This window comes from Arachis hypogaea, chromosome 13, assembly GCF_003086295.3.
Source record: "Arachis hypogaea cultivar Tifrunner chromosome 13, arahy.Tifrunner.gnm2.J5K5, whole genome shotgun sequence".
NCBI classification, from domain to species: Eukaryota; Viridiplantae; Streptophyta; class Magnoliopsida; order Fabales; family Fabaceae; genus Arachis; species Arachis hypogaea.
In genome coordinates this window covers 45,442,418-45,514,506 of record NC_092048.1, presented here as the reverse complement: position 1 = coordinate 45,514,506, position 72,089 = coordinate 45,442,418, and the positions used below count along the sequence as shown (strand labels likewise).

The 72,089-nt window shown below is 32.6% G+C and overlaps 2 protein-coding genes, 1 long non-coding RNA gene and 2 other non-coding genes across 7 annotated transcripts; 2 read left to right on the top strand and 3 right to left on the bottom strand.

Annotated features, from left to right (window-relative positions):
* Window positions 1-15,198: 15,198 nt before the first annotated feature.
* LOC112738269 (transcription initiation factor TFIID subunit 2) lies at window positions 15,199-29,147 on the bottom strand. Of its 3 annotated transcripts, none has more exons than XR_011869689.1 (25): window positions 28,728-29,029; window positions 28,188-28,533; window positions 27,547-27,692; window positions 27,387-27,453; window positions 25,349-25,548; window positions 25,099-25,252; window positions 24,859-24,943; window positions 24,656-24,747; window positions 24,086-24,211; window positions 23,898-23,951; window positions 23,309-23,377; window positions 23,073-23,170; window positions 22,632-22,976; window positions 22,466-22,553; window positions 21,937-22,062; window positions 21,787-21,843; window positions 21,264-21,343; window positions 21,132-21,174; window positions 19,962-20,048; window positions 19,186-19,275; window positions 18,478-18,536; window positions 18,299-18,389; window positions 18,054-18,219; window positions 17,281-17,459; window positions 15,199-16,648 (listed from the first exon to the last, which is right to left on the bottom strand). XR_011869689.1 is itself a non-coding variant. In XM_025788636.3 (25 exons), the coding sequence occupies exons 1-25, from the start codon at window positions 28,841-28,843 to the stop codon at window positions 15,325-15,327; spliced, it is 4,293 nt and encodes a 1,430-aa protein (XP_025644421.1). In that variant the 5' UTR covers window positions 28,844-29,147; the 3' UTR covers window positions 15,199-15,324. The 3 variants fall into 3 exon arrangements, 2 of the variants coding, with proteins under 2 accessions (XP_025644421.1, XP_025644423.1); XM_025788636.3 differs by having other exon boundaries at window positions 17,281-17,464; window positions 28,728-29,147; XM_025788638.3 differs by lacking the exons at window positions 21,132-21,174; window positions 21,264-21,343 and having other exon boundaries at window positions 17,281-17,464.
* TRNAF-GAA (transfer RNA phenylalanine (anticodon GAA)) lies at window positions 26,359-26,431 on the bottom strand. The gene has a single exon. It is a non-coding gene; the product is annotated as a tRNA-Phe (tRNA).
* Window positions 29,148-29,972: 825 nt separating the features above from the next.
* LOC112738268 (uncharacterized) lies at window positions 29,973-36,040 on the top strand. Its single transcript, XM_025788635.3, has 10 exons — window positions 29,973-30,184; window positions 30,322-30,444; window positions 31,048-31,168; window positions 31,829-31,957; window positions 32,151-32,260; window positions 32,361-32,544; window positions 33,650-33,847; window positions 34,458-34,697; window positions 34,834-35,026; window positions 35,518-36,040. The coding sequence occupies exons 1-10, from the start codon at window positions 30,165-30,167 to the stop codon at window positions 35,628-35,630; spliced, it is 1,431 nt and encodes a 476-aa protein (XP_025644420.1). The 5' UTR covers window positions 29,973-30,164; the 3' UTR covers window positions 35,631-36,040.
* Window positions 36,041-38,189: 2,149 nt separating this feature from the next.
* Window positions 38,190-39,852, top strand: LOC140177950 (uncharacterized). Its single transcript, XR_011869688.1, has 2 exons — window positions 38,190-39,120; window positions 39,564-39,852. It is a non-coding gene; the product is annotated as an uncharacterized lncRNA (long non-coding RNA).
* A 30,231-nt stretch (window positions 39,853-70,083) lies between these two features.
* Window positions 70,084-70,191, bottom strand: LOC112738730 (small nucleolar RNA R71). Its single transcript, XR_003169673.1, has one exon. It is a non-coding gene; the product is annotated as a small nucleolar RNA R71 (small nucleolar RNA).
* Between the last annotated feature and the right edge of the window lie 1,898 nt (window positions 70,192-72,089).

Below are 72,089 nucleotides of genomic sequence, written 5' to 3'. Positions count from 1 at the left end.
AATGACTTATGATGTGTCAACCATTTAGAAAAACTAGAAATTTCTTTATAATTAAATTTGACGAGAGACTTGTTTATTTTTAAGATAAAAAATCAATGATGTATTTGATATTTTGTTATTTGATGCATATAAATATTTTGGAGGGGCTTAATTGGAATTCGAATGGGTTTTTATTATGTGAGGATTGTTAGCACCAGTAATGCAGAGAAGTAATCAGGCTTTAGAAAGCATCAAGTTAGTGAAAGAGACAATCATATCAAAGCCCTAATATAGTAATATGTTAAGTTTCCATGTGAAATTCCATTCCTCTCCCTGCCCCCTACCTATGCCTGTATCCTATTCAATATTCATCACATAAACCATTACAGTATTCCCAACAAAAAAAAAAAGGAAGAAAAAAAAAAGAAGAAAAAGAAGAAAAAGAAGAGAAATCCTGTACCCTAGCTAAAACCAGAATTAGAATGTGCAGAAAACCAGGGAAGAAGGAAGAAAACCAGATGAAGACAAAAAACGAAGCTAAGATCCGAAAATTATTATGCGATGAAGTTCTCGATCGTCATCACAAAGACGCAAACAGAAGAAATAATTTTATTATTAATTTAAAAAAAAAAAGAAAAAAGAAAAGGAATCTGTTGTAGGATAATATATGCCCTAGTTAGGTAGGGCGAAGATAGAGACAAAGGAAGCGTAGGTGGTTGTGTATAGATTCATAGGCTTTTTCCGTCACAGCAGTGTGAGATTCTCAGATCCAGTTCTTAATTACTTGTTGATCAGATCCATATTAATTACAACAGAAACAAAGAACGAAGAAGAGATTCCACAATCAGAAATTAATTAGAAAACCCCAGCCCCAACCCTAGTTGTTTACATAGAGATGCGAATTGAAGATGAAGAATTTGTGTGTAGTGAGATGGATCTATCGGAGAAGAAGAGATGCGGACGGAGATCTGATGTGATGCGAGGTTGTGGCGGTGGCGGTGGCGGTGGCGAAGAAGATGATCGAACCCTAATGGACGGGAGCGTCGATGAGAGAGAGAGAGAGATGGTAGTGGATCTCACTTACCTAACATCGATCACTATTCTCCCTCTCTCTCTCTCTCTTTCTCTCTCTCTCTCTCCAGTCGCCATGGCCCAACAATCATAGACTAAAAAGCATGACCATCATTGTTTGTTTGTTACCAGCACCGTTCCAACGGGTTTATATTTCTATCTTTTATATATATATTTTAAAAATATCAAAATTATTTCTCTTTTTTATTTACAAAATGTATATTTTTTTAACAAATTTAAATTGATATATTAGCTCATTCGTCTACTTTAAGTCTTTAACAAATATTAAAAATTAAAATTTTAATTTATGTATACAACAAACATTTTAATAGAACTTTGATATGTAATAAATTTTAAAAATAAGTGAATTTTTTTTTTTATCTTTTTTCTCTAATTTACTTTGACTAATTAAGTCAGTATTAATTTTAATTTTATTATTAATTAAAATGTTTTACAAAAATACTATTTAAAAAATCCATTTTTACTTTATTACGTAATTTACTTAAAAAATTAAACAATAATAATAAATATATTTCGCTAGTGTAACTCATGAATAAAATCATATTTTACCAAGAAACCCTTATAAAAATTCAAAAATACATTTTGTTACATTAATAAAATATATTTTTATTATTATGAAATCTTTTTATTACAATTTTTTGGTAAAACATATAATAAAGAAATTTTTTGTTAAAGGTTGTTTGCATAAAACACCATTTAATTAATTAAAAAAGTTGAAATTAACATTCATCTAATTAGAGATTCCAAAATTTTTTTAAAGTGGAAAAAAATGAGGTTATTAATTTTTTTTTTCTAAAATTAAGAGTAAAATTCGAATTTTTAAATTTTTAGGTGAGAATGAAAATACTATGTTATTTGAGTTATAGGTCGTTGGCACGAAGTTATTAATGTTATTAGAAAAGAAAGAGTCTATTTTATAACAATTATATTAGGTGTATATTAAATAAGCCATTATAATTAGTCATTAATATAAAATACTCATTAAACTATAAAAAATAAATTAAATTATATATATTTATATATAAATATATGATAATTAATTTTAATATATAAATAATATTTTTAATTTTTATAAATAAAAGTGAGGTGAAAAGAGTAAAATTTTAACATTCTCTTATTTTTATATAACACAACAAATATAAAAATAATTATATATAATATTTAGAGGTTTAAATATCCTTTAAAAATATAAAAGTAATGTGAGATACGAAAGGAATGTAAAAACAAAAACAAAAAGATAACTATTAAATACAAACATCACTAACCTCTATAATATATATTATCATTATATAATTGCTTCGGTCATACAGATATATTCTTTTTTTTTCCACAATGACATGACAGTTTTACGTTAATAGTACAACTAAATCTTAAAAAATTAGTTATTTAATACACAATCAATTGGAATTATTATTATTATTATTATTATTGTTATTATTATTATTATTGAAAATAGAAAATAAAACACACTCTAAATCTAAGAGTTCATTTCAATCTTACTCGAAATATCCATGCGCGGACAAAAATTATTTTAAAGATATTATTGACAAAACTAAAAATGCATTAAAAACAACTAATAAATATTATATAGAGTAAAGTATCGTTTTTATTTCTAATGTTTGGGATAAATTTTAAAGTTGTTCTTAACCTTTAAATCGTCCTATTTAATTCCATAATGTTTCAAAATTGATTCAATATTATCCTGTCGAGATCTGTTAACAGAATTGATAGCGGGATAAAATTGAGACGATTTTGAAACATTAGGAACTTAAATAGGACAAAAACATTGGAAACAAAAACGATATATAGAATTAAATTTTAATTTTATCCTTCAATAATATCAATTATTTACGGCACATAGTTATTTAATTATTTTTTAATCACATTAAGTAAATTACGCTTATTCACATTACTTTTATTCTAAATAATTTTTTTTATAATTTTGCTCTTAAAAATTTTTACTTTTCATAAAATATTTGTAGAATTACAAGAATCATATTATTTTATTGTATATGTATAATTTTTTTCTGCAAGTTTATGTATTAGTCATTCTACAAACATTTCATAATGAGTAAACATCTTTAAGAGTAAAATTATAAAAAAATATTTTTTTTAAAAAGTAATGTGATTAAGTGTAATTTACTTGCCAATGAGTTATAGTTCAAAGGCATAGTCTCTCCATACTCATCTAAGATGTCGCGGGTTCGAGTAGTGTAATTTACTTAAATGTGATTAAAAAATAATTGAATAAATATGTACCGAAAAAAATTGATATTATTGAAGGATAAAATTAAAATTTATTTCTATGTATCGCTTTTGTCCCCAATGTATTCGTCCTATTTAAGTCCCTAACGTTTTAAATTCGTCTCAATTTTGTTCCACCGTCAATTCTGTTAACAGATCTCTAATGGTAGGACACCATTAAGTCAATTTTAAAACGTTAGGGATTTAAATAGGACAATTTAAATGTTAGAGACAACTTTGAGGCTTACCTCAAACGTTGGAGACAAAAACGATATTTTACTCTATTATATTTTATATAAATGACGAAAAAACTTTCGTATTAGAAAACAATTTATCTATTTAATTTAAATTTTTGTGTTAATATTTAAATAAATATTTAGAAGGTATACAAAAAAAATTCAGAATAAAATTTAATCTTTAAATTTTTTTTCTATTTTCCAAAAAAATTTAAAAATAATTTACTTGATATAAAATTATAAAATTTCAAAAATAAAAATCATTATTTTTTAATAATATTTATAAAAAATTTATCAAAATATGATTCCTAATTTTTTTTAAATATATATTTAATATTTAACTTTTTTATAATATTTTAAATATTTTTAAATTTATTTATTATTAATATCTTTTAAAATTACTTTTATTAACGATATAAAGTTTGGGTTACCATTTTTATAGTTTATCTATCCTAACTAATAAACACGGCCACGACATACAGAAGTATCTCTTATCTTCTCTGCAACATATAACCAGATTATGAAACATTATTAACAACATTGTTTGGCATTCACTTTATAGTTGTCTAAACAACAACAGCAACAAAACAGCTTCGTGGAACGTTTTCAAGACTATTAATCAAACTACTTGACTTTAAACTTGATGATTTTTTCTTTCACAAGGATCACATCATGCCACTGTATATTTTCTTTGAGAAGAATACAAAGTAATTGGACAAAGGGTACGTACGGTGAGAAAATTTAATATATGATTCAAAGTTCAAACATATTAAATATATATTAAAATTAATTATTAAAATAAATATACAATAAAATATAAAATATATATTAAAAATTAATTAAATTATATATATTTATACATAAATATATATATACATAAATATATATAGTAACTGATTTTAATAATTAATTTTAATATACTAATAATATTTTTATATATGATTATCTGTGGCGCATAACGTAATTAATAGAAATAAAAATTAAATTAAATCAAAACTTGTCGGTAACATGGTAATTAAGCTGACAAAAATAAAAAATATTACATATATATATATATATATATTAAAAATTAACATTAAATTAATTATTATGTATATATTATTTTTGCTTTTGTAAAATTGATTATAAATGAAATTTATTTTGGAGAAGTTTCTTTAAAAATGATTTTCAGAGAAAATAACATTATTTACTTCTCCATAATAAATAATTTTGAAGTTATGTTCAATCTAAACATGATGTTACATAGTCCAGATTAAGATTAAAAAAAAAATGAGATTTTACATGAAATTACATTACTAGAAAAATTATTTTTAGTGACAATTTATTTTATGTTTAGCGACAATAAATATACTTGTTAATATATTTACTGATAATTAGATATTAGTTGTCTTATATTTTGTTAGTAAAAAAATTTTAAGTATAATTATATAATTATCGGTAAAAATATTTTTAATAGCCACAAAAAATATATAATTATTATTATAATATACAATATAAGAACAAATATATAATTGTCATAAAAATATAAATTAAATAAAACATATAGTAGTTATTATATTATTATCACTAAATATTTGTCATTAAAAATAATTTTTGTTATAGTGTCAAAAAAGTAAATTAAGTATGTAAAATATAAAATCGCGATAAAATTTAAATCATAAAATTATTAAATTTGATATAAAGTTTACTAAATCAATTGATTTATTTAAAATTATAATATCGAATAATTTTAAAAATTAAATTAAAATTTTAACTAATATGCCGTGGACAAAATCTACTCGTTTAGTTCAATCTGTATAAGGTTTTTCAAACACATAATGAGTAGTGTTATGCCTTTTGAGTAAAAGTTTAATGTGTTTTGCTCTCCATTTTAACTTCTACCAATTTTCAACTTATTCTCTAAAACAACAATTTTGTATAAATTATTTTAGTTTTTGATTGATCAAAACATGGCATATGACATGTTACATAATAAGACAAGACATATTCCATCACCACTTTTATTTTGTGAAATAAAAACCAGTAAGATGATGACATAAAATTATTTATATATAAAAATTTAAATTACTAAGTAGAAAGGTACACGAATAATTAGATATTTAAAACAATACTATATAACTGGTGACCAATAATTTATATTTTAAATATTATATTTTAAATTCTAAACATTAAACTCTAAATCCTAATAGTTTAAGAATAAAATATTAACTAAAAATATTGCTTAATATTAATAAAACATGTTCACCCCTAACATTTCTCATATATTTAATATCTCTCCCATGTAAGAGTTCTTTTAGCCTTCAAGCATAAATTAACAAAGACCTATATTTGTTTTATTCTAAAGTTCTGTCTTTAATTCTTTATTCAGAAGAACATAAGAATTAATAGGGATCAAGATCTAAATTTTTTTACATTTATACAAGTGTATATAAAAAATTAATAACTAAATCAACCATTCATATAAAATATATATTGAAATACAAATTTTTAAAATATAGTTAATTTTTTTATTTATTTTATCATAGCAGTCTTTACTATTATGTTAAAAAATTAGTTATGTAAGAAACTTAAATTGTTATATAGAAATATATAAATAATTATATATTTAAAAGTTATTACTAAATATATAATATTTCAAATAAAATTGGGTAATCTAATTTTATTATGAGTGTCACTAAAAATAGGTGTTGAGATTTTATTTTAGTAAAAATCTTTGAAATGATTATTCTTTCTTAAAACTAATAGTTATACACATTACTATAAGAAAAAAAATCTATAAAAAAATGATTATAAAATGAGTCAAGTTAAATTAAAGTTCTTACTCCACAATAGATGGCAGTGAGAAACATACATTATGAAAGGTGCCCGTGCGCCACCAAATTTGAAATTTATAACGTGTCTACTTCTTATTAGATTTAGCTAATTTGACTACCAGACATTCAGACGACTATGGAGTACATTTGAAAAAAAGTTAACCAACTATTTATCAAGGTGCCCCACCAAATTTTGAAATTTACCACACGTCTCAATTTCCATTAAATTTAGCTACCAAACGAATTGGGCAAACTTTGCCAACTATTTACTGAACTGAATACGTTACAGTCTACCACAATAATTTTTTTTTCCATGTTATTCTCTAGTTTGTCAGAATCAAAATTTCATTTAAAAATTTATTATTAGTCAATAAATTATTACACGTATAAAATAAAATTTATAATTTTCGATATTTATTTGAACAGATGCACAATTTCAATTGATTTCCACTACAATAATTTTGGTTATAAGTATGTATCTTTATACATAATTTTAGTTGAATTAACTAAATGAAAAATTTATTAGGTCTCGTATATAATTAAAATGATATTTAATTTCTGAGATCTGTTTATTTATTGCTTCCCCTATATTTCAACCTTTGGTAATCCTCTCCTTTTAATTAGCATGCATGTAAACTAAAGTTGAGATTCTCTTTGTTAATGACTCTGCAACTCGACCAAAAGAAGAATTAGTGGATTAACCGGTTATTAACAGTTCAAATTAAACCGTCAGGTACTTTTTATGTCATTCATAGAAAAAAAAGAAAAGAATCTCAACTCAACTAGAAATATATATGGAAACTAAAGACATTAGAAAAGAAACTTAATGGTTTGCCAAATTATTTACCTCTTTGAGAATCAAGGAATTGAATTAGCCTGAAGCTCTTAATTTCCAATTGTTATTACTAGCAATATTTTGCACTCTGAAAACCCTGCCACGTAATATAGTAGTTAATTAATTAATTATATATAGTGAGAATAAAGATGGAAGAGGAATAAACTCAAGTACTGAACTACTTACCTGAGTTCTACTTGTAGAATATTAGAGCCTCTCTCGATCGAGAAAACTGAAGAGAAAATTGTGGAGATGATAATGATGATTCAGTTCAACAACGAAGAGTGGTAACCAATGGATATTTAAGGGAGATTATAACAAAATGAATAAATTAAAAGGGGACAAAATCTGTTAAAAGGAAGATTCATTCTCAGTCTTGATCTTGAAAGCCTTCTGATCTATTTCTTAATTATTATATATTATCATTGTTATTAGACATAAATAAATAAATATAGTGAGTAAGGAAGGAGTGACATGCATATTAATGAATTAATTAATTAATGGCAGTGTGTACGGACTTTACAGTAACCTCCTCTCCTTATATCATAGGTTATAGATATGGTACTAACTAATAATCAGAAAATAATAAATGTGTAGCATGCATATATAATTAATATATAAGAACAACTTTAATTTAATTATTTCTTCTTGTCCTTGAAGAAAAGGGAATAGTAAGAGATAGATATACTTAATTAGCTTTTTGGATATAGCCAATTTGGTATGCCACATTTTCAGATGTTTCAGGTTTTGGTAATGATGAGTAAATTTTTCTCTGTATGTGGTGTTGTGAAAGTAGTAAAGTATTGTTTTTGTTTTTAATGTTTGTGGTAAGTTTTAAAATTATTTCTAATATTTAAATCGTTTTATTTAAGTTTTTAACGTTTTAAAATTGGCTCAATGTTATTCTGTCGTTAAGAATTTTTTAACAGAATCGACGGCAGGACAAAATTGAGACGATTTTAAAATATTAGAGACTTAAATAAGATAAAAATATTGGAGACAAAAATGATATATAGAAATAAATTTTAATCTTATCTTTTAATAATATCAATTTTTAATAGTATATATAGTTATTTAATTATTTTTTAATCACATCTAAATAAATTATACTTAATACATTATTTTTACTTTAAATAAATTTATTCTTTATAATTTTACTTTTAAAGATTTTTACTCATCAAAATATATTTATAGAATGATTAGTATACAAACTTACGAAAAAAAATGAATATAATATAATAAAGTATAAATTATATTTTTTATCTCTAATGTATTAAAATTTTTTAATGTTTAATTTAATTAAAATGCTTAGTAGTAGTTCAGAGTCACACTATGACATTAACATTTGTATTATTGTTTAATGTTGATGATAGCCAACTCTGCTTTTTCTGGCTATGACTAAGCTAGCTATGCATGCTCCTATAAATATAGATATATATCATGGATCAATCCCTTTCAACATCAACATTACCCCTTTTAATTTTAAGCTCAGAGAAAGTACTACTACCACTTAATTTTTTGGCACATGAATGTCTCTTTTTCAATAGTGCACGGTCTTTTAGCCCTAATTAGCTTATCACTTCAATTGAAGTATTTAACAAATTTGGATTAGTTGAATGGTTAATTTATTCGTTTATTTAAGTAAGTATTGAGAATTCAAATTTTATTCCGTATATATAATAATTATTATTTAACGATAAACTTTTAAATAAAACTTAGATCTACGATGAATTAATCTTTGATTTACCAAATTAAAATATACTGGAAAAAACTTATCACTTCGATTTATATATTATTTAAAAAAAATGTTGATAAAATTATTTCTGAAAGAACAGAAGTTGTAATACATTTCAAAATGTGGCTTGCTTGGTTTTTCTTTAAAACTTTTTATATATGTTTTTATAAATAATTTTGACATTTCACTGTATTTGCTGCGATAAATTTGATCCTTTTGGATATTCCATACTTCTGATTTTGCAAAATGTAAAGCGTTCCTGGCATGGCATCTAGGCGCAGAAGCACCTTTCATATAGCTGTTGCAAGTTGTAACCTTGAGTTCTATTTAAAATTTTCTAACGAAACAAAATTTTACAAATAAAATTAAAGGGAAAAAAACATTAAATATAAAAATGCATTAGTTTCTCCTGTGTTTCATGCTTGATTTTACGTTTTAAAATAATCAACATTCTAAAAAAGGACAATTTTTTTTTTTAAAAATTCACCAAAATAACGTATGATTATAATCAATTTTTAATTCAACAATGCTAGGAAACCAAAATGGTTTCAGTTAAAAACCAGCCAAATGCTTCTGAGTAAATCCAAAACCTCTACGTGGATGGTGTTTATGCTAGACATTAGGATGTTTCTTTTCTTTGTAAATTGGATGGTTCTGAATCTATTTTTTAATTTATCATATTTTAGTCATTTAGAGAGGGAAGGAGGGTGAAGAGACGGAAACTAATTGAATCAGTTTCCGTGATTCACGTTACAATGATACTGAACGTATCTCCTCCTAATTTGAATGTGATAAAACATTTAATAACTAATATTTTAAATCATAAATAAATAAAGTTAATTATTATATTTATAATTAATTAAGTTGTTCAATTCTTGGCTGATTTGGAGTTAGTTCATATACTTTTCCTTTTCAATTATACCAATCATACATTATTAAACTTGGATTGTAAAATCACTTTTCTCAAGAATTAGAAACAAACCCTCCCTAAACCTTAATATAGAACAGTAATAGTAACAAGTAGTGGGGTTGGTTTTTGAGCTTTTGGATTGTGTTAAACCAAATAAATGGTGTGCAAAGCAAATTCAAATCAAGCAAAGCATATCAAATCAAAATGCAAATAGAAGCAAATAGTCTAAGTCTATAGGCTATATATCTATAGTACACTCCTCTTTTAGCTCTTTTATTTTCATGTTGAAGTAAGCACCACTGTTTTTACCACAAAAACCGCTGTAAAGACACACATGGGGCTAAAACCTCCTTTTCAGGAAATCACTACCGCTTTTTTATTTTGATATTAGGTTTATAGTAGTATTTTTTAACAATATGTAAAATTTGGTGTGTGTGTGTTTTTTTTTTCTTCACATGAAGATCACAAATAGGGCAAAAAACAGAAATAAAACAAAGGAGAAAATAATTTATGTGAATCAACCAAAATAAAAATTGTTTTATGAATTTACCAATGCACGTTTATATGTAGTTCTAACCAACTTGGTTTAAATTTCATTTCTACATTGGTTCGAATTATACACAAATACACGCACACACTAATTCGAACCAGCTTGGTTCGAATTACACACAAACACAGACACACACTAATTCGAACCAGTTTGGTTCGAATTACACACAGTAATTTATGGTATAATTCGAATTATGCTATTAAAAAATTAATAATTTATTAAAAATTTTTTATTAAAAAATGTATTAAAAAATTAATAATTTAAAAATTAAAAAATATATATTTTATTTCATACGTTAAAAAAAAGCTAACAAAATTTAATTACGAGACTTCTTTAAAATATTAATGAGCTATCAATTCGAATTCCATACAATACTTTTCTGTCCATTTTTAATAGCTCATGAATATTTTTTAATAAATTTTTTTAATATATTTTTTTTAATTATACTACAAAAAATATTTTATCCTATGCAAAATAATTTAAAAAAAAATGGCTTAAAAAATGTTAGGAGTACTATAAAAATTTGTAATGTTATAATAACTTAGGTAAATATATGCATGTACTCAAATTTTAAATAAAATATTCTACATAGTCAATAATAATTTAGAAATGAAAGAAAATATTTTATTTCATACAAAATAATTAAAAAATATATTTTATTCTATACAAAATAATTTTAAAAAATGGCTTAAAAGATGTTATGAGTACTATAAAAGTTTGTAATATTCTAGTGATTTAGGTAAAAATATGATAAAAATATTTTTTCTTTAATTTCTAAATTATTAGTGACTATGTAGAGTATTTCTTTAATGTCCTAAGTCATTAGGACATTACAAATTTTTATAGTACTTCTAACATTTTTTAAGCCATTTTTAAAATTATTTTGCATAGAATAAAATATTTTTTTGTGGTATAATTTAAATAAATTTATTAAAAAATATTCATGAACTATCAAGAATGGACAGAAAAGTATTGTATAGAATTCGAATTGCTCACCATATAATTTGAATCAGGGTGATTCGAACTTCCCTATGCGTAATTCGAATCATGTAATATCTCACCATATAATTTAAATAATTTTATTAAAAAATTATCATGAATATTTTTTAATAAATTTATTTAAATTATACCACAAAAAATATTTTATTCTATGCAAAATAATTTAAAAAATGGCTTAAAAGATGTTAGAAGTACTATAAAAATTTGTAATGTCCTAATGACTTAGGGCATTAAAGAAATACTCCACATAATCACTAATAATTTAGAAATTAAAAAAAATATTTTTATCATGTATTTACCTAAATCACTTGAATATTACAAACTTTTATAGTACCCATAACATCTTTTAAGCCAATTTTTTAAAATTATTTTGTATAGAATAAAATATATTTTTTAATTATTTTGTATGAAATAAAATATTTTCTTTCATTTCTAAATTATTATTGACTATGTAGAGTATTTTATTTAAAATTTGAGTACATGTATTTACCTAAGTTATTATAACATTACAAATTTTTATAGTACTCCTAACATTTTTTAATCCATTTTTTTTAAATTGTTTTGCATAGGATAAAATATTTTTTGTAGTATAATTTAAAAAAATTTATTAAAAAAATTTATTAAAAAATATTCATAAATTATTAAAAATAGACAGAAAAGTATTGTATGGAATTCGAATTGATAGCTCATTAATATTTTAAAGAAGTCTCGTAATTAAATATTTTGTTAGCTTTTTTTTAACGTATGAAATAAAATATATATTTTTTAATTTTTAAATTATTAATTTTTTTAATAAATTTTTTAATAAAATTTTTTTAATAAATTATTAATTTTTTAACAGCATAATTCGAATTATACCACAAATTACTGTGTGTAATTCGAACCAAACTGGTTCGAATTAGTGTGTGCCTGTGTTTGTGTGTAATTCGAACCAAGCTGGTTTGAATTAGTGTGTGCGTGTGTTTGTGTATAATTCGAACCTAGAAATGGAATTCAAACCAAGCTGGTTCGAACTACATATAAACGTATATTAGTGGATTTATGAAGCAGTTTTCGTTTTGACTTATTCACGTAAATTATTTTCTCCCTTAGCTTATTTCTGTTTTTTACCCTCACAAAACTTTTTGATTTATAAAATTTAACTTTTTTTTTTTTATTTTTAAAACACAAAATCGACCATCTGATTTGTGAACTTTAATTTTAAAAAATTTTTAAAACACAAAACCGACCTTTCGATTTGTAAACCCCCAAAATTTAAATTCGCTTTTTCTCAAATCGACCATCAGTTTTCCTCCTCCCCCAATTCAATACCTCCGATTTGTGTTTTGGAATTAAAAATAACTCTATATTAATTAGAAATACGCAAATTCTCCATAACTATGAACAACACATCCAGAAAATTCATATCAAAAAAAGTGAGCCAATCACTACTTCACAATCATTATATATCTGAATATATTTTTACTCATTCTTTAAATAAAGTAATTAATTTTTAAAATAATTAAAAGTTTGTTAATAGATTAATTAAATTTATTACGGTATAGTAATCAATATTTGTAGTAGTATAATCAAATATTTGTACAAATATCAAATAGGTAATATCACAGTAAAGAATGAAGTTTTGATGAAGAATAAATATTATTTTTTTAATAATAAAAAATTTATCATATGCAATATGCATATTTTTCATAAATTCAATTAATAAAAATCTTTATTTTCTCATAATTCTACTTTTTTTTACCGAAAAAATTATCATATCAAATATATATTTTTATGTAATAATTAATTTTTAGTATTCATATAGAGATGATTAATTAGATAGATATATCTGTACCGTATTATAGTTAAGTTCTTAAGTATAAATTAATAAATAGTTGTAGAGTGTGGATAATACTAGCAATTAAATAAAACTGAAATATATAAACTAAAGAAGAATGATGAGAAAAAGTTACGTAAATTATAGTAATAATGTAATGACAATTAATTAAGAAGCAGGAGTTAAACACAGAGATATTTATGTATGATTCGGGAGTAGTTAGTCATCAATGTATTGACACAGAATCAGAAATTTAATGGTTTTTGTCCCTTCTTGTTATCATAACATCACCCACTACTCCCAATCCAAAATTTCATCAGCTGAGATATATCATGATCTTCCAGCACTACACTACGCAGCTATATATATAAACTTGTATTTTAAAAGTATATTTTAAGAATATAATAATAAAAATATTTTAATTTTTGTATGTATTTAATCAATTAAAAATATAAAATCATATTTTTAATATTTTTTACAATTTTTTAATATAAATTTTAGAATAAGACCATATCTAATTTAGATGACTACTCACATAATAAATATTTTTATATAAAAATAATAATTAAAAATCGTTAAATAATTTAATGTATTTAATTATTGTCACTAAATAATTAATATCAACATCTGAAATATCATCTTTGTATAAATAGAACATATTTTATGTGTCACTTTTAATTAATAAGGGACACCCTTTTTCAGTTTTCACTTCATATATAAAGGTTAGCTAGCTTAGGTAGGTCAAAAGTAAGAACTATTTTTTGAAGAGAGAGAGATAGATGGATAAGTTACTTGCATCAGTTGTATGCCACTTTCTTGGACATTTTTTCAAAGGATGTCATAAACCCCAATACATTTTGGTTCATAGCTCATAGCTGAGTTTCAACTATTTAAGACGTACATCTTGCCGTTTCCTCAATTATTTCAAAATGATGCAAGTTAAGTATAGTTAATTAATATTAATATACTTTTGAGATAAATTTGGTTGGAAGAACAAGTATTTGTATAGACATTATTATGATGACTCAGCTGACAGTTGAATATCTGTAAACTCTACGTAAATTTAATTTATACCTTAATTATCTAACAATGGATAGAATCACACAACTCTTTGATAAAATCCATTTGGTACAGGGTGATGGATCATCAGTTGTAAAACACACTGGTTATTATTTTACAGCTAATTGTTATTCTTCTGTCATTTATTATAGCAAATATAATCGATTAATATCCAAATAAATCCTTAAAATCTTTATACAAGTACTTTAATTTCCAACAAATTTTAGTCACAAAATCAATCATTAAATTTTTATTTTATTACACAAATCAATTTTCAGAATAAATTTTTAATAATAATTTTGACAAATCAATTTCTATTGTTATCTAATGAAAACATTACAGCATTAAATTTTTTAAAATTCTTAGATTGTTAGTTCTTTTAGGCATTTAATCTGATATAAAAATTAATTTGTCTAACAATAAAAATTTAAAAGCTAATTTAGTTATTAGAACTTATTGAGAATTAAAATATCTAACTAAATTTTCTAAACAATAATTTAGAATATTAGTCAATCTCATACTGAGACACTTGCACACATTTTATTGTCCTTTTTTGGTCAGGGCACACTTTTTTCCTTTTGTAAAGCTCATTCTTTCATTCGATATACTGGTAGGGTATGAAATGAAAATTTTCATAGATATGCATATGCTTGATATATAGAAGTACACAGTTTATCTGGTAATGGCCATGAATAGCTTCAGTAACTTGTTAACTTCGTAGTACATTGTTACAGACCTAGCAGTTACACTCTTACACTACAATCATCTTCGGAGAACAATTTACAACTTTAGCCAAAACTACAAACGTAGAATGGTATTCCAAGCTATCTAGTAATAGTGTAATACGATCTTGTTACAAAAAGCAAACCATATCCCTTAATAGCACTAGGTTTACGATAGCAACCATTAAAAAATGACTAAAACCAGACGAAAGAACAAACAATTAAAGCTCATTGAATCAATAATGGTAAGTGCCTAAAATGTCTACTAGTCCGCCGGGATAATTACACATGAAAAAACAAAAAACAAAAATATTCATTCTACAAATGTAATTCTCTAAGACTTGCCAAGCATTTGGTTTTTATATTTAATTCGAAGTTTTGGAGCACCAGATATACCTTCTGATGTCTCGGGTTTGGAATCAACCCTTCTGACCTCTGCTATCCTAGAATTATTATTATTATTATATCCACTGGGTACAACAGGTTTCGGCTGAGGAGGTTCTTCTTTCTTACTTGAATTTTCAAGAGAGGATCTTTTTGCTTCTTCACTCCGCAGTTTTGCCAATTCTTTTTCCTTACGTTTCTTCTCTTTCTTCAACCTTTTTCGCTCTAGATATTCTGGGTCACCATGGTGCCGTCCCTTGTGATCCTTATGATCCTCCTGCTTCCGTTTCTTTTCTTTGCTTTTGTGCTTTTCTTTCCCACGGCCCGAAGCTTCTTTTCTCAATGAGTCTTCATCAGGGTCACGCCGTGCGATTGAGAGAGTCTGGAGGCTTGCATATCGCCGTGCATCGGCGTCTATGTTGTTGTCCTGGATAATGCTAGATGATGATGGATCCTCTGGCAAAGGGTGCGAATAAACTACACTTGAGTCGGCGGTGCATTGTAATTCTTTGACTAATTCATCGCCGTCACTCACAATTTTTGCACTACCTATGCTAGCAGTCATGCGTGAACCACGGTCGTGCCAGGAATTAACTTCCTCAATATTGTGATGACCAGTGCTTACAGTTTCTGCACAATTCCTCGGGGGTGCATCCACTGAAACCGAACTTGTAGGCCCATGATCAATATCATTACGACCAGCGCCTAAAGATCGTTCCGCTATTTGATTATCAGTATCAGCTCGACTGGCTGCAGAAGATTGTTTAACCTTGATTTTAATCTTCGTCTTCCGTTCATGGCTATTGGATATAGTATCAGCTTCTTTGGAAACTTCAATCCGAGTTTCTATTGGTGGCTCCTGGTGAAATTCACTATTTCGAGCTTCTGTTGGGGGTTCCCTGTGAAACTCTGTATTATGAGCCTCTGTTAGTAGTTCCTGGGGGCATTCTGCATTTTGAGCTTCCAATGGAGGCGCCCGGGGAATTTCTGTTTGCAGTTGTTTTGGAGATTGTATTGGTGGAGGTTCCTTCACAGCTTCGTCATGCACTTCTTTGCCAGCTTCATTAAGTACATTCTTGGCAAGTTCATCAATCGCATCCTTCAAACCCTCACTCACGGCCAAATCTTGTGCTGGATTTTGGGTAGAGCTTGGCACTTCCAAAGGTTTACTATCTGGATCAAGAACAAATATGTTCCTCTGATAGTTAAAAGCATCTGTGAGACCCATTTGTAATGTTCTATTTTCTCGGGGAACCCCATGCAGTGTTGGAGGTCTGCAGAAAAGCACAAACTAAATTCATAATCATCTCTTTAGAAAAAAAAGGAATATACGAAATAACCTCATAATATACTTGATTAGTGACAATCATTAGACCAAGTTATTTACCAAAAAACTAAGTTATCAACAACATATATAAAGGCATAAAGAAAAAAGAACCATAATAACAAGTTCCATTGCCCCCACAGTAAAGCACCAAACATTGTGCCCAGAAAAAAAGGATACCAAACCTCAAAATACCTGAATGCATAATATTTGCAGAAAAAAAATCCAGACAAAGATAGTTTTTCAAAATGGGGAACAAAAAGTAAAAAAGAGAAGGAAAACATGAGCTGAAAGAAATATCCTACAACAGGGAAACATCCAAATTTCATTGACTTCAACGAATTACAAAGGTAGAGTCAATGGACAAAGTATATGTCAGTCATCACAAAGGTGACTAAAATTCAAGGGAGACTAAGGAAACCAAAAAAGGAGTCCCAACAAATTCTTTTGTTGAGAAGGTAAATGAAAAAAAATGAATACAAAATTGTGCAAGAGTATGAAATATTTCCACACAGATTGACTACATAATTAAGTTAGCTGTTGATTTCTAGTAAGGAGCATTAAAAATAGACGAATTCATACCTTTTCGCAAGTACTTGTAATATGCAAAACAAGTAGTGTCGGAGAAAGACATTATTAAAAGCCATCCGTCCTTCCATTAAACAAAGCAATGAGATGAGATTTTGACTTGAAATTTCATCCTTAGAACTCGGTCCTTCTTTCATCTGACACAGTCGCATAACATGAGTCGCAAGTTTTAACTGCCCTGCAATGAAGGAGTGTAAATTTTCCAACACTACTTTAGAGGAAGCTATATATAATAGAAGAATTAGCATATACAGAAACAGCAGAAGCAGTATTCACAAAGAGGATACATATATGTTTACCAATATTAGAAGACCATATCTTGGGGTTCGTTGATCAAATGATTAACATTTTTGTATAATAGTTTCTCAAAAGTTGATAAGAGTTATCATTTGTTTAATTTGTCAGTAAAACTTAGTTCAAATAAATAAAATAAAAGTTAAGATTTGAGCTAAGTATTTTTTTTTTCCATTTCTCTCTCCCCTCCACACTCACTTCATGTGAAAAACAGATGAGCATGAATGAAACGTGTTTTAAAATTGAACCCTGTTTAGGATTCTCTGAAGTGAAAAAGTTAGTAGGACCTCAACTTTGGATCAATACAGAAAATTTTTTTGAACTGTGAAAGCCATCAAATTAATACGAAGGTAGATCTTTTGAGGATCCCAATCCTTCGAACCCATCCAAAACCAAATTTTCAACACATGCAACATTAGATGGACTTTTCTCATTTCTGAATTGGATTATTTCCTAGGGAACGGATTCACCACCTCTTAAGGAAGGCTCCTCCTGAACGTATTTGATAAATAGAAGTAATGCTGCATCAATGCCTTTCAAGTGGAATTCAAGATCAAGGAGGGCTCTGCTGGCTTCAATGCGAACTTGCCACATTGCCTTCAAATCCCTAAAAGGCTTCACAAGTTCATACACACGATCCTGTAGAAATAACAAGTGTTAAATATTTTCATGTCCTCCTTTGGATACAAGAAGTGAAGAGTAATAAGAAAACACTTACAAGAGGAATGAACCCTGACAACTTTAGAGCAATCTGAGCCAATGTCCGGATACAACTGATGGTCAAGATTCCATTGTAGCTGGGCATGAGGCTGGCACAAGATACTTTAAGAATGTAAAATATCCTTAAAAGTAACATGGATAAATCCAACCTACTCATAAAGAGATGTGGCATTCTACCTATCAAATTGTAACAGCCGGTCAATGCGTTTAAGAAGTGATGACAAAAGGAGGATACTCTGTCATCAAGAAGTCAGAAAAGAAGAAATTGTTAAAATTAACTAGCCTAATGTTTACAGATATTATTAGGAAAAAAAGTGAGAGCCTTGACAAAGATCAACAATAATGCACACACTAAGTCGATCAACCTATGCATGATTATTAGTGTTCATTTGCGAATTCTGATTCCAACTATAAACTAAAAGCAAGGATTATTCTGGAATAGAAACTAATTTGGGATAAACTATAACTTGGATAAAAAGAAACAAATAAAATGCTTCAATAAAAAGAAATAAATTATGGTCCAAAATTATAGTTTTAAGCTAAAAATAATACCTCTAATAATGGCATGAAATGTTTTGAAAAATTTAATTATAAGCAAAAGCTAGTTATTTTAGAATTATGATATTTTTATTACTGAACTAAATAAGTATCAAATCTTATGAAATATAAACAAATAGTTTCCTACCCTTTAATGTATTATGCAACCTTTTTCACACCCCCACTACAAGATTACTTTAAACTTAATATTTTAAAACAATGCTTGATTTTCACGCAAACAATATAAGTGCTTAAGTTTATAGATAGTAAAAGTAACAAATGACACAATGTAAGCTCTACTAATCCAAACAGGTAATCATGGAAGTGCAAGAGTAACAGTCCATGAACCTGTTTCCCAAATTCAAGCTCGCCAACCGACTGAACCAATGCAGCAAGCCAGAAGACATCTGAGTAAGGGTTCCCATTGTTGTCATTGTACTGTAAAGTTTAGGAGAGAAATGACATCAACAATGAAGCTACAGAACTTTTATATAAACCAAAAGAAAGTACACTTTTTAAAAAGATAGCAGTGTCATTGTCCACACAACTTGCATCATGAAACCAAAGAAGAATTATTAACAATAGAACTAGAAGTAACAAAACATGATTCAGTACAACAGCTTTAAAGAGCAAAGAATAGATATAATTAACAGAAGTTAAAATGATTTCATTCGTTAGCAACCTCTATGCCTGCAATGACACAGATAATATCAACAATTAATACTCAATTTAACTCCCATCAAATTGGGGAATACAGTTCAGTTCATACAAATTTCCTTGTTTTCATGATTATGAGTCTATCTTATCAAGAATTCAAGATACTCAGAGGAATATATATTATATACAGATAAAATAAACCATAAATAACTGAGCTTTCAAAAGTTCTTTTTACATAATTGCTCAAGTAAGCTATCCCTCAAACTGGCCTTTCGCAGTACAGCCAAATAGACCGGGAAAAAAAATTGGAAATTTGACAAGATGTATAACATATCGTAGAGTAATCCAAAAGGCACCTTTAAAAGGATTTTGTATACACCTTCAGGATGAATTCCACTTCATGGAAGCAATCTTAAGTTAAACTTAGAAGAAGGAATTGATACAGCCAACAGAAAATAAACAATCACCTTCAATAGTTGTAAAACAAATTCGATTGCTTCCCTTGGGCTTTTCTTATCTGCAGCTCTGACCATAGCTACAGCATGTGGAATGGCCTACAATATCCAATTATCAATGACTACATAGTTGTAACATGAAAGAATGGTTTATTAACTAGCAGGCAAGCAGAATATATATGCCACTTAAAAACTATCATTGAATACACAAACTTACAGGTGATGCAAGGAGCGTTTAAACAAAGGAAAAAAAAAAAAAAAAGAAGAAATGACGAAGATTTATATTCTGCAATTCTCAACACATTGAAACAAATACAAAGACACAAGTACTGGAAATCAACAAGTGTATAATTATTAGAATTGTTATTTCCAATAACAATGTTCAACAAGAATGCCACAGAATTTTTTTAACATCAACACTACTATAAAGTAGGGATGTCAAAGATGTAGGGAAAGAGAATTAGAAGATTTGTCCCATTCCACTTAAAGATTTCCCCTTTTTATCTATTGTCTCTATAAAATAGAATAATTGAAAGGAAACTCTGGCTATTCAATAAGTTATTCAACTTTCATGGTGAATTGTGATGGGCTTGCTCAACTCTATTACTAGATATAGCTGGAATGATGCTATTAGTAACAAAGTTACAAATAAATGTGGTTAGGCTGAGGCCTGAGTAGTCTCTGTATGGTATGAATGCAATAAAATTGTAGAAGAAAGTGGAACTGCAACTTTGACTATTATTAATGGGAAGAAAAGATAAAATAGTCTTTCCAAATAGCCAGCCTCAACATTTTATGCCCTCAGCTACCCTTAAACAAAAGCCTCTAGGAATTAATACACTATAAAAGAGGAAACAGAAAGAAACATTAACCTTTTAACTGACATGTGCATATTACTATATCATGGAAATCCATAGTATGAAAACTTCATGAAATAGTTAAGAAAAGTAGATATTGACAAATACAAATACAAATAAAAACATTAATGCATTATTGAACACATCATTTGCATACAATCACGGTAAATAAAAAGACACGTTTAAGAAAAAAAAATGAAGAAACATTAAATGATGGCTTTCCTAAGAAAATATTAAGGAAATGTGTGTGAAACATGTATAATGAATACATATTTCAATCACACAAGACAGCAGGCATCATACACATCCTACCTCCTTGCATTACCTCAAGAACAAAATACTCAGCAAAATCATGAAAATCATTTGGCCTGGAAAGAATTGAAAACAACAACTCATTATCACTTCATTTTGTCAAATTTAAATGAGAGAAACTTGACAATAATTTTAGGAGACATACTTTGGGAGTCCAATGTCAGAGTCAAACCTTCGACTCTTATAAAATTTAATCAAATGAAGCAGGCCAGCGAAATCAGTTTCCTGCTAGCCAATGAAGTTAAGTCAAAATTTGATATCAAGTCATCATGAAAAAAGTAACTTGAATTGGTATATTGAGAATACGGGTTTAACATAAACTTTACTGACAGGAATGCAACAAATACTCAATACTTGGCAATAAGTTGATTCAAGAGCTTCACTAACTCTTCGACAGATTTCAAAGTTCAAGATGTATCTAGGTGTTCCATGCATTCTTACAGAACATAAAACTTCAGTTGGAGTTAAACATTGTGATAGATGTTGGGGAAAAAGCAAAACTTTAATTAGATGAATAACTTTTCTTTCCTAGGTGCAATAATAGTGTATCATAAGCCAATAATTACATCAAAGCACGATCTAACAACAATGAAGTATGAATTTAACAAGTATTTTGCAAGAAATTTTAAAAAATTCACAACGCAATAGGTAATTCAGCATTTAAGTACCTCAGATGCTGAACTCGCCAATGCAAATGCTGCTTCGATTCGTACTCTCCAGAAAGCCTTCAGTTAGGACCAAAAACCTCCAGATGTTAGCTTAAGATTCATAAGGAATCATTGAAAATTGAAAATGTACAGATAATAAGGACAAAAGACCTTGGAGTCGGTGAGAAAATTGTTGAGGGCATTTACAACAGAAAATGATAACTGGGGCAATGCTTCTAAGGTTGAAATCGCTTGTGCCTGAGCAATAACATCTTTATCCTTCTCTAATTGATTAATCTGAGGAAACCATATAAAGCATCATTTATCAATAAATATAAATCATTGCAAAAGATGAAATATAATATAATAATAAAATTAAAAAAAAAAAAAGACAGGATCTCGTAATAGATCAATGATGAGATGCACTTAGCAAGTGTGGATATTACAACATTTTTAACATAATCCCTTAGCTAAACCAGCAATACTTATTATTGTTGTTTAAGCCTAGTTTAATTAAAAAATATACATGATCGTATTGGATGAAATCCCATCTTATGAAATATTAAAACTCCACAAATGGTTCGGACTAGGCAAGACTAAAACCATGACAATAATAGAGCAGTAACAAATCTCAACTGTTCATAAATTAAATAACTTTGAAAATCAATTAGCTATGAAACTGACATGGGCTTATCCTTACCCACATCTGTACTGGTTGATTAAAATGAATCTCAGCAAGGTACTCCATGTCAGGGTCTGCTCTGATCCATAACAAAGGGGACTCTGTACTGTTACATCAGATAAAGATGTCAGAAACTAAAAACAAAATAAGAAATTAAAATTATAAAAAAGGGAACCCAAGATACCTGGAGCGTACATCCATGGAAGGTACATCACCATTATCATCAGAACCATCTAGTTTTAGACCTTTCTTAGGCTTCTGAAAACGTCTAGCAGCAAGCTTAGAGTGGCACTGTATTTCTAATAGTTGCCATGCTTCTCCAGCCATTGGTAGAATTGGATGGTCATACATTCCATCAAGTTCATATACCCTGATACTCATCATCCCTGGCCATCCACTGTCACCATCTCTATTTTCAGTATTTGGATTAATATCAAGAGCTGATGTACTTGACGTCTGTGATGCTGTGCATCCCCTCAATACAGCCAATTCAACAATATTCTTCCTTTTATTATAGGAAAATCCCATCCTTAGCAATAGCAAACAGTAACTCATCAGAATATGAATAAAGGAATCATACCAAAAATGAAATATAAAAAGCAATAAGTGAATCATTATTTTATACCTTAAAATAGGGCATCCACATGAACCAACCCACCGAGGGAAGAAATCTTTAAGAAATGGTCGTTCAAGATTTCCAACCTTATTGGCAAAATGCCGAAACTGCATATCAAAACATACCAGTATACTAAATTCAACTGACCTAGAACTCATTATTTGTAAATGAACTAATCTTTAAACACATCTAAATCTAGAAAAGGTTTTTAGAATTTCACGGTTTAATGTGCCAGAAGCAATTACCTCCTTAGTACTAAGAGTCTTCACAGAACGTGTTTTATCTTGAGCACGAGAAACTACTGTTTGCAAAATCTGGAAATTTTTAAACAGAAACAGTAATAGTAATCGTCAAACCCCTCATTCAATATTAAAAAATTAAAACACAAGCAACACAGAAAAAAGATGCAGATTATGAATAATGGGAGGTGAGAAATGCAAGGAACTACAAGTAAAGATAAAAGGTCTCCGTGGACACACAACCTATCCTAGCTTATATGTAACTTCAGGACATATGCATAATGATCAGAGCTGACAAAAGTACACAATTACTGATTTCATCTGTTTCAGTATTTTACTACAAACATCCACACAAGCTCTTCTTTTGGGTGAAATCTTTTGAAAAGGATCTATGTTGTGGGCACTGGGCAAGCATGGCCTTCAGCAAGATCCCATCCCCCCAGACTAGGAAGGCACATGGGGATCAGCTATAGTGTTTATTGGGGACAGCTGCTCCATGCAACTATATCGGATTGAGTACTATGGAATATGGTAAAACATAATGAGTAAAGCACTATTCAGAAGCACAAGTTGAGAAAATGCCAAGGAATCTCACTCTACGGAAAGATTCAGGACCCATCTGCTTTTCCAGCATCTGAAGAATTGCCACCTGAACAAAATATGAATCATGTGTTACAATACTAAACAATCAAACACAATGTTGTATTGGTGAAATGCTATATGATTAAACGGGATTGAAGATAAAAGAGGGATTGAAGATAAAAGAGGAACGGAATAACTCACAGCTTTCCATGATCTTATTTTTCCATACAAACCCATACAGTGTGTCCCATATAAATCCTTACAAGAAGCTGAACAGCTCAAAGCTGTGGCTCCACTACTATCGACTTTACAGACAGCGCAGTTTGCCTGTAGATTGATTTATACATAAGCATACAAAAAGAAAATGTAATTAACATACTATCCGGTTCACATTTTCATCTCAGGAAGTTCACTTCTGCATTTTCTTACTTAAAATGACAGACAACAAAGTTTAATCATAGCAATTGGAAAAACAAAAAATGTTGAATTAGAATGAAATCAAATTGCTGTTTGCTACTGAAAAAAGTCAAGATATGTCAAAATAGAAGAAAATTCTAGTATGAAATCTGGATTCATTATCAGGCATTTGAATCAAAACAGTTTCAGAAAATTAAGAACAAGCATGCACCTCCCAGCAGCAATTTTAGAATAAAAGATTTGGGACAACCTTTAAAGTGTGTATTTTCATTAATTGTCTTGTCTCAGCTCAATATGCTAGGTGAATAAATTAGCCTTTGTACAGATCAGACTATCCCAAAAGTTAACACAAACCTTGTATCTACGATACCGCGCCTCATTATTTCCCAAATGTTTCTTAATAAAAAAATCTGTCAAGAAACCAGAAAGCCCGTCCAAAAGCCATTCTGAAAATAAGCATTCAGCCATAAGTTGGAGAAAACAGGTTTTCTACAAAATCGACAATGAATCAGAAACTGAACAAGCAATAGGACAATATTTGGTAAGTACTAAGTTACCATCATCTGGTCCCTCGGGAGTGATATATACACCAAACCATTGTCTTGCAAGAGCATATGCAAGTTTTATCCTTGTATCAATGGTCTGTCAGAACAAACACTAGTGCTGATCAATAAGCATGCAAAACAGCCAAACTTCATGCAGGAAATTCACGTGTGAAAGGAAAAACAGTTCACCATTTCCTCAAAAGAATCTGATTAAAAAAAAAGGGAACAAAAGAAGTATAATAGTAAGCTAACCTGGTCGATAAGCTTTTCATCAAACAAAACTTGAGAACTAAATATATTCATAGATGCTCCTAAACTCATTGAAGAAACTGCCATCTCTGGCTCTATGAAAACTTGTTTATAAGAGTTAAATGGGAAGTCTGCAGAAAGATAATCCTTATAGCAGCTGCTCGCCAATAAAAATAAAAACATCCAATCATTATACAAATTAAAAAACTATATATATTTCAGGCAAGAAAATTGCTAGTATCGCAAGTTAAACCTGAAGGCACTATGAAAATATTCCACTGTATTCCGCATCTTTGACAGATTAGGTAGCAAACACATATGTGATATAAGACTGAATTGGTGATCAGGAAGAATTTCAAATGGGGCTACAGCCAATGATATCCACCTTGCAGCAACTGGAACATCCAATTTATATACATATGTTTTCCGAGGAGGATTATCCTTGCTTAAAACCTGAACAAGAAAGGAGATTCAAACATACAGATTTAACAGTGCAACGCATACAAGATAGAGATAGTTTCTTCGAACAAAGGAAGACAATTTCGAGTGAAATCTAGGAAGAAGGGATCATCTAAAACATAAAAGGTCAGAGAACAGGGTATCATGTATAGTTATCTCATTGAATGAACTAGCAGTTTGTCTTTTCTTTTCCATTCTGTTTATTAATTGGAGAAGTAATAATCCATAAATTATTAAGTGGAAGTTTCGGATGCGATAGTTTTGGAGAAATGAAGAGAGAGAAAGTGTGTGTGTTTGAGAGAGAGAGAGTGAGAGAGAGAGACTAAGTGAGAGAATCTGAATCTGTATTACGATTATTGTTACTTTGTCTTGTGCTCAGTTCACTCTATATATAGAAGTACAGCTCAGGGGCAGAGAAGTCATTCCAATCTTAAGTTAGTTTCACTTTCTCTAACTGATCTAACTAATTCTGAACTGCCTACACCTTCTAAAACTAAGGCTCAGCTCACTCAATTAGGATGTAAGGCTTTTTTACAATTTTAATCATTGTGGTTCTGGTCTAAGGTAGCATCAATCAAAGAAAAATATCAACAGAAATAACATTCTTTTCCATCACAGAGAAAAGGAAATCTCACTTTCCCCTTTTATTTGTGTGTCATGGAAGCTGTACACACAGTGTTAAGCTGCTTCATAATATTGTGAAAGCTAAATGTGATCTTCAAAGGCAAGAGAAAAATCATGAAACTAAAAAAGGCATGCCTCATAGGAACCACAGTTTAATAAATCCTCAACCCTAGAGATGCATGCGGTGAGCATGGATTGAACATGCAACCTTCAGATCTTCAATCTGACGCTCTCCCAACTAAGCTATCACCGCAATTAATGCACCACCAGCAGTGCAGAGTTGTATTCTGTTGCAATTGAGAGTCATAGCTATATATATGGCTGAGTGAAGGTAACCCACAAATCATACACCACCCAGAGTTATACCATGATGACGATTTGTTTAGAACATATTATCCCAAGAAAAAGACAAACAAGAAAGAAGAAAGAATGAAGGTTGTACATAATCCAATCCAAATAGGAAGAGGAGAAAAATGAAAAATTTTCTGTAGTCTCAATCCTCAGATTTTTTACATCAGGCAATCCACAATCCAACATATACGATTACATGCATCTCATGACAGATTGCAGTTCCTTCTTAAAGCTGAAATTCCATCTTAAAGCTATTTCAAGAATCTAATAAACAAATATTGAAAAGTTGGAGAACCACAATATCCAATATACAAAACAAAGTTCCAGCAGCATATTTCCCTGTCCTACCAGACACATCATAAAATTCAACGCAATTAGGTTGCGGAAAAGTGTCCCCACTCATCACCGTATGAATGGAAGAAACAATTCCAACACCGTAACCAACTACTTCTTTCAGTTTTCGAATTTCTGCGAGTACTTAAGTTTATCCCATTTTACAAATCTTAGGTTCTTTCAATGAAGCCTACAACTATGGCAACAAAGCCTTTTTTCAACTAGGTAGGTACAGGTGACTAGATAAACTAAATGGCGTCTTTTGTGTCCTAGCATAAACTGTAACATATCCAAATATAAGCCATTAAATTGTAAGTTATTTTTCATAATACCTTCACACACTCAGTGTCCATTGTTGGGAAAGAAAAATATCATAATTGACAACTTGAAATCCAAAAGAAAGCTACAAACGCTTGCAAGTTGCAACAAAATAACATTCTTAAACATTATAAACTTGTGAAAATCAGTATAAAACATACTTTCAGAACTAGAATCCCAAAACATAAAATATCATTCATCACTACCTGGTATAGCAAGCTTCCGGTACTAACAGCCACAAGATTGTGTGCTACAGTGAACTCCAGGTCGTAGCTGGAAATAAAAAAAAATAATAATAAATTTAAAAAATGCTTGGAGATGATTAAGTAATTAAAAGCATTATGCATTGCCCTGCTATTATCATACCAACATCGCTGTGAATTGTCGTCTATACAAGGGAACCAGCACCTCGCTCTCCTAATCTGGTTATCAGTGTGAAGAACATTATCTTTGAAATGTATCCCTGTCTCCGCCTTCTCTATCCAATAGTTAATACGAACGACTCTTACATTCTGCACCCAACATCAACCTACATCAGAAAACACAAATAGTAAACCTCCCCACAAACAACTCATTTCCCGCATTCTACCACCATATTCCAGTTAAAAGCTATGTTATCCACTACTTTATAGTAGTCCATACTTTACAATAAGCAGGCATACAAGTGTCACACACAATTTTTTTATTTTATTTTATTTATTTTTTAAAAAAGGGGACAATAAGAAGAAAATCGAACACAAAATCAATCATGGGGACCCATTATAAATACATCCGTACATACAAAATATAGAACACAACGTTCAACATTTTTTGCATTTCTATTAACTTGGGCACATAGCTAACTCAACACACTACTACAGAGTACACACGTGGCAAGCACATATCAAACCCAATGTATGTCCATTTACTCATGTCACTCCAAATTACATAAATATTTACAGCATATATAGTTTCACTAAACTTTCAAAATTGTTCAGCATCCAAGCGCACAGGACAGCAACTATAACCTGCTTAGGTTCAGCAGAGGAATGAAACCCATTTTCAGAGATCGGCTGCTGCTCGAGCTGTTCACTCTCAGCCTTGGCCGGCTTGCAGCAGTTAATGAGCAAATTCGGCACCAGCTCCTTCTCCAGAGCAGACAAGTACACTGAGCCGGCAGCGTCAGCAGCCGAGGCAGGCGAATCGACGGAGCTCCACCTCCTGTCATCGTCCTCCGCCTGCTGCTGGTGCTGCTGAGGATAATACTCGAACTCAGTGGGCTCACCGTCAACGGAAACACTCTCAATCCCCAAATTCTCAGCGTGCAGGCCAACGATCCCAATCTCCGGCACGGCAATCTCCAATTCAGTATACCTGCAGCTCAAAAAGCCACAACAAAATAAAAAACTAAAAAAGAAAGAAAGAAAGAAAGAGAACCCCTCGCTCGAATCTAATCAAATCTAAGTTGAAGGGGAACCACGAGAACAAGAAAACCTAATCAAGAACCGCAAGCAGAGAACATTTGTAGTTGAGAGGAGAAACGGGAGGAGAAAGGGAAGTGAACTGACCCGTAGAGGAGGCGTTTGTGGAGGTCGATGGAGAGGCAGAGCTTCTGGTGGTGAACTAGGGCGCCGGAATTCTCGGGTTTAGGGTCCTCGTTCTTTGGCTTACGAGGCTTCGCCATGACACGGAGACAGAGAAAGAAAAAGAGAATCGATCTTCTTCCTCTGTGTATTATTAACGCTGTGCTGTGCTGTGTGGTTCGAGTTTTGAAGAGAGAGAAAGATCAGCGATTTTTTGGGCACTGGGATGCTCTCTTATATATAAACAGACAGAAAAGGGGGGGGGGGGGGGGGGGGGGTTGGGTTCTGGTGGGTGACGATATAGTGCGGGGTTTTTATGTCGTCCCCTGCCTACTAACAACCTCATTTACTTGTTGCACCTGAAATTACCTTTAGTCCTTAAAACATCATAATCATAATCTTCATGGAATGAGCATATGCTTCTGGATTTTAGGGCTTTATGATGAATAATATCAGTTTTTATCACCACCTTTTTAACTATGTCAAAGTGTGCTTTCTCTTGATATTTTTGAACAATAATTAACATTAGAATTATTTTAAATTATAAATTATGATCATTTCAAAAAAAAAAAAATTCAAAATTAATATTTGAATTCTTAATTATGTTACAGTATGGTAAATTGGTTAGATAAAAGGATAAATTATTTACGAAATCTAAATTAGTCATTCAAAATATAAAAAATATATGGTCAAGATCTATTCATATAATAAAAAGTATAATGTTATTGAATATACATATGTTTAGATGTAACTTGTAATATTATTTTATTAATTAGGGTATGAATGTAATTCATTCAAATATTTTATGCACACTAAATAATTTCTCTTGAAATAGAATAATATGTTCATCAAACCTCATTTCATTTGACTCTGCTTCATTAATTTCTATCAACCTAAAGATAGCCTTATGCCATGGATGTTTAAGAGTGAATGGAATGTTATACCAAAAAGAAAAGAGCAATGTAATATATTTATGTCATCAACTATGATCCTTAAAAATTTCAACCAACATTAAATTTTCTTTCTGAAATATATTTAATTAAAAATTATAGAATGTTAGTGAGGGGCAAATTAAGAATGTCTGATTTAATTTAATTCCTTAAAGCTAATTTATATAAAGAGGAATTCTAAAAAACTAATAAAATTTATTATTTTTATCAGTAATTAACTATTAATGTTTAAAAATATAAATTGAAATATATATTGCTAAAAAAAACTAGATTAATGAGTAATACAAATAATAAATTCAGATGACCTTTACCATTTTCTCTTGTATAAAATGCAGTGTTTTACAAAATGCATCTTGTTTGAACATCTCGGATAAGAGATTCTCCTTGAACAATGAAGAGCACGTCACTACCAACAATCTAACCAGAAAACCCTTCAAAACCCTCTTCGGAAACCCTAAAACCCTCAGCGACTATGGTTGACCACTACAACAAGTACGAACCCTTCTTTCTCACTCTCTCTCTTCCAAGTTTGGAACTGTACTAATTAATTCCACTTAAAAGTTGTTTACTATTTTAGGTATTTTTCAATTTCACTGAGAGTTGTTTGTGTGTGTGAATTTTGTGCTCAGGCTTGTTAAATTAATGGCGAGGGCTTTCTACGATGACCTAACGAGCAAAGGTGATAATCAGCCCAAGACCGGAAGAACCGATAACAGAGGAATCGCTGTGGTGGTGCTCGATGCCCTCACCAGGTTCCATTTTTTTTTTCTCTGAAGACCCTTACTTCGTGTTAAATTCCGTTGAAACCGGTGGAATTTAGACTTGGTTGAATCGATATTCAGTTATAAAATTAGTAAAAAGAACTTGGAGATAATGGAGTTTGCTTTTATATGAAAATTTTAAAATAAAAATAAAAACTGAAAAGGTGTATAATGTTAGTTTGCATCGTTGCATGGACCAGTGCACAGTGAAACTAGGCTAGTTAAGTTTCGTGAAGTCTGGATTTGGTTTTGAACTTCAAATCGGGGATGGTAAGGAAGTGTGGTTATGATACTGAAGTCAACAGGGGTAAACTCATTTGAATTGTAAAGTGAACTTGCGATACTGGAATTTTCATTTTTAATATTTTCTCAGTGTGATGGGCTAAATGCTGCTAATTTTCCTGGAATAGTGCTGCACAATGAAACTGACATAGTTAGGTTTCATGAAACCAACAATTTGATTTTTGAGCTTGAGATTCAGATGTGAGGAAATGCAAGAATGATATTGGTTGAACTTGATGTATGTAATTGTAAAGGTAGAACGTGCATTTGTTCATTTGTTTGGGTTTTCATTGAACTGCTCTACTGCTCCAGACGACAATGGGTTAGAGAAGAAGACTTGGCAAAGGACCTCAAACTGCATACAAAACAACTTCGGCGGATCTTGCGGTTTTTTGAAGAAGAAAAGATCATTACCCGAGATCATAGGAGAGAGGTAATTGTTTGGTTCTATCCGTTGATTGGTGGCATTTTATGAATTGGTAATAGGAGAGGCAACTAATATAAGCTTATAGCAATGTAAAATTCTCTCTTCATCAGAATCATCGTGTGTTTTCTATTTATCACCTTAAAAATTAATTATGGATAATGCTTATTCCTGGTGCTTATATGGAGCCTATACTGCGTGAACATTTAAGCTGTTGCAAATATGACTTGATTTAGTTATATCTTTACATTTTGTATTTGATGTTTCCCATAATCTTGACATTGTAAAGATGTGAAAGGATTTTTTTATTTGGGATCATGTGATTGTGTTTTTTTTCTTTACCATGATTGTTGTTTTGCTTCTATCGTGCCATCTTTCTCTTCTTCTTTTTTCCCCTTCAAAATTTGTATTTTCTTATAGTATTCTCTAGACCTCGAATAATGAAGAGTAGCTATGTTCTTTTAAGATTATTATTTTAGAGGATTTATCATTTTGTTTGTTGCCTCTAAGATCTAAAGTTTGTTCATTCTATTTTAATTTTAAATTGATCTGTAAATGTGTTATTTTTATTTATTTTTAATTATTATTGGTTATTTATAGATTTTTATGGGCAATTGAGCATGTAAATGTTTTCTCCATCTGTTACCTATCTTCTGATTTTTACCACAGACAGCAAAGGGTGCAAAAATGTATAGTGCTGCTGTAGCTGCTACAGCTGATGGTCATCCGACAGCCAGAGAGGGAGAAGAAAAGGTCAAGCTGCACACACACTCTTATTGTTGTCTGGATTATGCACAGGTTCATCTCTTATCACTTATTCTTCTATAAATTGGTAAAGTGTAACTCCATCAATGATATTATTATTATTTATTGCACAGAGAAGGGAAACTCAATGTTATTTTGCCTGTTTCTGGGACAACTTTTCTTAATCAGTAAAGCCAAATTTTACCTCCTCTGTCGTATATTGAAACTCAGTTGAATTTTGTTGCAGATATATGATGTGGTTAGGTACAGACTTCATCGGATGAAGCATAAGCTGAAAGATGAATTGGAGGATAAAAACACAGTTCAGGAATATGTATGTCCAACCTGTGGGAAAAGGTTTTAGTAATTCATTGTAATTTCATTATCATGATTTTTCGTAGTTACTTAAATTGATGTATTTCCATTCCATAATACTTGAAGCTATGAATTATTTTAGATATAATGCTTTGGATGCACTGCGGTTAATATCTTTTGAAGATGAGGACTTCCATTGTGAAAGTTGTAATGGAAGGCTTGAGGTTGAAAGTGATAAGATAGCTTCTCAAGAAGCAGGAGATGGAGATGATAACGCAAGGAGACGACGACGGGAAAAGTTAAAGGACATGCTTCAGAAGATGGAGGTTCTTATATAGTTTTGTTATGCTGTTCATTTCAGTCATTAGCTTTATATGATGGATTATTTCATTTACAATGGTCATTTTTGATGATGGATATCACTGTTGTTTCCTGTAAATGAGGAACTCTTTTTGAAAAATGTAATTTTCTAGCAAATAATAACTTCGAAGTTGGGTCTTGCATTTATGGATTAAACAAGCTGAGAGGAACTTTGTTGAAACCATTAGAATTTATTATCCATACTGCTGTTAGTGTTCCGATTTACAGATGTATCCTTAGTGTTTATGCCTCTATTAATTCAATAAAACAATTATACCTATTGTACACATCTGCTTGCATACACTCTCTGTCCCGAACTTGAATATAAAAGTTATCCTTCTCCAGTAACAACTGAATTCTCTCCTCCCTCCCATTTCCTTGCTGCTGTGTAGTCGGTTCTGTATGTTTCCATGATTCCATCTATCTGGTAGCTCTTGCAGTTTTAAGTCCTGGCCAACTTCCTTTCCCTTTATTTTTTTTTCCCTCACATAAACTTTAGTAGCAGGAGATTATTTATCAAAATTCCTTTCAGATATCTTGTGTTTCGAGTATTTTTTTTATTTTTTATTTTTTAAATTTTTAAACTCTTTCATTTTACTGATGTGAGAAACCCATATTACATGCAACTGGAAACTCACTAACTTCAAAGTAGGAGGAGACCAAGGGGGCCAAGAGAACCCTGTTTTCCATTCTCCTATACTGGGTATAGGAGAAGATCAGAGGAATGCAATTGGTGTCATTTCAAGACTAGCCACATTTTTATGGTGGCCTAAATTTAGTGGGCAGCTGGATTTGTTGGTACTATGTATTGCTTCTTTAGAAATGGCCTGACACACTCTTTGTAGCTGAACTTGACAGAGTTGCAAGTTTTAAAGGAATTCAATGACGTTTAAGAGTTTTAAACATGGTCCAGTTTATAAGTCCAAATGCAACTTTGATATTGCTGTTCGTTGGTTTAATTTTGTGTGGATTTCATCACATTTGTTAGATTTTACATAGTCTTTGTTTATTGTTGCTAATGCCTCACAATTTATTTTGTTTGTGATGACTATTGTACTTGTGTAAGTGCAGGTACAACTTAAACCATTAATGGACCAACTCAGTCGGGTAAAAGACTTGCCTGTTCCAGAATTTGGCAGCCTTCAGGCATGGGAAGCACGAGCTAGTGCTGCAGGGCGTGCTGCCAATGGAGATATCAATGCTGCTGATTCTAAAATGTCTCAGATGGGATATAATGGAGCATCAATCCCTTACAGTGGAGATACTAAGGTAACATTTTCCTGTTTTGTTGTTGTTTTTGGAATGCAAACATGCTAGGAAGTGACGACACATTGCATTCTTTATCCTCTGTTTTCCAACTTTTATGTATTATTTTCTGTTTTGGTGATCCAGCTCCATTGTGCAGATGCAAGGCAGCAAATTTTATCTTAGGATTTGTCTATAGGTTATGTTGAATAGAATTGCAGTTATTTTGGGATTAATTGAGATATACTATGAGGGGGTAGAAAGAAAAAAACATTTTTCTGCAGATGGCTAATTTTATTAAAAAAAGAGTCAATCAAATTAACCAGACTTAAATCTTCCAGTGTGTATTATAATATGGTTGCCAACTTCCTTGAAAATCTTGGTTCTCTGTTTCTTTTTCCTTCTCTATTTACTGTTATGTGCCCATAGTTGAATGAGTTTTAACCTTTTATCACAAAATAATTCATAAATGAATTAATAATAATTGAATATGGAGGACATATATATATATATATAGCACTCAGGTTATATCATCATGAATGTGTTAACTTCTATGCAGCCCTTGATTTTGACATTGAGAATATTGTTCACAAAAGCTGTAAATGCTAAGTAGGCTATTGATCGATGTGGACAGGTTGTAGTTGACTTCAATGGAACTGAAGGCAAAGGAGAGGGTATTAAGTCCGAAACTGAAAGTACATCTCTAAAGGTTTTGCCACCATGGATGATCAGATCAGGGATGGTTCTTACAAAGGAACAGCGCGGAGAAGTGAAGCAAGAAACAAAGATGGATGGGACTTCAACTTCCATAGCGACACAGCACACAGATGACAAAAAGTCAACAACTGAACAAGATGACAATAAGAGTTTACAGGCCTGTGAAATATATGAGCTGTTATTTTTTTCATGCTTTGAATAAATTCTGTGCTATACCTAGCCCATGCCTCCCAAAGGCATCCGAATGTCTGCTTTTTTGCTAAAGATTTCTGCCTCCTTGTGTGTTTTTACAGGATGAGTATATTAAGGCTTATTATGCTGCTTTACTTCAGCAACAACAAGAATTGCAAAAGAAACAAGAATATTTAAATACAACTGAATTAGTTGATCCTTCTAGCAGTGCTTCTGGCCGTCAGGTTGGTGTCAAATCAAAACGTGACGATGCCGAGGATGATGGTACTGAGTGGGAGGAGACTCCAATTGGAGGTATGGTTTTAGCTTTCTGATATAATTAGACTAAAATTTGGGTCCTTAAAATTTAACTCCTGCATACCGGCATAAATCTGATTGCTAATATTTGTAAATATACGAGAAGTGGCCCATCTCCCTTTAAAAAGTAAATTAAATAAACAATGACTAACATTTGAATATGTGATTGATTCTGAATTTGATTATACTGTTGTTTTGATTTTTGTCTTGGTTAATTGAAAGTATATTCTTAGTATGCATGATTTTCTCTTGGATGGCCATATGTAGAGCTTTATCCCATGTAATTTTTGTGTGTGTTTGGGGTTGGGTTGACTTTGAGAAGTAGCTTTTATAATTTTTTTTATCCGAACTGTTTTTTACCAAGTCAACTATCACCAAAATTTAATAGAAATTTCTCTGAATTTTTCCTTTTCTTTATATGTTGCTTTCCTTTGGTTGATGATGTTATCATGTGTCTGCTCATTTGTGCACTGGGTGCATTGTTAAAGGCAACGGAAACGGAGGTTTCAAGGTTGCAGATTTGAATTTGAATGTTCAAGCTGAGGAAGAACCTCCAGCAGATGAGGAAGACGAAGACGACATCGACTGGGAAGAAGGTTAATGAATTTTTTTTTTGAAAAAATAAAAACAAAAAGAAAACTAGTCAGGATGATGTAGTAATGGCTAACCTATTTGTGATATGCAAGAACAAGGTCTCGTATTATAGTCATGCTGCTTGCAAATTATGTTGTACCATAAGACTATAGATAGCTGTTCATATTATATTATTATGGGTTTGTGCATGTTGCTGTGGTGACTTAGAAAGGAGACTTGGTGGTAGTTGACTTTTGAAATAGTTGGTAAATCATAAGTTATTCATCATATTTTTCATGACCAACAACTCTGCTTTGAGACTATGCAGGGTCATGACTGTTCAAAGAATAGTGTGCTTCTTAACTTAATTTCATTGTGTTGGTGTAGTTTTACACTTGTACCATTAAATTAAACCATAAAGAAACACCATTTTTTTTTTGTGATGGCATTACTATTTATCAAATTCTCTCTCTCAACAAAGCTTCCATCTTGCAAGATCCACCCAAGTTGCCCATTTCCCAAAGATTTAAAGAGAGATGGGCAGAAGTTAGTTCGTTCTTCCCTTGCATCTTCAAAGTCAAACATGATTTACTACAAGATTAATATTTAAAATACTAAATCAAGTTGGGTTGGTTTAGTGGTCAACTCTTTAGTCTGTTTAAAATCTGCCTTGTGCATACAGTAATTCATTGACCAACGATAAATCTCTAAATAGATCTCCAATAAAAAAAATAGAGTATAATGGTTGTGAAAAGTTAATTACCTTTTTCAATGGGGGCAGCGCTTGATTGTATGACGGTAAAAGTTTTACAACACAAATGTGATTATTCAATGCTTCAAGACAATAATAGCATGATGAAGAGTCAGAAATGGTACAGCAAGATACAAATTTTTAAAGCATTTCAATTAATATTATTTGAGCTGAAAAAATTGTGTGTATTCCTATCGAGGCAACATGTTTCCGTTGCTCAATCATCCTCAATTCTTGAGGGATGGATGTACAATATAAGATGTGGAAATTTCATCAAGATTTTTATTCGTACATACAAATCAATCAAAATAAGCATTATATTGATAGAAGAGTACAATTCAAGCAAGTGTTTTCTGTTCTCCTATGCAACTTTAGCGTGTTCCAACGAATATACATCATTATAAATATATGGATGGGCACAATATAGTTCACAACCTTATTATAACTAATTATTATTAATATAAAACTATAATGTGAAGCGGATCTAGATATTTAATGCCAGCTTGATGGTGCTGAAGTTGAAGGTCAAAACTCAAAACTCAATAGTAACAAGGTAATGTAGTACTATATGCTTAAAACGGAAGAATCAAATAGAAAATAAAACATTGTAGTTGTAAGTCTTCCTTTTCTTTTTCCCTTAAATTAAATAAATCAATTGTCGGTCAATACTTTAAAAAAAAAAATTAAATTGTGGTCAAAATAAATAATCTTATCACTCTTTTTCTCTCTTTCTGCCGACTACTATACAGCATGCTGCCATAACGTGCGTTTAGACGAAACATATATTTAATAGAAAATTATAGAAGTAGTAGTAATAATAATAATAAGGGTGAATAGTTTCCGATCCGGATAATTTTTTCCGAAGGATTTCGAAGCTCCTAATAAAAAAAATACTCTTTTGGTTTTTGATATTTAACTTCGTGGAATTGATTATCTCTTCTGAACATACTTATGTAACACGTTAATCACTAATAATCAATCTCATAAAAATAAGAATTAGGAGACGAAAAATGTATTTTTTTATTGAGAATTTCGTTGTCTTTCAAAGTAATTGTCAGGGCCGAATTTTTTCGAATTTTTTCTCTAATAATAATGGTAAAAATAAATCGTTTTTGTTTTGGACTTGTGTTTCCATTTTGTTTTCATCAATTTCAGTTGCTTACTTGCTTCACTTGCTCTGAAAACTAGTACTAGTATTAATGTAAGTGTCTTTGTCTATCACACATGAGCTTTGGAAATTTAGAACTCATGGTTTGACAAAATTTAAGAGCCCACCAAATTCTACTAGACAAAAGTAACTTTCAAGATGTTCTTCCATTCTTTCCATCTCTATCTTTTTGGATATAAAATGACTCCGTTACATGTTTAATCGATCAGAGTGATTGGATCAATACAAGATGCTTGTGCATTTGGAACCCAACAAACTTGGAATTTCCTTCCTTCATGTCAATTAGTAATTTAATTATCCTAACTTTACTAACTTAAAAAAAAATATTTTTTACTAGTTTTACCATTTAAGAGTGTGTTTGATTTGTATTTTTAATATTTTTTATTTTTAGAATTTTATGAAAAAAAATAAAAAAAATTATTTTTTGTTTTCACCTATTATTTCTTTTCCCAAGTTCTGAAAATAAAAACAAAAATAAAAATAAAAATACAAATCAAACGTATCCTAATATTTCATGTTTTGGATATTTTAACTTGTCTATCTAATCTTATTAGTTTCTTTCTTATCATTTTAAGAAATATCTTTATGTAAGAGTCATTCCCCTTTATTATGATAAACTAAAGTAATGACTATATATTACATTCTAAGACCTGAGTTGTATGATATTATTCTATATTTTAATAGAAGAGGTCTTGTTGGATATATACATAGATATAGTGTGGTAAAAATATTTAGAACCATATACCTAAGTGGTAGTAGCTAGCCCTATATATATATAGTCATAAGTTGCATTGTCCTGGTCTAATGGTAGAAGCAAGTTATATATAATTGAAGGTTTGACAATTAATTGTTTGTGGTTTTAATGAGGCATATGAATGTTCCTTGAACGCAAAGGAAGCTTCATTGGAAGAAGAATGCTCGACAATTCTGCCTCCTCTCCGCATATACTGCACCTTCCATATTAACTCTCTCTCTCTCTCTCTCAAATTAAATTATGTTATATAATTTATAAGCTAATAAAGTCTCATGGAAGCAAGCACTCTCCCATGTCAAACTTTTCTTATGCATACTACTTAGCACCTTCAAGCTGTCAAAGCTTCAAAACTCTCCATTCTTTTTCTTTTTCTTCTTCTTCTTTTTATTATTATTACACTAAAACTAAAACCCCATTATTATTCCATCATCAAAATCGTTTCTTTTTCTCTCCACTTTCCATGCAATCTTTCCAACCCTTTTGTACCTTTTCTCTCTATCTTTCATCATCATGGGCATGATCATCAGATTCCAACATGTACTTACCTTCATTCTTTGGATTTCTTTGCTCTTGATGATTGTTTTCTTTCTTGGGTGGTTTGGTTTCAACTCCAATAATAATGGTGACACCTTCTTCATCACCAACTCTGCCCATAGTAGGAAAATGTTAGCAACAACCACTAGATTCAACTTCTCTCCATTTCTCCACCACCAACGGCATCACCGGCACCGCCATCACCACCACCACCACCGGAGCCATATGACCGAGGCCGAGATTGATCCACGGTATGGTGTTGATAAACGCCTTGTTCCAACTGGTCCAAACCCATTGCACCATTGAAAGAGGTTCATATAATTTTTGTATTATTATTATTTTTTCTTTTTTTTTTTTATTATTCATCATGATATAATGTAATTTTATGTATTGATCCAAAAAAAGAAAATTGTCTAGTAAAGAATTGTTATATACGTTTATCCTTTCTCCACAAAATGACAAAATTAAAATATTTATTCTTACATAAATGTATGGTTCATCACATTTTGTTTGTGGTTTTAATTTAGAATCTATTCCAATATGAAGATGCCAATAATTAATAAATTAAAAGAGCTTCTAGTTATGCGAATAAAATTATAACATGGCCTACAAAGTTTGATCAAACATTATTATGCATCCATTATTAGGGATGAGATGTTATAGCTTATAATATAGATGAATAATAACAATGATGGCTATATATATGAAAATTGATTATTAATAATATTGTAATATTTTATTTGTTCTTCGTCAGTAGCGGTTGCAACGGCACGGCACATCAATGAAGAAGAAATAATTAACAAGAAATGTGTGAAGTAGACATGCATTTTAATATTGAAGATTAGTTGTTACAGTATAAAGGGGCTTTGAAAACTATGTGTGATTTGTGAAAAGGGTTGACTTTTAAAACTTATATAATGAAAGAAGCATTAACAATTTTACATATATGTGGTGCTCCTAGGTCTTTGCTGTAATTATATCATATTATTCTTTAGGCTTTCAATTTGAACACCTTACCATATAATTCAAACCTTATTTTGCAACAGGTCATATTCTTTCACTTTCTAGTGTATTTTTTGTTACTTCCAAATTCCCATTTTCAACAAGAGTGGGTGTTGGTTTGATGAAGTCCTTTAACTACTTCACTTCCTTTCTCAAAGATTCAATGTTATTGAGGCATCCTATGAACACAAACTAAATTTGAAGATAACTTCTTCACTTTTACTTTTTTACTCCTTTTATATACCATTCTTTCTTTCTTTCTTTCTTTTTTTTCTCTTTTCTTTTTGTGCGCGTCTATCTTTGTCATGGATATTTAGATTCTATTATTAGAAAATCAATTAATTTGGTTTTGAAAACTTTAGTTTCCCCCCCCCCCCCCCAACTATTTACCTTTCTTAAGTGTGAAGATGTATGTTGTTCATACTTCAATTGTGGGTGGAACTATTTTTCAGCTATTAAGTTGACTTTGAGATTGCTAATGGAAAGTGGACACTCCACTAGCTCATGGACCATGTTTCTCTTGCACTCTTTATTTATTTATTTATTTATATCTTTTCTTCAGTTAAAAAAATAAGTAAATACTATATAATATCCCGTTAAATTTTTTATGCTGTGTTAATAACTACTTTTGAATTATGTGATTCATAATGTATTATTGTGTTAAGTAATACAATTCATTTAATTTATTTAAACATGAGAGATATTTAAATATTAAATTACTTTTTTAAAAAAAGAAAAAACTCGCCCAAACAAATACTATACCCTAAACAGAGAATGAAGCACTTTTTTAATTCAAAAAAAAAAAAAAATTCAGACACTTTTTATAAGACCAAACTCTTATTTAACCCAATTTTATTTTAGTTTTCCTTTTCCCTTTTGGGTCTTGACACTTGAATGCATTTTTTTTTGATCAGGGACACTTGAGTGCTTGATCCAATTCCAATACGAGGTGGTTTAGTTAATCTTTAAGTTGGGTTTGCTTTTGGTTCACAAATCCAACATGGGCTTAAATTTTGTTAAAAGAGGAAAGGAGGGTGTTCTGAAAATGACCCATATTGCGCCGGGGAACAAAAAGCCAAACTTGGCCCAATCCACATGATACCTTCAGTGCCGATGATGGGTTAACAAATACACATTTCTATCATCTGATCCATAACAAAATAATGAAACCTGTACCAGAAAACTTTATTCTAAACATTTACTAATTAAAAATATTACAATAACCACGACCCAAAAAAAATTCCAATAAGATTTGTCACCCTGCATTTTTTTTTCTTTTGTCATTCTACGTTACTTTTTTGTTTTGTTTTTGGTAATACATTCTACGTTACTTCTTATCTTCCTTCTCTTACTAGCTTCTGTCTTCCATGTTTACAGCCCAAAATCATTATCTATATTTAGCTTAATCAAGGGATTTAGCTCAAATTATTTTAGATGATAGCAGAGGGTCCACCTTATCCTGTTTTGTTGTGATGATACCTTGTCTTGTCTCTATTTCTTTTGGGCTAGTTCTGGACCGGACAACCCGACCCAAACATAGAACACTACCGAAACTCTCAATGCTCCAAGTTAACCCTACTTTACATTCAAATTAATTCCTTCACCAAAAGTCATAGTTATCAACTAAATTGGTAATTAATTTGGTCATACCACTGAATTATTGGGTCACTATTTCAATCGGTGAGTCACTAATCCACTTTATCATAATTAAAAAAAATATAAAATTATAAAAATAAAATTAAAATTAAAAGTTAAAATACATGTCTTCACAAATATATTAATTATAATTAAGTATCAGTTCTTTAAATATAACTTATGATACAAAAAAATAATAAATTAGTCACTAGTACAAAATACTTTCTCAATTTAAATGAACAAAAAGAAGCGAAAGATAACACAATTGATAAATCAAATTCAAGTAATACTTAAATCGACTAATCCCACCTCTCTTAGTAAGTTTGTCACAATATATACACATCATAATGATTTTTTCTGATTTTTCAACCATTAGTTTATAATGCTCTCAAGCAGGATCAATATTCCCTCTATTGTTATAAATTCTTTTAGTTGTAGTTTCAGGAGTTGATAATGCTTGTTCTTGAGATGGTGGTATTTCTGATGGTGTTTGTGAATTGTGATGAAGATATTTTTAAAATTCTAATAAAAGAAAAAAAAAGATTTACAACAATAAAATATTTAGCTAAATGATTATTTACAGCAATAAATTCAAAATTCAGTGATGATAATCAGCATCAAATTCAACTCGGTAATGTTTTCCAGCAACAAAAAAATTTGATTAGTAACAAATTCAACTGACTTACAATAACAAATTCAACTTAAGCAACACATTTAGTTCATTGATAATTTTCAATGATAATTCAACTATGATAATTTTCAACACCAAGAATTTTACCTCCAAATATGGTTTGCAACAAAGAAAAAATTAGGTAAATCATTATTTCAGCAACAAATTCAAGGTGCACTGATGATTTACAGCAATGAAATTGAAAAACAAAATAATAGGGCCGAAGGAAGTTGAAGCTCACCTGTCCAAGGACCAACTGGCAGACGAAGCAAGAAGACTACAATGACTAGTCGACCACCACTCGAGCGCAGGAAAGCGGCGATTGAGCTTGAGACGGTGACAGAGCGCGACGACCTTTTGCTGGTGACAGAGCGTGACGACCATGAGGCGATGATAGAGCTTGAGATAGCCAGACCGAGAGAGAAGCGAGATACTGGAGATGAGAGAGGTAGCCGTGAGAGAGGGGAGAAAGCTTGAGGGAGAGAGTGCAAGAAAGAGACTAAGAGATAAGAGAGAGGTGGGTGATTAGCAATTCAGCATTAGGACGCTAGGGGGTGTGAAACTGAAACGAAAACGACGTTGTTTTCATATAAAAAATTAAACATGGCCTAGTCCAGGTAATATAAATCAGTCGGGTCACCAGTTTTAATGAAACGAGGAAGTATAGGGAGCCAATACATGTGCCGTACAATGCATACAATGGAGGTTAATTTTAAATTAAAATTAAATTAATATCAGATGTTTATTATCCCTAATACTCGGATGGTTATTCTAGATAGTATGGGTATATTGTGTTTGATAAATTAGTAGTATTTTACCATGGATGTTCGAATCTGTACGATAGCGGATGGTTACTTCTTGTATTGGGTCAAAGATTCAGCCCATTGTACACATTGTATACTTACTCCATTGGCTCTTTAGCGGGATTCTATATGAAACATGTCCAGGTCAGCCCGGTTTTTACCAGGTCTAATGCTTAAGCGGTCCAACCATTGGTTTGGCTGGCCAGGTGACCATGTGATCGGAATTTCGGTCGAACCGGTCGAATCAACCCGGATTTGATAACTATGCCAAAATCTTAACTATCTCACGAAGAGATACACGGATTTTTTATTTTTATAAATTAAATAAATGTAATAATTACCAAAATAAATAATTTAAAAAATATTTACCGAAATAAATATCCCTCTCTTATCTCGTTTACAGTGTTGAACAACAAATGCGGCGCTCTGTGGGAAGTGGGAACTGGGAAGAGGAGTTAGGGTTAACTTTTCTATATATATGTAAAAAGTGAAATGACTTAAAAACTAAAATAAAAACTAAATTCTTAAGGATATTTAAGTAATTTAATATATTCGGGGATTATGGGGAATACGAGGACGGGGACGGGGATCCCCGCTCGGGTCCCCGCATCTGCTTCGGGAGAATTTTGTCCCCCATCCCCGTCCCCGCAGGAAAAATTCCCCGCCATCGAGGCCCCATTCGGGGCGGTCCCCGCGGGGATCTCCGCTTCCTGGGGATTTTTGACATCCCTAGGGAGGAGGCCCACTCTGTAGTGCCTGAACAACTGTAAGAGGCCTCGCCGGACTGCACTGCACTGGTTGTGATGAAGCCGCAAGGATGTGGCCAACACGGGGAATTGCAAACGTGTGCCTTATTATTGGTTATTGTGAATATTGTGAATAATTTTGCTTTTTCGTTTCTTTGTTAGTGTTTCTAGTTTTAGGAGTTTATTTTCACTAATTCTCATTAGTTTTTGTTTTTACTTGCTACTATGAATTCTCATCCCTTTGGCTACGAGTTTGGTTCAAATTATGTTGCAGGGAATGGAAGCTATAATGAGAACATACATCAAGGTTGGGACAATCAAAGATGGGAAGAGCCACAAGGATTTAATCAACCCTTTCGGCAATAACCTCCTCCAAGGTGCTATGGGCAACAACCATTCTACGATGCACCCCAAGACAATGGTTATGGTGGACCTTTTCGTGACAATCAACCTCCACCAAATTACTATGAGCAAGAGCCATTCCGAGGTGTGTACCTAGACAATGGATATGGTGGACCCTCTTGTAGTTACCAACAAGCCCCACCATATGCCTATGAACCCCCTCCTCAACATAGCTTTGAACCACCATACTCACAAGCCCCTTTCCACCATTCACCTCCATATGACCCCAGTACATATCCACCTAACCAACCACCATATGAACCATATGAACCATACATAGACCCACCCCAATTCCAACACAATTACCCCCAAGAACCACCACCTCAATATTCACCATCTCCATATCCTTACCAAGAAGAACCACCTTCTAATTATGAGCCATTTCTCCCAACAAATATATCCTCCTATCCACCCCAAGCTCCCATAGATGATACCTTTAGTGTTATTCGTCAAGGGCAACAGGAGCTTCAAACCACACTCATCTCTACTTTCACCGGTCTCACTTCTACTCTCCAAGCTCTTATATCCCGTATGGATCCATCCTTTATCCCCAATACTCAGCCCCCAAGCTCTGGTGCACTTATTTTTCACCCATATCCAGCAATCCAAGAGCAACATGATCCCAATTACGCTATTGACGCAGAACAAGAGAGAAGGGATCATCTTAGGGACGTAATAGATCGGGTTCACGCATACATACTTCAAGAGAAGCAAGAGGAGGCCCAAAAGGTGGAGGTAGGAGAGACCCTTGAAGAAAGTTGTCAAGAGGTGGAAGTTATCAAGGAGGAGCTGGATTTTGTACTAGAGCAAGTGGAGAAAACCGAAATTATCGAAGAAGAGGAAGTGGTTGAGGACTTAGTAGATGTGGAACCTCCATGGAAAACTCAAGTCATAGAGCCTCCTTCCAAGACGTTTGAATTTGATGTTGAGGAGAGTGTACAACCTCCAAGGCATATCATGGTTGAAGACTTTGAGGAGGTTGATCATGAGATGGGTTCAATGATTAATGAGATTTTACCTATAATTGAACCCTCTCCCATTGAACTAGAGGAAGAGGTTAATGTTGCAGAAGCTTGTCAAGAGGTGGAGATCATCAAAGAGGAGCCCAAGAGAGTGAAGCATACATTGGCGAGGCCGCCACTAGAGATACCTCCCCCCAAGCCATTACAATCCAACACAACATTCAAGCGGGTAAAATTCTTATCCTTAAACTCTACCTTCCCCCTTGAATATGGTCTGCTGGAAACGGATGGTCAACTTAGAGCTCTCTGCGGATTGAAGAGTAAGGGAGAATTGTGTGGTGGTTGGAAGCATCACTCTAGGTTCATGATGGTTGCACACTCAAAGTTTGATAACAATGGTTGGTGTAGAACCAAAGTGAATAGGTCTAAGAGGATGTTTGGCTGCTTAAATGAGAATTCCAAGGCTAAACCACCCGGATGGAATCATGATGATCAACTTGAAGACGGGTGTAGAAACAAGATTTGGGATCCGGGCATACAAGAGGATCAACTTTGGGAGCTTAAAGCTTGTGGAGAACTTCATCAAGGCTTGGTGAATTTATTTGGTATTGATAAAGCTTATTGGAAGTCCAAGTATTGGTGGAAGTTTCAGGATGAGTTCAAGCACAGGCCACCGTGACAAGGAGCTCACCAAATGTCCAACTTAAGGACAGTAAATAAAAGTGATAGGTGGGAGACAACCCTCCATGGTATGATCGTCCCTTTTTATTCCTAGTTTTATTTTATTTTATTCTTCTTAGTTTTACTTCATAAATTCTGCATCGTCACCTGCATTCTGCATAAAAAAAGGAAGTATGACGCGCGCGCGTCATATGGGGTATGCACGACCATTAAAATTAAACAGGGAGTTACGCTGGAACGACGCGGGAGGGGTGCCTTACGCACAAGCAACCCCACGCGTATGCGTACCTTACGCGTACGCGTCAACTGCGATTTTTACCATCCACACGTAAGCGTCAGCGACGCGTATGCGTGGACACCCAAATTGGCGTAAAAGGTGAAATTGAACAGAGAGTTGGGCTGTCTTGGTGCTGGAATCGCGCGAGTGGTCACGCGTACGCGTGACCGACGCTCACGCGTCAGTGTGCATGTTTGGCCACCCACGCGTACGCGTGAGCGACGCTTACGTGTCGCACAGCCAACTCAATTTTCACGCTTATGCGTGATGTACGCGCACGCATCGCGCCCTGTTTTTCATTTCTTGCTTCTTTCTTCTCTCCTTTCTTCTTCTTTCTTCCTCCTTTCTTAGCTTCTTCATCTTCATTTCTTTACATTCTTATCCATATTCTCTTTCGATTTCTTTTACTTACTGCATTTGCATACTTTTCTTCCTTGTATTTTAATTTTGTTCATGTTTTTATTTTCTTTTCTAAGTCTATTATTTTTTCATTGGTGTTAAATGTCCTTATTCAACTATTGCATATTTTCTTGCATTATTCTGGTACTTAGTGACTTGTTTTATATTACTGGGTATTATTATTCATAAGTTAATGCTAATCTTTTATGATACTTGTATTCTATTTGCATTGCTATGCACTTACACTATCTTTCATTACCCACACTCTCTCCCCCATTGTTGCAATTCTTGCACTATTGATATGCCATCTGCTTCTAATATTTTCTCACTTGCATATTGTAGCTACCATATAATTGAGACCCTCATTATTTGGCATTAACCCAACCATATTTTATTTGTTTTTTATCTTTATTTTTGGGTTACTTTTCTTCCTTTTTCTCTTCTTTCAGGATGACCACCGGGAAGGGAAAGGAAAAGCTTCTAAATGGGGCACAGACAAGTCTATCTGCACAATCTTTGGAGAAAAGCATCAGTGTAGCAACCTGTCCACTTGCACATCTCATCATACACCGAGGACGGTGCAATCTTTAAGTGTGGGGAGGTCGATACTGATTTCCGTGGGTTAGTTACTTCCTTTTTCAACACCAATATTTAACTTGTTAGTTGTTACATTTGCATGTTTGATTGCATGTCTGTTTGATTTTACGCATATTCTACCACTACTTGGTTAAAGTAATATTTTCTTTTTCAAGAAACTTTTTATAGCATTTCACTAATTTGAATCAAAATTTTGTTAAACTTGCTTGAGAAAATTTAATTTAGAACATGGTTTAGAGCTCGAACACACAAATTGTGAGATTTTGAGCTTATTTGATTGGTTGCATTTTATCAACCAATACTTTGTTTTTGGTGTGTGTTATTCTCTCTAAAATTGTGATATTTGTCTTGCTTAATTTTATATTTACATTATTTGATGTATGCATGCACTTATATGATTGAGGCCTTGTTTCACTGAGCTTACTTACCCATATGGCCTTAACATTTTCATTATCCTTTGTAAACTAATGTTGAGCCTACTTATCCCATTTATTCTTTACTTTAGCTCATCACTAACTCTAAGCGGAAAACAATAATGTCCTTAATTTGAAGCCTTGGTTAGCTTAGACTAGTGAGAGTGTTCATGATTTAAGTGTGGGAAAGTTGGGTTTGCCAATATTTGGTTTGAGAATTAGGTGTTGTATATTCTTGTAAAAATGTGCAAAACAATAGTTGAGCATATATTCTTGCATTCAATATCTTAATCGTATGCATTGAGAAATAATAATAATAATAAAGAAAGAAAGAAAAAAAGGGAGAAAAAGAAAAGAAAAAGAGCAAATAATAAAAGGGGACAAAATGCCCCAAAGTAAATGGTGATAGCAATGCATATGAGTTGTACTCAAAATTGGGATGCATGAATATGTGGAAAACATAATTAATGGGTAGTTAGATTTTGCATGTGATTACATGGATTGGCTTAAGTTGGGTGGAAGGTTTAAGTTAATTAAAGATTCAGATTTTAGTCCACTTGACCAAATACAATCCTACCTTGACCCTAACCCCATTAAAACCCTTAAAAGACCTCTTGATATGTGTATTTGTGCATTAAATTTCTGTTGATTGGTAGAAGAAGAGCAAGTCTTAGAAAGCAAGGTTAGTAGAGAATTGAGAGAATCGAACCTTAAACACTTGAGTAATTAGAGTGTATACACTTCTAGTGAAGGTTCGATGCTCGATTCTTTGTTCCCGACTTTCATGAGCTATCTTCTTCTTGCAAGTCTATTTGTACTTTATTTTTATAATTTGAATTAGTGAAATCTAATTCATATTTATTCTTAAAATATTTGTTTACTTTTAACCAAGTAGGTAGAAGTATTTTTGCATGTAGTTGCATTCATATAGATAGGTTGCATTTCAAAAGTTTTATCATTCCTCTTCACTCCTTTATAGCTTCTCTTGAGCTTAGCATGAGGACATGCTAATGTTTAAGTGTGGGGAGATTTGATGCACCACTATTTTGTGGTACATTTTATGCTAAATTGAGTGGATTTTATCCATTATTCTCACACTTATGCATATAAATTGCATGTTTTACATTTTCCTTCCTAATTCTGTGCTTTGATTGAAAACATGCTCCTTTGGCCTTAAATGGCTAATTATTAATCCTATCTTATTACCATTCGATGCCTTGATATGTGTGTTAAGTGATTTCAGGGTTTATAGGGCAGAAATGGCTTAGAGGATGGAAAGAAAGCACACAAAAGTGGAAGGAATACAAGAAATTGAAGAAATTGTTAAGCTGTCAACCCTGACCTCTACGTACTAAATCGACCATAACTTGAGCTACAGAGGTCCAAATGAGGCGGTTTCAATTGCGTTGGAAAGCTAACATCCGGAGCTTCAAAATGATATGCAATTTGCCATAGTTGCCATGCAGTTAATCAATGCGCACGCGTGCATTATGCGTACGCATGACGTGCACCGCATGCAGAAATTGCAGAAAACGCTGGGGGCGATTTTGGGTTGGTTTTGGACCCAGTTTTCGTTCCAGAAAACACAGATTAAAAGCTGCAGAGTGGGGGAATCATCCATTCATTCACACAGCTTTCATTCACATAATTTTAGGTTTTAGATGTAGTTTTCTAAAGAGAGAGGCTCTCTCCTCTCTCTAGGTTTTAGGATTCTTAGGTTTAGCTATTTTCAATTTCAGATTTCTACTCTTTTTCAATTTAGTTTCTCTTCTACTCTTATTTGTTCTAGCACTTTAGTTCATCTATTTTCCTTGTTGATTTATTTAATCTCCAATTTGGTTTATGAATTCCATGTTAGATTTAATTTTCTATTTAATGTAATTTGCGGTATTTCATGTTTATTGCTTCTTCCTTTAATTGTCATCATTGATGCTTGCATTTGGTTGCTTAGGTTTTATTATCTCTTATTAGTTTCCTATGTTTTTATGTTATGCCTTCCAAGTGTTTGACAAAATGCTTGGGAGGGTTTTAAGTTAGATTTTTATATTCTTCGCTTTGGTTGAGTAATTGGAGATTCTTGAGTTATCAAACTCCTTTGTTGATTGATAATTGAAATTTGCTAGTTGATTTGGATCCCTCTAAAGCTAGTCTTTCCTTAGGAGTTGACTAGGACTTGAGGAATCAAATTGATTTATCCACTTGACTTTCCTTCATAGTTAGAGGTTAACTAAGTGGGAGCAACGAACAATTCTCATCACAATTGATAAGGATAACTAGGATAGGACTTCTAATTTTCATACCTTGCCAAGAGTGTTTTTAGTTATTAATTTAATTTCTTGCCATTTTATTTCCTTGTTTCTTATTTCAAAAACCCAAAAAGATACAATCTCATAACTAATTATAAGTAACATACCTCCTTGCAATTCTTTGAGAGACGACCCGATGTTTAAATACTTCGATTTATTTTTATTGGGTTTGCTTAAGTGACAAACAAGTTTTTGTATGAAATGATTCTTTGTTGGTTTAGAAAATATACTAGCAACGAGGATTTATTGTGAATTCTTTACCGATAGAAAAATCCGTTCATCATGTATACATACATGATGTATATGCATCTTTATGGCTTTGACAATTCTTCATTTTTTCATGAAATTTCCACTTTTGCATGCTTTTCTTCCATCTTTTCAAGCCATTCTTGCCTCCTAAACCTTAAACAACTTAAACAAACATATCAAGATATGAAATAGAATAAAAGTAGAATTAATTTGACAATTGTAAAGGCCTAAAAAAGTATGTTTCAATCAATTAAGCATAACTAGAAGAAAATTCACAAAAACATGAATTTACAAGGAATAAGTGCAAGTTAAATTGATAAATTTTACTCTTTTTAATCCAAAAATCATCATAAAATATGAATTTATCAGTCTCCATCCTACTTATAGGGTCACATAAGCTTGTCCTTTTGATTGATTTTACTAATAGGAGTTTGGAGAACTAACTCTATTATGAAGGGGGGGGGAGATTCTTCCAATTGCTACTCTATCTCACTCTTGATCATCTGAAATTAATTCTTTGACTTTTATGTTTGATTAGATTTCGCTCTTCAAGGGTCGATCTAAACCCATTATCCAGTTGTCCTTCCACACATTAACTTAATTCCCTATACCTATGCTCTATTTGGATTTTTTCTTGAGAAACTTTCTTCTTTCTAGTAAACTGTTCCATGTCCATGAAGCACTTCTTTGGCTGTGCGCCTCCCAGAATTTGTCGTTGGAAAAGTATATAGTCTTGAGGATATGCACCCATATAGCCTCTGGATTCTTGATTATTCTCCATGCTTGGCTTGCTAATTGTGCTTTTTTGAACATGAAACTCTTTAAACCCCATACCCCCTGTCGTCTTACTAGTGCACATCTTTGACCACGCTTTCTAGTGAATGCCCTTAGAACATAGCTTGCTGTAGAAAGTCTTAGGGAATCTAAGAATACTCAGCGCGTAAGACATAATAGCTTGAATAACTACTTTGATGAGTGCTTCTTTCCAGCCTAACTTAGGAGATTTTCTTTCCATCTCTCAATTTTGATATCCACTTTTTCCATAACTCACTCTAAATTTTTACTTTTTCACCTTTCCCATTGAAATGGAAGGCCGAGATATTTTTCTAGGTTGTCTCGTGTTGGTATACAAAGGATTTCTTCTATGTTAACCCTTGTGTTGATAGAGATTTGGTTAACAAATGTTATCCCAAATTTATCTAAATTGATCATCTGTTTTGATGCTCTGGTGTATGTATTTATAATTTGGATTAGAGCAAGACCTCCTCTATTTTTAGCACTTGAAAAAATAATACAGTTATTAGCAAAAAATAAGTGCGTTAAAGTCGGCATAGTGGGGGCCAGTTTGACTCCTGAAATGCGCCTTTCTCTTAGAGCATTATCCATTGAAATTATGAAAATTTTTGCAGCAATTTTAAAGAGATAAGGGAAAAGAGAATCTCCCTATCTAAGACCTATTTGTGGTAAGAACTCCTTTAATAATATGCCGTTGATTTTGAACCAGTAACTGAAATTTTTGATGCACCTCATGGTTAGCTTTATCCACTTCTGATGAAACTCAAAGGCCTTTAGCACCCCTTCAATGTAATCCTATTCCATCCTGACATAAGTTTTGTTCATGTCCAACTTGATCGCTAAATCCTGAGAACCATCTCTTCCTCTGCTTGTTAACCTGTGAAAGGCCTATTGGACAATAATTATGTTTTCCTGTATTAATATACCACTCACAAAAGTGCTTTTCATTGATGAGGCCACCTTATCTATGATGCCTCTTAACCTAGCCATCATTACCTTTAAAATGATCTTGTAGATAAAGTTGTAACAACTTATGGGTCTTAGATGGTTTAGACTTTCAACATGTTTGATCTTTGGGACAAGAACAACATGAATTTCATTAACTTCTTTTGGAATAACTCTGTCCTCAAATAACCTCCTAACTACTGCACATACCTCTTTTTGTATGGTATTCTAGTATTTTTGGTAAAATTGTCCGCTCAAGCCATCCAGGCCAGTGCATGATTCCTATTCATACTAAAGGTTACCACTTTAATTTCCTCATCAATGATATCTTCTATAAGCACATAGTTATATCTTCAATGGACCTTTTAGGAATTTTCTATATGCACTTGGTCATATCCACTACTCTTGACTTGAATATGTCTGAATGGTGCCCCTCAATCATGGAGAAAATGTCATTTTGACTTTGTACTCACTTACCTTTTGAATTCTTCAACTTTTCTATACGATTCATGTCTCTTCTCTAGAGGGTTGAGGCGTGAAATAATGTGGTGTTTTTGTCCCCATATTTGAGCCATTTGATTCTAGTTATTTGTTTCCAGTATTTCTCTTCTTGCTTTCATATATATTTAATTTTTTATTTTGTCTCAAGAATTTGCCTCTGCCGTTCGGTTGAGAATTGCGAGTTCTAGAGTTATTGCAGTTTGTTTTGAAGCTTGATTATCTCCTTATCTACCTTTCTGAAATTTTGTTTGTGCCAATCAATTAGCTTTTTGGAGCAACTTTTAGATTTCTCTATTAGATTCCTCTATACTTCCCTGTTGCCGTTGACTTTGTCCCATCCTCTTTTGACGATTTCTTGACATTTTTACTTATCGTCCCAGTAAGCCTCGTACTTAAAGATTTTGGACCTTTTCATTTCCAAATTAAGCTTGAGCATCAAGAGACAATGGTCCGAGGAAATTGCAAGGGGAGTATTGAGGGTGGTGTGCTCAAAGATTTGTCTCCACTTCCAATTGATGAGAGCTCTATCAATTATTTCCTTAGTAACACTACCACCTCTTTGATTGCTAAACCAAGTGAATTTGTTTCCTTTGGTCCATATCCATAGGATTCTTCTTGTTAATAAACTCTTTGAATTCTTGAATTTGAATCTTCGACTTTGGGTTCTTCCCAACCTTTTCTTCTTGGCAGAGGACATCATTGAAGTCCCCTAACCAATAACTTGGTTCATCTTTTAGATCCTTTGATTATGCCAACTCCTTCCATGTATTCCTTCTTTGCTTGAAGATGGGATTTCCATAAATAAAACAATATTTTCAAATTGGGTTAATAAGCTCTTTAATATCAGCAATAATAAAATTTTGACGTCAAGAAGAAACCAAAACATTCTATTTTTTCTTCCATAAAATACATAACCCACCAGACAAGTCTCGGAATTCTACACAAAAGTACTTTTCAAACTGTATTTTCCTAGCTACTCTGCTAATTCTATCTTTCTTAGCTCTAGTCTACATAAGATATATAATAGACGGTTTGTACTGCTTGCACATTCTTTCAGTTCAGAAACTGTCGCGGCTGCCCCTATGCTCTGACAGTTCCAACTGATGACGATCATGGCTGGGGTGGAGGCATGGTAAAGCCTGCCTATTGGACTCTTTTGGCAGTGTTATGAACCTCGTGCTCCTTCCGTGTCCTTCTTCTCCTCTTCCTATCTTGGTAGCTCTTGATTCTTGATCTTCACTCCAACTGCACTCAGTCAACGCCAGCTTTTTTCATTGTCTTCGTTGCTGAGAGTACTTTTTCCAGTAATTCAAGCTAAAGAGATTGTTGTTGGCTTTAGAGCCTTCTTCATCATCTGAGGCTAGCTCCACGTAGTACATTCCTCCATTGTTGTCCTTGCACTATTGTCTTTCTTTTACTTTCCTGTAGCCTTTCATCATCCATATTTGTTCATTGGTTTTGTTATTTCCTTGTTCTGAGTTGATGATTCATTTTTCCCATTCACGACTGCTTCCACCCTCTTTGGCTTGGTGTTGAGTTCATTAACTCTTGTGTTATTCTTGTTATTTTTTGGGTTATTTTCTAATTGTCTCTGAAGCTTTGATTATTGGGCTAACTATTTTGTCCAATCTTTGATTCCTTGTGCTCATTCATGCCATTTTCATCAATATTTGGGCTTTGAATCACCTAAATGCTCAATTTTTCCAGTTCTTTTCCCTTCCAGGCCTTTATTTGAGTATCATTGGCCTTGGTTCTTGAAGGCCCAACATATTGAGTGTTCCCTTTATTAAGGGTTTGTCTCCTAGATCCATCTTAGTCCTAGTTTTGCTTTCTCTTAGAGTTTCCAATACAACTTCGATTAGATTGTTGAGGTCATGGTATATCTCTTCTACGCTCTTTCATTGCTGTAGTGCATAATTGTTCCTCTTTTCTTCCATCAATTTGTGCCCCTATAACCTATTTCTTGTATCCTTAACCTTCCTACGGAGACTTCCTCGGATGTTCCTTGGAACTAATGGTCCTTGTAGCTATCTTCTGACACCTTTGACTTTCTCTTTATTTCCTCATTGTTGGTTCCACGTGTGCCACCGCTTTTTCACTGAGCTGCTCCTAATTCTCATTTGCATCCCTCGCTTATTCAGCAATTAACGACCTAAGATTGTTAGTGCTAATCCCCTCGCCATATTGAGGCATGAAGGGATCCCAAAGGGCCATGGTTGTTAGCCTAGTACAGTTTCTCTTCTCATGTTCGAGAATACCACAATTAAATTAATGGGTATCCAAAGTCTTTTATACCTAAATTTGACCAAAGTTATGGTATTATTTTCTCTATTGAGCAAAAATCTAGCTAGGAGAGGCTTGGTAATGTCAATGGCTACTTTGAACCTGATGAAATTCCTTTTCAGCAAACTATCTACAACTGAGTTTTATACCCCTTCTACTATCCCAAACATATCTCCCACTTTTCTTGTTATCTGTATTCAGGAGCTCAATAGGAACCCCATGTAGTTATATCCAAAATACCATACGGTCATTACCAGCATCTATTATCGATTTTTTAAGTAGTCACCTTTGTAGGTTCATCATCTTTCCTTTGATATTCCAAGGGCCGCTATCCACGAACCTTTTCCCGCTCCTCATGTCCTTGATGTTGATAAGGACTTTGTTTCTTCCCACCTCTGATATTGAAACATCTGGAGGATTCCCTCACATGCCAAGAATGGAGTTTCTGATGACTTTGAACTTTATCTTCTTACCTGATATGACTTTGTCCACTATGTTAAAGCAGTCTGCTTTGAAGTCTAGGGTTGGATTTGGGTTGAGCATGATAGTTCTACCCTTACTGAGGTTTGTTCCCAAGTTTGGAATGCTCATGTTAGGTGATGGAAGCAGCTTGGTAGTAAATATTGAAGCTTTAATATGAGAAGGGGTAGGTTTGCAAGTAAAAGGGTATAGTGAGGTTTCACTTATTGTGGCCTGGTGAAAAGTTCCTATGGGAGTATAGTTCAAAGGGTGGTAGGAAGGGTTAAAATGTGAGTGTTGGTTTTATGTTGAAATGTGGCTATTTAATGACTTGTATTCTAGACTTAAGTTTGGATACATTTTTTGAGAAGGTTTTAAAGAGTGAAAGATGGTTTTATACTAAACTGTGACCGGTGTTGTTAAAATGCTTGGTATGGTTAGAGGGGTCAAGACAATGAAAGCTTATTACTGTCTAGTAAACTAGTGTAAAGAAACTTTGTTAAGGAGACATAGGTGTTCGCAAGATTAGAATGATATTGATGAACTTTGAAAGATAGAACCATGTAGTCTATGACCTCCCCTATTGAGAGCATCACACAAGCAGGGAAAGACCAACACGAGTTCATGTATTATCTCTATTTATTTAGCCTCGTTTCAACATAAAAAAAAAGCCTGAAATATCGAATGGGTTAGGATTTAGGTTTCTGTTGATTTAGGCCAATAAGCCAAGCCCAAAAAATGAGTATGGAATGTAAAAATTGAGCATATTGGAAGAATAAAAGAAAATATGATTTTATTTGGAATGTAAGACCTTGGAAGATTAAGTTTCATCATATCTCTAGGAAAGCTAATCTATGCACAGACTAGCTTGCTACTTGAATCTTGGAAGACAAAATCGAATCCCATTTCCTTGACCTACCACCACCCAAAGAGCTAATCAAACACTTAGAAGATTATTTGAATGGAATTTCAATAACTCGTGCAATTGAAGTAGTTCAGTTTGGTACTTAATTTTTCTTTTTGTTTCTCTCTGGACTTCGGCTCCTGTACTCTACCCAAAAAAATAAAAAATAAAATCTAATTTAGTATTGAATGACTACCAGTCTTTCATGATCTCGTCCTCTTATTAATGAACAAACATAGAAGGGAGACCAAATTTCCAACAAAAATATCAAAGTTGAGCCACCTTCTCAGTGTCCTTTGGAATATATGGCACGATTTTGTACTTTGGCTTAGGGTTTAGGATTTTATTGGGGAGTTGTGCTATTAATAGTCTTTTAGGCCGTGTTTGTTTTGTTGTACATATCTATCAAGACATGCACACGGTAGTACATGTTACAGTTTGGTTAATAAGACACAAAATTTCAGTGGACACTATGGCATACAAGAGTACATAAAATACGTGTCTTCAAGGTTTCTCCTTTAACTTAAGACACTGAGGCATAGGTTATAAATCACAACCTTTTCCCATTTTTATCCCTTCTTTTTTTCTTTAATTTCAATTATGTCCCTTATCTATTATCCTCTCACCATCCCTTCTCAGATTCACTTCCTTCCAGCACATCTTCCTCCCTCTTCCTTCCCCTTCCTTCATCCACCTTCTTCCACCATCCCCATCCTTCACACATCACCACCAACACTGTCGCCCTCCTTTTTTCCTCTTCTTCTCCCACCTTCCTTTATCCTGTCGATGTCTATCTCCTTCAAAACTGCCGTCACTGCCATTGTTGTCTCCTTCGCACGTTGCAAGATTTTGCTCCATCTCCTTTACACGCTGCTGCGGTCGCCACCATCTATCTCCTATGCACATCGCAAGATCTACAACTGTTTGCCAATGCCACCTGCAATTGTCACCAGTTTTCTTTGCAATTGTTCGTCAATGCCACCTCCTTTTCTTATTGTCGAGTTTGCTGACCCAGATATGTGTCTGTCTTCGCATTACCTTTGCTGCCATTTTCCAAATATACCCTTTTCCTTCTTTTTTAGATGTGTATCTACCTCTACATCTCTTCCATGTCATCGTGTTCTTCTTCCTCCATCTCTATTCCCCACTACATCTCCTCCTTCTAGTTCTCTGCTTTTTGTTTATGTATATTTTATTGTTTATTGATATAAACTTCGATTAATATTTATTAGATCTTGTGTTGTTTTATTTGATTGATTTTTTTTACTAGTTTAATGGTGGTAGAGAAGAGGTGGTAGTGGTTGCAGTGGCGATGGGGATGGTTTTGTTTGTGATAAGGATAATATTGGCATTTGTAATTTATTGTTTTATCTTGTGCACAATTAGTAAACAAAGTGGAATTTTGTGTCTCGTGATGTTTATATCTTCAACGTTTATATTCTTGTGTCAATGTCTCAAGCCATACATAAACTAAACACATCCTAAGGTCAATATTTAATACATTTGTTCTACGAATGTTGTGTAAATATATAGGAGCAAAACTGAAACGATAATGACTTTGTAGAATTAGGTCTAAGAAGTGGCTTTAGATTTAAGATTTAGAGATACAGGGAGTTCACCTAATTAGTGAAGTCATTAGTAGTGTGATAAAGTGTCATCATAAATCACTACAAGAAAACCGTTGAGTACCATTAGATTTACCATCGGATTAATCAAATAAATCTGCCGCTAAATAGATTACCGTCAGATTTACCGTCATCCTTGGATTGACGGTATAAACGTCGCCGGAAACTACTTACTGGTAGATTTATTTTGTTCGACGCTAATTATCGATAGAGATTTCGTCGGCCTTTTCAATGAATTTAGCGAGATTGTGTTGATGGTTACCGTCAAATGTCCGACGGTAACTTTGGCACCGTTTCACGTGTTTAGGCACCAATTTACAAATCTGACGGTAAATCCTATGGTAATATTATTTTTAAAATTTTTTTGGCACAGTTAAGATAACACTAGTAGACGCTTATTAACAAAATTGTTAGAGGAAATTTAATGTATCAGAAATCAAGAAATTATTTTATTAAAAAATAAATGGTCTGAATAAAATAAAATGTCACAAATGTAGAATACAATAAAGTAGACAAACAAAAATGTGTAAAACCCTAAACCTTACAGGCGTCATGGTTCATTAGGCGGCTGAGATTGCTGGATCGTGGCCTCCAACCCCTGTGTGTACTCGTCCTGTGTCACACACGTTAGTTGTGATTATGATAATAGTTAAATAATTGACTTTAAACCAAATAAAGTAGAAATTTAGGACTAATTTAAACTCACATAATGGGCCGCAGACTGCTTGTTAGAAAATCTCTCCTTGTTTGCCTTCAACCAAGCGATAAAATAAATGAACAAATTAAATAATGACAGAAAAATATAAGTACGGACCAAAATATAGGAAATCTTAATTCTATTTTCGAAAACATAATTTTAATTTTTTCAATTTCACTGAAAATCTTATGAAAATTTCAACAGAGTCTCCCCTAAAATTCGGATTTTGCCACCCTTGAAGGATTCCAACGAACATATTCCAACAATCGCATAGCCTAATCTAACCTATTCTAACCTATCCTAACCACCTAAATCCACTAAAATAGAAAATTAAACTAACATTTACTCTACTAACTAATTAATTAACTTGATAATAAAAAAGGAAATTAAAAAAACTAATTCAAGAAACTACTAAAATATTATATAATGCCAAAATTCTTACCAGTCTGGTCTTCATCTTCATGAAGGTTGCCGACTTATCCGTATACCTCGACGACCTGGGAGAAGCCCTGTTAGCGACGTTTGTCAGACGGCGAAGCTTGAACCCATCGTTATCTCTAAAATAAGCCTCAAATTCACACTTGATGTTGGACGGATCCACAATGTCAGGTGGTCTTTCCCCTGACGAACGTCGCTCATCATCTGCTGAAGTTGTTTGGCTGTCCGATGGTCATAGATCTTCCTGATCATAATATTGTGTTATGCATCCCATATGAATTTCAACTGCACAAAGTGATTCACCAAGATTAGCTAGTCGGAATAAAATATAGTTCATATATAGTTAATTAATTCAAACAAAATTGGGTTCTTACCGCCCACTTCTAAAAATAATGCTCTCTGGTCTCATCCGGGATCTGCGTGTAGGTCGCTCACGGGTGGTCGTACATGGACTTAATGACCTCGGATATCTCTTGTGTGCAAGCATTGGGGTTTGATGCAAACTTGTCAGAGAAAAAAACCTCACATTAACAAACATAGAAGATAAACAAACTTAACATAAACAAACTTAAGATAAAAAAAACTTAATATTAAAAAATTGAACTCATGATTACATGCCATCGGGGCAAATCCTTAGCCGGATGACAAGCGGTGGTGGAGGGACATCCTACTCGGAGGCATTGGTGGAATCACACACCGCGGGATCTGTCGACGTTGTCGCTGCATCTAGAAGGGGGGCGTAGCAGAAGGAGGCACCCAATTTGGGTTTGGGACCATGATGAATGGCTGGTCCGATGGATCCTCCTGTGACATCACAAGGGTCGACGGGGTAGCCGGGGTAGAGGGCATTGACTGGGCAGCCTTGGAGGATTCGGCGGAAGCCCGCCCTCTACCACGACCACGTGACCCACTCGACCTACCTCTGCTACCTGTCGTCATGTCTGTACAGCAAATTTATTAGTGACATATTATTAACATAACAAACACCAATAAATACTAACATAAGAAGAAACTCAAGAAATAACAAACAATTCTAAAAGTATTTTAGTTTAGTAAATTAAAAAAAAAGGATAATTACATAGTATTTTAGTTTTAAAATAATTAAATTAGAATGAATGAGTGTTTTGGTTAGTTTAGCAAACTAACAAGTGCCTATAGAGCAATAAAACATTAGTTGCAAAGGAAAAAATTTTCTTTCTTAAGAACCAAAATGAATATATACATATATAGTTCTCTTGTAAATGTCATAAATATTTATCATAACACCAACTTAATAAAATAAAAAACATAAACTAAGATCAAAATAATTATTCAAATTAACAATTGCACAAAAATACAGCAACCTAAAAATTAATTATAACCATTTCGAAAACATAATTTTAACTTTTTTTATTTCACTGAAAATCTTATAAAAATTTTGATAGAGTCTCCCCTAGAATTTGAATTTCTCTACCATTTAAGGGTTCCATCCAAACCAAATATCCATTAACCCTTCTCAACCGGTTAATTTGTTCAATCATTATTAATACAGTCAAGTATTTTTCTAACAATTTCAGCAGCAGGAATCAGCAAATAACTCAATATTCCAATATTTTTCACCAATCTCAGAGTCTAACCTAACTTATTCTAACATATTCTAACCACTTAAATCCACTAAAATAGAAAATTAAACTAATTAAACTCTACTAACTAATTAATTAACTTGATATAACAGAATTTAAAATAACTAGAGTTCAAACAAAAAACCTTGAAGAGGGGTGGAGGTGCAGTGGCGGAAGAAGGAAATTTGGTAGGGGCGTTGCAGTAGAGGCGGCAGGGACGTTTAGCAACAACGGTAGCGTCGGAGGCAACGGTGGTGACGTTTGTGAAAGTGGAAATGGCGGCGAAGGAGGTTGACAGAGAGGAGAGATGAGAAGGTTAGAGAGAGAGAGAGAGAGAGAGAGAGAGAGAGAGAGAGAGAGAGAGAGATTGAATTCAAAATGAAGGGGAGGGATTCGCGATTCCAATTTAGGGCACGGTTACAATCGGATTTGCCGACGATAATTTGGTTCGGATCACCAAAACATATCGTTTCATTAAACGTGTCTACTGTCGGATTCTTCCGACGGCAACTCCGATGCTATAGTTTGGCACCTATTTGTTGTGGTTTTTGGCCAAAAGTTACCGGTGGTTTTACCGTTAGCGACTATCCGCCGGTAATTATTTGACATGACGAATTTCTCATCAAACTCGTCACTAAATTCGACGATAATCGTCGCCGCTAAATTCGATAGTTCTTAGCATTTTTCTTGTAGTGAATTTTAAAATTCTCAATGATTCTATATTTTTTATTAGAAAATAAAATTAGTATATTTATTATTTTCTGTATTTTATAATGACTATCTCGTATATTTTGTACGTATATTCGTAATTTCATGTATTTAGACTGAAATTACATTAATAAATAAAAAATCGTTATTGTGAAAATAGTCATTAAAATATCAGTAAGGTTAATAAGGGAAAAAATAAACCACAAACTAATATACAGAAATATATAAAGTATTTTATTTTTTGAATTTTTTAAATAAAAACATGTATAGTAATTTTTGTTATAAAAATTTAATAAGGTTAATTAAATTTAAAGTTTAACTATTTTTAATATTAAAAATAATAAAATTAATGAATAATAATTTTATTTGTTTTCAAAGTATAACAATTATTCATTATAGTAATATAAAGTTTGCGATTAAATAGAAATATTTATATTAAAATCATACGTTTCAAAGATTTCTCTTTAAATAACGTTAGTGGTTGAATTTATGAATATTTTCTCATGATTCATGAGTAAAACTTTCAAATCATCTTACTCTTATGTTAAAACCAATTTGAACAAATATAATCTAACATGCGATATAAAATTTGCTTTTGAATTACCTTCTTTACTATCCTAGCAAAAAAAACTATTATGGGGACTATTTTTGTTAAAATCTCCCTACTTGAACTGTTTTACAATCTAGTATCACATTTATTCTTAGAATCAAAATAATATGACCAACACTGTTATATGTTAAAACTTACTAACATATTTTATCTATTCTTGAGTTGAAGTAGTTGTAATTGTACCTAGAAATAATTTCATATTTTTTTGTTAGTTTAAACACCTACCAAAACTACTAAAGATAAGATGAACATCACAAAAAAGTCGCTGGATACTATCAGATTTATCAAAAAATTCGTCAGTAATCTATTTGTCGTCGAATTTAGCAGCGAAATTAATCCGATGGTATAAATCTATCCGAAAACTGTTTACCGGCAGATTTTTCATCCGCTACTAATTACCGGCAGATATAAACTTTTAATTGGTGAAATTATGGAGCTTGTTACCATCGGATTTACCCCCGATAAATTCGACAATAATATACTATTTATTAATAATTAAATTAATAATTACCGGCATATTTAACCGACGGTAAATCCAATGATAAACTTACATTTTAATTTTTTAATTTTTTTGAAAGTTCAATATATAATTTTAAATATTTAAATTCAATAATTTGTAAACTAATAAAATTTAGTTTATAATTTTTCATAATAATTTATCTATAATTTTTTATTAAAAATTCACAAACAAATTCAAATATCAAAGTTTATTATTAAAATTAATAAGAAATAAGAGAATTCAATTAAGCAAAAAAATTAGATTTGAAATGCACCAAACTCTAAATTACAAAAATTAAATCAAAAATCGAAAGAGCAATACTAATGAGTATAAAAAATTATGTTATCCTAATGCCACTACATTACATAAAGAATCAACCATACCAATACTCACATTTGGAATAGTTTGATGGTTTACCATGGCTTTTGCTTCTAGAATCATACATAAGTTCGTATTCCATTAATAAATTAACTTAACCGATAAAAAACGGGGCAATAGCTGACATCCAGATACAAGCGTAGCATGTGAAAGAAAATCCACCAAAAATCTCAACCTACAATCCATCATTTTAAAGAATAAACATCTCTTATTTCAAACTACACCTGATAAGTCATTTTTGCAAATTAATTAAGCATAATAAACATGACTACGACTGAAAATTAAATTTGCACCAAAACCAAACTATTTATGATACTTGTAAGTCGTAAGACTACCCAAAAATTAAATTCTCAAGAATTGCCAACATAGGCGCTCATTGTAGCTATATAATATCTGTCATCTGTCATTTTTTTTTTAGATTTATTGCAATAGTATCATATGATTCTAAATCAATGAAGCTACCAAATTACAAATTTACAAATAACTAAGGGTAAATGATTTACTTAACATTTAAAAACACAAATCTAGATAACCAATCTAAGATTTGAATCTATGACCTTTCAGTTCAGGTCACAATGCTGCATATCAATGCATCAATTTTACTATTAGCTATCTTTCTAATTAGAAATGCATCAAATCAGTGGTAGTTCTAGTTGAAACATTTCATCGAGCATGTTGTGTGCTAGTAAAATTGAAATGAATTTTAAAGCAAACAAATTTAAAGCTTCCAACAAAATAATCTACCGCATAATAAACATTAAAAATCACAAGCATCATTAGCTGTTCCAAATTATTTAATAAGCAAATAGTTAATAAAATTGAAAATGAAATAAAAAAGTACCAGTTTGCAGGTATCAAAATTGAAATTGGAGACTCCATGTTTGAGGAGTGGAAGAAGTAGGGTTAAGATTCAAACATGGGTTAGGATTTTTTATTTAAAATGAAGTAAAAATAGGAATGCAATAGGAGGAGGATGAGAACAACCTACTGATAAACCACTATTTTATGATATATTTTGGACAATTGAGTAGGTTTTGTCATCTATTCTCACACTTATTCATGTAAATTGCATGTTTTTAAGTATTCTTCCCAATTTTGTGTTATGATTAAAAACATGTTTCCTAGGCCTTAAAATTGTTAATTTTTAATTCTCCTTTATTACCATTCGATGCCGTGATGTGTTTGTTAAGTGTTTTCAGGTTTACAGGGCATAAATGGCTTAAAGGACGAAGATGAAGCATGTTAAATTGGAAGCAACACAAGAAACTCAAGAGTTGAGAAGCGAGGAGCGACGGGCACGCATGGATGACGCGTTTGCGTGATCAGGAGTGTTTTTCAGTGACGCGTACGCGTGACCGATGCGTACGCGTGGCTAGGTGCAATGTTCAGCAACGCGTACGCGTGGCCGACGTGTACACGTGACAGAGCATCACGTGCTGCACTTAACAGAACTCGCTGGGGGAATTTTCTGGGCTGATTTGGACCCAGATTCAAGCCCGAAAACGCATACTAGAGTCAGGGATGGAGCTGAGACTGAACACACTTCACTTTTCACTTTAGTTTGAGTTTTAGTTTTGAATTTTGGAGAGAGAAACACCTACTTTTCTCTAGGATTTTTTATGTTCTTAGTTTTGCTTGGAATTGGATCTAGAGAGAGTTGCTGCTACCTTCGTTCTTCAACATCTTATTCCTCGTTTTCTCTTTAATCCCCTTATTTACTCTTTTCTATTTGATTATTGAATTCATGTTTGGATATTGTCACTCTTAAATTTAATTAATGCATTGAATTATTTTTTATGTTTATTTTTATTGCTTGTTTGATCCTTGTTAATTATTGTCAGTGCCAATTTTGATTTAATTAATTTCTCATAATTATCATGTCTTTTATTTACAGCTATTATGTGTTTATGAAAATAGCATTCATGTTAATGGAGTAAAGCTCCCAACTTGGTTGGGGGTTGAGTAATTGAAAACCCTTTAGTTGTGATACTCAAGTATTAATCTGTAATTGAAAATTGTTGGCTAACTCAATTCTCACCAACTCTAGTCCTTCCCCATGAAGTGACTAGGACTTGTGAGCTAGAGTTAGTGATACCCACTTGACTTTCCTTCGATTGCTAGAGGATAACTAAATGGAAGCAATGGACATTTACTATTATACTTGGGAAAGACAACAAGGATAGAAACTTCAATTCTCTCCCGTGACCAAGGCCTTTTATTTTGAATACATATCACCTCTTGTTATTTATTCATTACTTTAATTCCTAGCCATTTATTTTTCCGTTCCCAATTAAAAAAAATACTCGGAAAAATCCTAACCAATAATTTGCATCCTGTGTCAACTCTTAGGGAAACGATCCGGGATTCTACTCCCGGTTATTTATTATTAATTGTGACACATTCTAAATTGATAGTGAAAATTTCGTCGGTTAAGGCTGTACTTGTAATGCTATTTTTATCAGAAATTCTTAACCGACATTTTTCCTCCCACCAATTTTTGGTGCCGTTGCCCGGGGAGTTGCATATGTGTGCTAAGTTATTGGTTAGTGTAAATATATTTATATTTACATAATTCCATCTTTTATTTGTGTGTTTTTGTTTATTAGTAGTAATTATTATTTGTTTTTCTTAGTATATTTTGTTGCCATGAGATTTATGTTTGTTTCATTGAATGACACGTTCATTACCAAATCCGAGCCTAGCCGTATTTGATCCTGAAATTGAAAATATCATTTCACATATTATGCGAGCTCGGCGTCGTTTAGCCTCTGAGGGTGGTGAAGGGTTTCGCCCAATTCACCAACCTTACCCGAGGTTGAGTCTGAAGCATCATTTGAGGAAGAAACTAACTCCTCTCCTACTAAGTCCGTTGACGTCTCTTCTATTGATTTAGGTGCAGATACTATGGCAGCTCCTAGAAGGATTACTCTCAAGGAAGCAGGAGCTCCGGATTTTACTCTGCAACCATTTCAAGCGCGTCATCCAAATTTAACTGCTAATTTTGAACTGAAGACTACATTGATTAATCTACTGCCTAAATTCCATGGTTTACCTGCTCAAGAGCCTATCAAGCACCTTAGAGACTTTCAAACAGCTTGTTCAACTACTAGGTGTCATGGTGCGGACGAGGCTGCTGTTTGGTTATATGCCTTCCCATTTTCTCTTGAGGAAAAGGCAAAGGAGTGGTTCTACACTCAATCCGAAGCTGTTGTTACTAATTGGGATTTGCTTAGAAGGGAATTCTTGGACAAGTTCTTTCCACCGGAGGTCACAGATAGATTGAGGAAGGAAATTTCCTGCGTCATTCAAGGTGAATTAGAGACTCTCTATGAGTATTGGGAACGATTTAGAAATCTCCTTGACCCGTGCCCCCATCACATGATTGACTAGTTGGTGTTAATTAGCTACTTCTCCAAGGCATGAAGCCTCGAGACAAGACCCTCTTGGATGCTATGAGTAATGGCTCTCTGACAAAGTACAAGATGGTGACAGAAGCGTGGCAACTGATCACCGATTTAGCCGAGTCTACCCAACATGCAAGGCAAAGGAATAATCATCCCAAGGCTATTGCGGAAGTTTCTTCTAGTAGTGAGACCGCCGCTCTTACCAAGACTTTGGGAGAGATGACCAATATACTTGATGAGCGGATAATTTATACGCTTTTTGGCATTGTTTTTAGTATGTTTTTAGTAGGATCTAGTTATTTTAGGGATGTTTTTATTTTTATGTTAAATTCACATTTCTTGACTTTACTATGAGTTTCTGTATTTTTCTGTGATTTCAGGTATTTTCTGGCTGAAATTGAGGGACTTGAGCAAAAATCAGATTTAGAGGTCGAAGAAGGACTACTGATGCTGTTGGATTCTGACCTCCCTGCACTCAAAGTGGATTTTCTGGAGTTACAGAACTCCAAATGGCGCACTCTCAATGGCGTTGGAAAGTAGACATCCAGGGCTTTCCAGCAATATATAATAGTCCATACTTTGCCCAAGTTTAGATGATGCAAAAGGGTGTTGAACGCCAGTTCTACGCTGCAGTCTGGAGTTAAACGCCAGAAACACGTCACAAACCAGAGTTGAACGCCAAAAACATGTTACAACTTGGCGTTCAACTCCAAAAGAAGCCTCTGCACGTATAAACTTCAAGCTCAGTCCAAGCACACACCAAGTGGGCCCCGGAAGTGGATTTATGCATCAATTACTTACTTCTGTAAACCCAGTAGCTAGTCTAGTATATATAGAACTTTTTATCATTGTATTCAGAGTCTTGGTTACTCCGATTCCCCTCTGGGGCCGAGACCAATGAACTCCATTATCATTTATGTATTTTCAACGGTAGAGTTTCTGCACTCCATAGATTAAGGTGTGGAGCTCTGCTGTTCCTCATGATTTAACGCAAAGTACTATTGTTTAATATTCAATTCAACTTATTCCGCTTCTAAGATATCCATTCGCACCCAAGAACATGATGAATATGATGATTATGTAACACTCATCATCATTCTCACTTATGAATGCGTGCCTGACAAACACTTCCGTTCTACATGCAAACAAGCTAGAATGAGTATCTCTTAGATATCTAATACAGGGGACCGAGTCCGAGATATTAGAATCTTCGTGGTATAAGTTAGAACCCATGGATGGCCATTCTTGAGATCTGGAAAGTCTAAACCTTGTCTGTGGTATTCCGAGTAGGATCTGGGAAGGGATGGCTGTGACGAACTTCAAACTCGCGAGTGCTGGGCGTAGTGACAGACGCAAAAGGAGGGTGAATCCTATTCCAGTATGATCGAGAACCTCCAGATGATTAGCCGTGCCGTGACAGAGCATTTGGACCTTTTTCACAGAGAGGATGGGATGTAGCCATTGACAACGGTGATGCCCTATATAAAGCTTGCCATGGAATGAAGTAGGAATGATTGGATGAAGACAGCAGGAAAGCAGAGGTTCAGAGGAACGAAAGCATCTCTATACGCTTATCTGAAATTCTCACCAATGAATTCATAAGTATTTCTATCTTTATTTTCTGTTTATCTATTATTATTATTCGAAAACTCCATAACCATTTGATATCCGCCTGACTGAGATTTACAAGGTGACCATAGCCTGCTTCAAGCCGACAATCTCTGTGGGATCGACCCTTACTCACGTAAGGTTTTATTACTTGGACGACCCAGTGCACTTGCTGGTTAGTTGTATCGAAGTTGTGACAAATTATGAATTAAGATTAGAGCACCAAGTTTTTGGAGCCATAACCAGGGATCACAATTTCGTGCACCAAGTTTTTGGCGCCGTTGCCGGGATTGTTCGAGTTCGAACAACTGACGGTTCATCTTGTTGCTCAGATTAGGTAATTTTCTTCTTATTTTGTTTTCAAAAAGTTTTCAAAAATTTTTCAAAAATATTTTCTTCTTTTTCGTTTTTCCCAATTAATATTCGAAAAAATAAAATAAAATGAAATATATTTTTCTTCAGACTTTTTAAGAATGAATTCTAGTGTTTCATGATAATTTGTTGAATCCTGGTTAGGTGTAAAGCCATGTCTAAATTCTCTTGGACTGAGGATTCAACTAATCACTTCAATGCATGTAATAGCATACTAAAGCTTGGCTGGCTAGTGAGCCATGTCTAATTCCTAGACTGAAGCTTTAGACTAAGAGTACAAGATTCCTGGAATTCATATTAAAAATTTTGAAATCCTTATTTTTCTCTTTCAAATAATTTTCAAAAAATACAAAAATTTTTTATAAAATCATAAAAATCAAAAATATTTTATGTTGTTTGTTTGAGCCTTGAGTCAATTTTTAAGTTTAGTGTCAACTGCATTTTTTCTAAAAATTCTTTGTGCATTTTTTTCGAAAATTCATGCATTCATAGTGTTCTTCATGATCTTCAAGTTGTTCTTGGCCAGTCTTCTTGTTTGATCTTCATATTTTCTTGTTTTGTGTCTTTTCTTGTTTTTCATATGCATTCTTGCATTCATAGTGTCTATACATGAAAAATTTCTAAGTTTGGTGTCTTGCATGTTTTCTTTTCTTGAAAATTTTTCAAAAATAAGTTCTTGATGTTCATCTTGACATTCATAGTGTTCTTGGTGTTCATCTTGACATTCATAATGTTCTTGCATGCATCACATGTTTAGATCCAAAATTTTCATGCATTGCATCATTTTTCATGTTTTTCTCTCTCATCATTAAAATTCAAAAATAAAAAAAATATCTTTCCTTTTTTCTCTCATAAATTTCGAAAATTTGGATTGACTTTTTCAAAAATTTTTAAAATTCAATTGTTTCTTATGAGTCAAATCAAATTTTCAATTTAAAAATCTTATCTTTTTCAAAATCTTTTTCAAAAATCATATCTTTTTTATTTTTCTTATTTATTTTCGAAAATTTTAAAAATATTTTTTAAAAATATTTTTCTTAATTTTACATCATATTTTTGAAAATATCATCAACAATTAATGTTTTGATTCAAAAATTTCAAGTTTGTTACTTACTTGTTAAGAAAGATTCAAACTTTAAGTTCTAGAATCATATCTTGTGATTTCTTGTGAATCAAGTCATTAATTGTGATTTTAAAAATCAAATCATTTTCAAAACTAATTTCAATCATATCTTTTTAAAAATATCTTTTTATCTTATCTTTTTCAAATATCTCTTCTAACTTCTTATCTTCTTATCTTTTCAAAAATTGAATTTCAAATCTTTTTCAATTAACCACTTAACTTTTTATTTGATTCTTATCTTTAGTAAAACTGCCCAACTAACTTTTTACCTTTAATTTTCGAAAATTCCTTCCCTCTTTTTCAAAATTTCTTTTTAATTAACTAATTATTTTAATTTTTGATTTTAATTTTATTTCATTCCTAATTTTCGAAAATTACTAACCTTTTTCAAAAACTATTTTTGAAATTTAACTTTAAATTTTAATTTTTAATTTTCGAAAATCCTCTCACCTCTCATCTCCTTATATTTATTTATTCATCTACTAACACTTCTCCTCACCCAAAATTTGAACCCCTTCTTCTCCTTTGAGTTCGAATTCTTCTCTTCTTCATTCTTAATCTTCTTTTCTTCTACTCATACAAGGAAACCTCTATACTGTGGTAAAAAGGATCCCTATTATTATTATTTTCTGTTCCTTTCTTTTTCATATGAGCAGGAGCAAAGACAAGAACATTCTTGTTGAAGCAGACCCTGAACCTGAAAGGACTCTGAAGAAGAAACTAAGAGAAGCTAAAATACAACAATCCAGAGACAACTTTACAGGAATTTTCGAACAAGAAAAGGAGATGGCAGCCGAAAATAATAATAATGCAAGGAGGATGCTTGGTGACTTTACTGCACCTAATTCCAATTTACATGGAAGAAGCATCTCCATCCGTACCATTGGAGCAAACAATTTTGAGCTTAAACCTCAATTAGTTTCTCTGATGCAACAAAACTGCAAGTTTCATGGACTTTCATCTGAAGATCCCTTTCAGTTCTTAACTGAATTCTTGTAGATCTGTGATACTGTTAAGACTAATGGAGTAGATCCTGAAGTCTACAGGCTCATGCTTTTCCCTTTTGCTGTGAGAGACAGAGTTAGAATATGGTTGGATTCTCAACCTAAAGATAGCCTGAACTCTTGGGATAAGCTGGTCAAGACTTTCTTAGCCAAGTTCTTTCCTCCTCAAAAGCTGAGTAAGCTTAGAGTGGATGTTCAAACATTCAGACAAAAAGAAGGTGAATCCCTCTATGAAGCTTGGGAGAGATACAAGGAACTGACCAAAAAGTGTCTTTCTGACATGCTTTCAGAATGGACCATCCTGGATATATTCTATGATGGTCTGTCTAAATTAGCTAAGATATCATTGGATACTTCTACAAGTGGATCCATTCACCTAAAGAAAACGCCTGCAGAAGCTCAAGAACTCATTGACATGGTTGCTAATAACCAGTTCATGTACACTTCTGAGAGAAATCCTGTGAGTAATGGGACGCCTCAGAAGAAGGGAGTTCTTGAAATTGATACTCTGAATGCCATATTGGCCCAGAATAAAATATTGACTCTGCAAGTCAATATGATTTCTCAGAGTCTGAATGGAATGCAAGCTGCATCCAACAGTACTCAAGAGGCATCTTCTGAAGAAGAAGCTTATGATTTTGAGAACCCTACAATAGCAGAGGTTAATTACATGGGTGAACCCTATGGAAACACCTATAATCCCTCATAGAGAAATCATCCAAATCTCTCATGGAAGGATCAACAAAAGCCTCAACAAGGCTTTAATAATGGTGGAAGAAACAGGTTTAGCAATAGCAAGCCTTTTCCATCATCCACTCAGCAACAGACAGAGAACTCTGAACAAAGTACCTCTAATTTAGCAAACTTAGTCTCTGATCTATCTAAGGCCACTCTGAGTTTCATGAATGAAACAAGGTCATCCATTAGAAATTTGGAGGCACAAGTGGGCCAGCTGAGTAAGAAGATCACTGAAACCCCTCCTAGTGCTCTCTCAAGCAATACAGAAGAAAATCCGAAAGGAGAGTGCAAGGCCATTGATATAACCATCATGGCCGAATCCAAGGAGGGAGGGGAGGACGTGAATCCCAAGGAGGAAGACCTCCTGGGACGTCCAGTGATCAACAAGGAGTTTCCCTTTGAGGAACCAAAGGACTCTGAGGCTCATCTAGAGACCATAGAGATTCCATTAAACCTCCTTACGCCCTTCGTGAGCTCTGATGAGTATTCCTCTTCAGAAGAGAATGAGGATGTTACTGAAGAGAAAGTTGCCAAGTTCCTTGGTGCAATCATGAAGCTGAATGCCAATTTATTTGGTAATGAGACTTGGGGAGATGAACTTCCCTTGTTCACCAATGAACTAAATGCATCGGATCAACTGAGATTACCTCAGAAGAAACAGGATCCTGGAAAGTTCCTAATACCTTGTACCATAGGCACCATGATCTTTGAGAAGGCTCTATGTGACCTTGGGTCAGGAATAAACCTCATGCCCCTCTCTGTAATGGAGAAACTGGGAATCCTTGAGGTGCAAGCTGCTAGAATCTCATTAGAGATGGCAGACAACTCAAGAAAAGAGGCTTATGGACAAGTAGAGGACGTGTTAGTAAAGGTTGAAGGCCTTTACATCCCTACTGATTTCATAATCCTGGATACTGGGAAGGATGAGGATGAATCCATCATTCTTGGAAGACCCTTCCTAGCCACAGCAAGAGCTGTGATTGATGTTGACAGAGGTGAACTAGTCCTTCAATTGAATGAGGACTCCCTTGTGTTTAAAACTCAAGGTCATCATTCTGTAAACATGGAAAAGAGGCACAGTAAGCTTCTCTCAGTACAGAGTCAACTAAAGCCCCCACAGTCAAACTCTAAGTTTGGTGTTGAACTCCCATATCCAAACTCTAAGTTTGGTGTTGAGAATCTATAAAATTGACCTGATCACCTGTGTGGCTCCATGAGAGCCCACTGTCAAGCTATTGACATTAAAGAAGCGCTTGTTGGGAGACAACCCAATTTTTATTTATCAAATTCTATTTTCATTTTTTTTGTTCTTTCATGTTTTATTAGGTTCATGATCATGTGGAGTCACAAAATAAATAGAAAAATCAAAAACAGAATCAAAAATAGCAGAAGAAAAATCACACCCTGGAGGAAGAGCTTACTGGCGTTTAAACGCCAGTAAGGAGC

Excerpts from the sequence above, each read along its gene's own strand:
- LOC112738269 (XM_025788636.3), bottom strand. The coding sequence starts at position 28,843 with ATGGCGAAGCCTCGTAAGCCAAAGAACGAGGACCCTAAACCCGAGAAT. Across the intron at positions 21,175-21,263 it reads TCTGACATTGGACTCCCAAA|GCCAAATGATTTTCATGATT; the intron begins GTATGTCTCCTA and ends AATTCTTTCCAG. Across the intron at positions 18,390-18,477 it reads CGGCTGTTACAATTTGATAG|CCTCATGCCCAGCTACAATG; the intron begins GTAGAATGCCAC and ends ATCTTGTGCCAG.
- LOC112738268 (XM_025788635.3), top strand. The coding sequence starts at position 30,165 with ATGGTTGACCACTACAACAA. Across the intron at positions 30,185-30,321 it reads ATGGTTGACCACTACAACAA|GCTTGTTAAATTAATGGCGA; the intron begins GTACGAACCCTT and ends TTTTGTGCTCAG. Across the intron at positions 32,261-32,360 it reads TGTCCAACCTGTGGGAAAAG|ATATAATGCTTTGGATGCAC; the intron begins GTTTTAGTAATT and ends GAATTATTTTAG.